Below are 72,089 nucleotides of genomic sequence, written 5' to 3' on the forward strand. Positions count from 1 at the left end.
CGAGGTGTACGTGGATGATGTGATCATAAAATCCAAGCATCAGGAAGATCACGTAGCAGACCTAAGGAAGTTTTTCCAAAGGCTTCGAAGGTACAATATTAAGCTCAACCCGGCCAAATGTGAATTCGGTGTTCCGTCTGGAAAGCTGTTGGGATTCATCGTCAGTCGGCGAGGCATTGAGTTGGACCCGTCAAAGATCAAATCCATCCAAGAATTGCCGCCGCCAAAGAGCAAAATAGAGGTATTGAGTCTGTTGGGAAGGTTGAATTATATCAGCAGGTTCATCGCTCAGCTCACAACGACTTGTGAACCCATTTTTCGGCTGCTGAAGAAAGATGCTACGGTAGAATGGACGGTAGAATGGCAGGAAGCATTTGACCAAATCAATGGGTATTTATCGAATCTGCCTGTGTTGGTTCCACCCGAGCCGGGAAGACCGTTGATTCTCTATCCGACGGTCCTAGAGAATTCGTTTGGTTGTATACTGGGGCAACACGACATTAGAGGAAGGAAGGAGCAAGCCATCTATTATCTCAACAAGAAGTTTACAGTATATGAGGTTAAGTACACTCAACTTGAGAAGACATGTTGCGCCCTAACTTGGGTGGCCCAAAAGTTGAAGCATTATCTGTCATCCTATACTACTTACCTCATTTCACGCCTGGATCCATTGAAGTATATTTTCCAGAAGCCTATGCCCACAGGGAGGTTGGCGAAATGGCAAATATTAATCACGGAGTTCGACATTGTCTATGTAACGAGGACGGCCATGAAAGCCCAAGCATTGGCCGATCACTTGGCTGAGAATCCTGTTGATGAAGAATACGAGCCCTTGAGGACGTATTTTCCTGATGAAGAAGTGATGCATATAGATGAGTTAGAATTAACCGAGGAACCAGGGTGGAAACTTTTCTTTGACGGAGCTGCAAATGCAAAGGGAGTTGGAATAGGAGCGGTACTTATTTCTGAAACAGGACATCATTATCCTGTTATGGCTCAGCTACGTTTCTATTGTACCAACAACATGGCTGAGTATGAGGCATGCATTCTGGGCTTACGGTTAGCTGCAGACATGGATGTCCAGGACGTCTTTGTCTTGGGAGACTCGGACCTCCTGGTGCATCAGATTCAGGGTGAATGGGAAAAACGGGATTTGAAGCTTATACCCTATCAACAATGTTTGCACGATCTGAGCAAGCAATTTCGATCAGTGGAGTTCAGACACATCCCAAGAGTTCACAATGAGGTTGTCGATTCTTTGGCCACTTTAGCACCGATGTTGCACCACCCAGACAAAATTCATGTTGACCCGTTGTATATCTAGGTTCGTGATCAGCATGCTTATTGCAACATGATAGAGGAAGAAATGGATGGCGAGCCATAGTTTTATGATGTCAAGGAATACCTCAGGATGGGGATATACCCAGAGCAGGCCACCGGAGATCAAAAGAGAGCCATTCAGCGATTGGCAAATGGATTTTTCCTCAGTGGAAGAGTGTTATACAAAAGAACACCAGATTTGGCATTACTGAGATGTATAGATGCTGGTCAAGCCACGATAGTTATGACAGAGGTACATGCGGGAGTTTGTAGGCCACATATGAGTGGATATGTATTGGCGAAGAAGATTCTTCGAGCAGGGTATTATTGGCTCACTATGGATCGTGATTGTATCAATTTCGTGCGAAAATGCCATCAGTGTCAGATACACGGAGATTTGATTCATTCTCCGCCAACAGAATTGCATACAATGTCAGCACCATGGCCATTTGTTGCATGGGGCATGGATGTCATTGGACCGATTGAGCCGACAGCTTCCAACGGTCATAGGTTCATTCTGGTCACCATCGATTATTTCACCAAGTGGGTTGAGGCTAAAACTTTCAAGTCAGTAACCAAGAAGGCAGTGGTGGATTTCGTTCATTCCCATATCATCTGTAGATTTGGGATCCCCAAAGTGATCATCACGGATAATGGCGCTAATCTTAACAACAGTTTGATGAAAGAAGTATGTCAACAGTTCAAGATTACACACCGTAATTCCACCCGTATCGTCCCAAGGCGAATGGCGCGGTTGAGGCAGCCAACAAGAACATAAAGAAGATATTGAGGAAGATGGTAGAAGGGTCCAGGCAATGGCACGAAAAGTTGCCATTTGCATTGTTGGGATATCGCACTACTGTCCGTACTTCAGTAGGTGCAACTCCTTATTTGTTGGTATACGGAACTGAAGCAGTGATACCGACTAAAGTAGAAATTCCGTCCCTCCGGATTATCACTGAGGCTGGGATTGATGATGATGAATGGGTCAAATCCCGATTGGAGCAGTTGAGCTTGATTGATGAAAAGAGGTTGGCAGCAGTATGTCATGGCCAGTTGTATCAAAAGAGGATGGAAAGAGCATATAATAAAAAGGTGCGTCCCAGGAAATTTGAAGTAGGACAGCAGGTGCTGAAACGAATCTTGCCACATCAAGCCGAAGCAAAGGGCAAGTTCACCCCAAATTGGCAAGGGTCGTTTATTGTGACCAGAGTGTTATCCAACGACGCCTTATGTCTGACAGATGTTGAGGGAAGATGCATCGACGTGGCTATCAATTCTGACGCAGTCAAGAGATATTATGTGTAATTCTTTTGATTGCAATTGATGTTTGTCTGTTTGTACTTGGCATTTATCGGAGAATGAAATGACAGAGGCAATTCTTTCTTCTATCCAAACACTTTAACCTTTGTTTGCCCCTTTTGAGCCTTATTTATTCTTTCATACCCCTCTCTTGGAATCACTAATGAAAATAAAAAAAAAAAAAGAAAAAATAATAACAAAACAAAAAGAAAATCCACAAGAAAGAGAAATACAAAGGAATCGAATGAACTACGTTCGACCTGATTCCTCAAAAGAGGATACGTAGGCGCCTCACGGCTCGGTCATAGTATAACAAAAATCAAAAAATCCCCCAAACAAGAAAACTGGGGCAGAAGTTACGTTTTAAATTGTGGAAAAAGGTTTGATTCCGAGAGTTGTAATGTTTTGCCCATTAAAGTTATTTTGAATCTTTTGATATCCTTTTCCTTTTAGCCCCACACAAAACCCATATTTGATGTCCAAAAAGACCTCCCGATCAGTATCCGAGAGATGCCGAGTAGGCAAATGAAAGCTGAGAATAACACACTGATCCCCGACTGAAAGAGGATTATGAGCCGACGAAATTGATAGCCAAAGGAATCCCTAGTAGAGAGAATCTTATCGACAACACTCCAATCCCCAGTTGAGAAAGAGAAAATAAAATGAGAGAGTCTTATGGTGAAAACCTTCATAGACACCGTAAGGCGGCGAAAGTTGAGATAAATGAGAGAGTTTTATTAGTGAAAACCCCTCGAAGGGCACTATGAGGCGATAAGATAAGATTGGCGGAAAGGATCCGTCGAGGCATCAAGCAATGCAAAAGTGTTGAGTTGGCAAAAAGAGTTGGGCGCCTGCATATCCCCCAGCGAAATGAGGCCACCAGAAAGATTGATTGATACAAATAGATTGGGTTGATTAATCCGGAATGCATGACATGATCGTTGGGATCGGTTATATCATTCAGATAAGTCCTTTTCCTTTTCTTCTCCCCAGCATTCGTTCGGAAAGACTTCTTCTTTTTCCATCCTTTGAAATCATCATTTTTCATTTCTTTTGTTTTAAGAATTTTTCCTCCAGCAGTTTGTTTTGAGAAAGATTTTTCAGAGCTTACTACCAGTTGCCAAAACGGTGCAAAGCAAAATGCGAATAGGGCAGGCCAAAGATAAGGCGACAAAGCGAAAAGAAGTTTGTCGCAAGACCAAATGATGAATGGGTCTAGATTCCAAGAGGACCAAATTTCCAGGAGAAGTTGGAGAAAAATAGAAAAAACAATAGTTGAAAAGTTATGGATCAAATTCCAAGAGGATCCCAGCAGATTTGTGAGATGCAGGAACAACTCCGACAGATTATCGACCAAGTTCCACGATGGTCGGACAACACAGAGCGGGGAAGGAAGAGAAAAGAAAAACCATCCCCAGCAGGAATATCATCCCCAGCAAATAATATCATCCCCAGCAAGTTTTGTAATAAAACGCAAAGCAGGGAAAGGAAAAAGGGAAAAACCATCCCCAGCAGGAGTGGCACGACCACTCACCACGTTTTAAACTAACAAATTTTTCTTTGATTTGAAGCAGGGAAAGGAAATGTTATTGACAGCGGGAAGACATGGCCACAAAGAAGATTATCAAACTGGGGCAGAAAATTTTCTCTCATTGCGAAAATTTTCTTGAAATCAGATAGCCACTTGGGGAAGATGGAAGATAACACAAGTTTTGAAGGAAGTGGAATCCCCAGTAGTTTACGGGAGAAGGCAATACAAGTTTTAAAGAAAGCAATCTTGGAAGAAGCAAGATAACCCAAGTTTTAAGGGTAGTGGTCTTTGAATTAGTATCATCCCCACCATTGTTAAAAGGAGGAAAGTAACTAGTCTTAAAGAAGGAAGATAATTCCCCAGCAGTGTTATCCGCGGCAAGTATCAGAGAAGTGAAAACACCAGTTTGAGGGAAGTAATTGCTGAAGAAGTCAGGAGCCCGCCTGTAGAATGGAGGTTGTTTATTTTAAGTTGGAGTCAGGAGCCTGCCTGGAGAATGGAGGTTGTTTAATTTTAAGTTGGAGTCAGGAGCCCGCCTGGAGAATGGACGCTGAATTATTTTTAAGTTGTTGTTGGAGTCAAGAGCCCGCCTGGAGAATGGAGGCTGATTTACTTTCAAAATTGTTGTTGGAGTCAGGAGCCCGCCTGGAGAATAGAGGCTGATTTATTTTCAAAGTTGCTGATGAAGTCAGGAGCCCGCCTGGAGAATGGAGGCTGAATTATTTTTGAGTTGTTATTGGAGTCAGGAGCCCGCCTAGAGAATGGAGGCTGATTTATTTTCAAAGTTACTGATGAAGTCAGGAGCCCGCCTGGAGAATGGAGGCTAAATTATTTTCAAAGTTGCTGATGAAGTCAGGAGCCCGCCTGGAGAATGGAGGCTGAATTATTTTTAAGTTGTTGTTGGAGTCAGGAGCCCGCCTGGAGAATGGAGGCTGATTTACTTTCAAAGTTGCTGTTGGAGTCAGGAGCCCGCCTGGAGAATGGAGATGTTATCTTTTAAGTCGTAATTGAAGTCAGGAGCCCGCCTGGAGAATGAAGGTTGTTATCTTTTTAAGAAGTTGTTGGAGTCAGGAGCCCGCCTGGAGAATGGAGGCTGTATTGTCTTTAAATTGCAGTTGAAGTCAGGAGCCCACCTGGAGAATGGAGGTCGTATCATCTTTAAATTTTAGTTGAAGTCAGGAGCCCGCCTGTAGAACAGAGGAATACATTAGAGTTCAAGTCAGAAGTCAGTAAAGAGGAGGGTTACAACAAAATATCCCCAGCATAAATCCCACTTCAGAAATCAGGAGGAAGACTATAAGTCAAGTCAAATAAGGAAACAACGGAGGAAACCCAAGCCAACAAGAAAGCAAGGCAACAAGAGCAAGTTTGAAGATAGATAAGATTTTGCAAGCCCTAGTTTAGTCTAGCTTCTTGTTTTCTTTTAGCACGGTATAATAAGGAGGTCGGTAAGCATTAGCAGCAGCATGCAACAGCAGTAGCAGCAAAATTACAGTCCCATGGTAGTCCCAGCTACCAAAACTTTCCGAACTACATTGACCTGATTCCTTTTTAGCCAAGGATATGTAGGAAACCTTTGAAGCAGAGGTTCGGTCAAATCTTTCAAAAATGGTTCAAACGGAGTAACCAAACGGGCAAAAATCGCTCATATCCGCTCACTTTATCTTTGCACGAAAACTCTTTGTGTTACTAGACAAAGAGGGGCAGCTGTGAGCAAGTGATTTTTGCCCTACGAGAACTACTCCCAAAAATTCAAAATAAAATAGTTTTGTGTTGTTTGTGATTTATTTGTAATTGCCTGTGCACGTTTGTTTTTACTTTAATTAAGAAAAAATATAAAATATGTGTTGCATGTGTAGTTAGGGTTCAATTTCACAATTAGGAATTGATTAAACAATATTCGTTTTACGAAAAATGAAAAATCAAAAAATAACGTACTTCGCATTTTAAGTGTTTAATATCAAAGTGTGTGATTATCTTTGTATTTAATCTTGCGTGATAATTGTTATTAAGGGTTAATTAGTATTTTTGAGTTAATTTTGGCTTTACAATTTATTTGACAAATTTTTGGTAATTAGGAATTAAAAAGAAAATAGAAGAAAAAGAAGAAACAAGAGAAGAAAACCGGACTGGGCCAATTTTAAAAGAAAGTTCAGACCCAGTCCAAATACCCTTTTACCCGGCCCAATCCAACCAGTCTTGGAGACGGGTGGAATGACGCCGTTCGGGCATGAAGAATCTAGGCTGTTGATCTCACTCGATCGAATGGTCCAGTCCATCTCCAGATATATCCAAACGACGTCGTATATAGCCAATAGATCCAGGCCATTCATTTTATTTGATCCAACGCCTTAGAACAATCCTCACAACCCGACCCATTTTCCCCCGGATCGACCCAGTCCCCCAACGAAACCAAACGGCACCGTTTCCTATAGGGGGATTGATCCAAGCCATTGATCTCACTTGATCGAATGTCTTGGATCAAATCCCTACCCCACTATATATTCCCAAACCATACCCCGCCCCCCCAAACCCATTCTCTCCCAAGGCTCGTCTCTTTCAGAGATGAGGAACCCTAATAGCCGCGACCCCATCCCTTCACCGTAAACCCGGCGGTGCCGGCTCCGATAGCCTTGAAAATAACACCCCTGAACCTCCTAACCACCCTCAACACGATTCCATACTCCATTAACCTCGAATCATACTACAACTTCTCAAATCTTCGATCGAAGACCCCCGTCCCAAACTCTAGCTTGTCCACTTAACCCCAAAATCACACCCAATAATCCCCTTGACCTCCTCGTCGCTAATCCCTAACCAGATTGGCTCGAATTCGAGTAAAATTCGTCGAATGGCGGATCTATGGTTCGACAGTTCGAGACTGTTTCGAAGCTGTCAGGGTCGAACGGATTTTGGTTAGTATTATAAGCCTATTTTTGATGAAATAGACGTATAATACTAACTGGAACTCAAGTTAGAAAGGGCATATTGGTGAGATCCGAGAAAAGAACAGTGAGTTCTTCTTAGCTTCTTCTTTTCCTTTTTTCTATGTGTTTGTTTGCCTGTGTAATTAGTCGCTTCTTTAGGTTTTCAGTTAAGGTTAATCCAGTATATATTCTGCTTCTTTTTCTGATTCTGGTTAGATTAAATATTCCAATGTTTGTTTGAGTAGCTCAATCAATTCTTCGTTTGCCTAAATTAGGTTCGTTGTAATTCGTCTTTTGTCCGTTATTTTCTCTCTTCTCCATCAGACCTTTTTCTTGGTCCAGTTTATGTTTTGTCGATTAATAACATAGGTTATAAATAGTTTCGTCGATTAATTCGTTCTTGTTTGTAGACCAGTAAGTTCGTCAAATGGTTTAATGTCACGTGTTGTGTGTGCTGATCTGTAGACACTTAGCTTAAGGGCTCAGTGTCATTATACTGATAGTGATCCAGCATTTTGGATAGGTTTAACTTAGAATTGTGTTAGCTTAATCCCCATATCAAGTTTCAGCTTCAATGATGTTGTTGGGTTCTGTGTGATGTTAATATGATTTTGATTCAAATTCAGTCCCTTTGTTCCAATTAGAATTCAACTTTAGTTATTCAGTTGTTGGTTAATTGATTAAGTTTGAATTGGTTATAGCTGATGTATTTATTGGTTTAGAGTCAGTTCATTTGTTTTCAGTCATTAATTAAGGATTAGTTTAGGTTAATCAGTGGTTAGGTTTCTTATTTAAGAATTGGTTATAACTGATGTGGCCAAAGGGGTTTGAGATAGAATAGTTGTTCAGGGCATCACAGGGGTAATTTGGAGTGTCAAAATTTGGAAAATGCTTTAGTTTGAATGACTGTCAGTAAGGTACTAATGGATCATTAAACTATTGTATTTGTTTAAGAAGAGTGGGGAACAAGACATAGTGATGTAAATAAAGGAAAAAGGGGTTGGAAAGTAAAAAGAGTGGAATAATAATGAGAAAGCTAAAAGGGTTCACATGGGGAAGAATATTAGAAAGCTGGAAAGCAAAAGGAACTTAGGGGGTAATAATAAAAGATCCTTCTTACAGTTGTAAAGAGGGGATGAGGGCTGAAAAGGGTTGAAAGTTTTTGGGTTTAAATACAGAGATTAGTAGAGACATTAAAGGGTGGCGGAAAAAAAAGAGTTCAGTATTTTTGAGAGTAAAAGAACTAAAGAAATTTGCTTCCCTTTACTGTTGAAAAATCAGTATTTGTTTCTGTTACAGTTTCAGTGATAGCTGTTGGTACCTGCTGTTTGGTATTTGCAGTGGCTGTTTGTTGTTCTGCTGTATTGTATTGTTACTGCTGCTGCTGATCCTCTTCTTCCTCTTCTTGTATTGTCAATACCAGGTACATATTTGTATATCCTTGGCTATTGGAATGAAATGAAGCATGATCCGAGTCTCTGTGCTGCCTGATTGTTGATAGCTACTGCCTAGTCGTTATTTCTGATGGTTTTGAGTTGTATTGGATAGGGATTTGTTTAGTTAGAATTATCTTCAGTTAATGTAAACTATTTCCTGAAAATTGAACTGATAAACCCTACGCCTAGGTTGTTCATGTGGTTGTTAGTTGAGTGTTAGTGTATTTATATTCCTGTGCGTGATGGAAACAGTGAACTATTAGTTGGATATTTTCCCTTTAGCCATGCTATAGTATAATCTCAATTGACATAGTTTATTTTTTGAAAAACAGAACTGAAGTAGAATAGGGAAGTAGATTTAGAGTACTGGAAATATATGATAAATGTTAGAGCTTGAGCTGTTAGTTGTCAACTTAATTTCTCATGTATATCAATCCGAATCAACTTCAATTTACTACAGTTTACTTCAGTCTACCATACACGCCTAAGTTTGCATTTAGTAGAATTGAACAACTTGAATGGAATTCAATTGAACAGTATCTTCTCGTTTGGTATAACCGCTGAAATTGCTAAGTTGTTGGAGCAAATAATAAAAGCTGGGCCATTATACGCATGTAATTAATTATGACTTTTCTTTATCTTTAAAGACAAAAATAAATAGAGAATCATAGTCGCTTTAGGATATCCTTAAAATGGACGAGACGAGCCTCGCCAAATAAAAACACAAATTGCGGGGCCCTTAATAGAGGGTTATTTTAATTGCTTAAATTTCGAAACAGGCCGTTTAGCGAATTTCACGGCCTTCTCAAAATAATAATGCGTTAGCATCTTTAGGCGGGTTTTTAATAATATCTCCCTAAACTCGGGTGCACATTTATGTGACCCAAATCCAAATCTCAACGAAGTTAGAACGTGTCAAAAATTGCGGGTACATTTATGTGAAGCAGTTCGAGATGCATTTTCACGACGTTGCAATTTTCTTTTAGAATAATAAATAATAAAAGCGGTTAAAAGTTGAAATTTGCACACAGGTTCATAATTGTTAAAATCAGATAATTTAAGCCAGATATAGCAGTTGAGCGACCGTGCTAGAACCATGGAACTCGGGAATGCCTAACACCTTCTCCCGGGTTAATAGAATTCCTTATCCGGATTTCTGGTTTGCAGACTGTAATACAGAGACATTCTTTTCCTCGATTCAGGATTAAATCGGTGACTTGGGACACCACAAATCTCCCAAGTGGCTACTCTAATCCTTTAATAATAAATCCCGTTTCGATTGTCCTTTAATTGGAAAAACTCCATTGTGCCCCTGCGTGCGCGGGTGAAAAAGGAGGTGTGACAGGTACGTCCCATACGCCGGGAGACACGAGGCCCTGGTATGTTTTCTGTTATTATTAGGTATATAGCTGTAATTTAGTGCCAAATATGTAGTTTATATTTTTTACTTTGTGCAGGCGATTGGATTGCATACCATCTATCATATGGGGCAGCAGATGCAGAGTTATGTCCACGATCCTGTAGCCATGCAGGAGTATAGTCGTCGATTCATGGATGTGGCTGCCCAGACACTGTAGCGAGCCCGATCGGATCAGCGTTTGTCACACGAGGCTGATTATATGGACCCAGCGCAGTACAATCGAGGTCGTGGTATCCCACGAGCTGGTGGTGGCCGATGAGCTGGTGGTGCCGGACGACGTTGTTACACACCATTTTAAATGGTTCCGGAGGCCAATAATGCTCAGCACCCACTGGCTGCAACTGACCACTATATGTTTAGGTACTTGGAAACACTATATTGTTGATCAACATAGTTGGTCTCCGCATAACCAACACGTTGAAAACACTTGATGGCATGTGAGAAAGGCATGTGGTAGATGGACCATTTCTCACAGGAGCATAACCTTACAGATTCATTTACAGTATGTACATTATTACCCCGATTATTATGGATAGCGGTGCGAACTTCAAAAACACCTCTTTCGTTATCATACTGCAAAAATGAATGCCAATGTACTCGCCATCTGTATTTCTCAAATCTCTTCATAGGCACTGGCATAAATTCAACACCCCTCTCCATCAATTCCGTTGCAGCTACAGATCGTTCAACAAACCTCTCCGCCATCTGCTTGAACGACATCCGCACCATGGCTGTGACGGGCAATCCTCATGCCGACTTCAATAACCCGTTGAAGGACTCTGACACATTTGTAGTAAGAATTCCCCATCGTCTGCCACCATCCGCATGCAAAGTCCACTTTTCAGGGTCATGTCGCATTAACCAACGATAGGCTGCCTCGTCTTCTTGCCTGATAGAATCCAATGCCTCAGGAATTTATGCTGTTGGTGGTCTGTTGCTGCCATCCACATCAAATCATGTAGATCCTTGTTGGGATGTGCCTTATGGAAATTGGCCTTAAAGTACCTCACACAGTAACGGTGGTATGCATAAGGTTCTTGCCATGCAGGCAAGTTCTCCACAGAACTTAATATACCACCGTGCCGATCAGATATTAGACAAATACCTGAACGTTGTTTGACAACGTGCTCTTTCATGTGGTTCAAAAATAGCGTCCATGTCTCTGTGCTTTCATTGGCACAAACAGCAAAAGCTAGAAGAAATATCTGTTCATTAGCATCCACTGCCACAACTATCAATAGCTTGATATCGTACTTTCCATAGACATGAGTTCCGTCTATGGATATTACTGGCCGGCAATGCGAAAAACCATCAATTGCTGGCTTAAACGCCCAGAACACGTAATTGAATATGTATTCTGGTGTTCCCGGACTCTGCTCAAGCTTCCATTCAACAACTGTCCCGGGGTTAAAGTGCTGCAGTGCGGCCATGTACTTTGGCAGAGATGCAAATGACTTATCCCAATTACCGTAGACAATTTCAAACGCTCGTTTGCGCCCGAGAAATGCCTTTCTTTTCGTAATGGTATGGCCATATTCCTGGTGGACCGATGTAATGCACTCTTTGATTGTATACCTTATGGACGCTTCGATATGCGGAATAAGTACAAGAGAAATCAAGTCAATATCCAAGTTGAAGTGATTCCCGTTGAATGTGTCCATTTCGCATGTGTGGGTGGGAATGTATTTACCCACTTTCCACATACCTGTCTTCTTCTTGGTCGCACGCAACATCCAATTACATGGCCAAAACCACCTGTGGCAAACAACCTTGTATACCATCGTACTTGACTCCCATACCTGCATCTCACGACACTCTTTTACGTTGTACATTTTACAAGCCCTGCTTAAGCGCGTTTTATCAGGAAAAAGCATCCCCTTTGCAAGCACCATTGGTCTAGACTCATCCCACATTGCTGTCTGGATTTCATCAAAATCCCTTGTTAGAGCTTCCGCATCCGGCACGGTTAGCAAATTATCAATGTAAGGAATCTCCCTTGAATGAAACGACACTTCGGACTCATACACTCTTCGTCTAGGGGGTCTCTCTTCAAATCAGGTCCTTCCTCCTCATCTTGCTCATTACCATCCTCACGAAAAAAGGGTGTCTCGTCTCCGGATTCATTAGCATTGTTATCGTAATCACTGTTCTGTTCCTCACTCTGTGCATCTGCCAGATCCCGATGTAATACGTCGTTTTCGGTCAATTGAGTGAGTACGGGTGGTTCAACTTGCTCGTTTTCACTGCAAAACCAACAAAAATATGAGCTACTGAATTAATAAATGATTTCCATATGGCTATATCACTTCACTTACAAGTCATAATGTGGTGAAATTTCATGATGGACGTTTTCAATTAAGTGATGACTACCGGATGGGCCACTTGTAAAATTCATATCCGGCCGGTACCCCCTATTAAATATATGAGCGTTAATACAAATTCAATACGCCAAAAATATACATAATTAATACAAATGAAAATTGAAGTTTACCACTCATCTTGTGAATTATGGAAAGCAGGGTATAAATTATTTTCTCGCTGCTCATTCGCCGGCGGTGATAAGTTTAAATCAAGGAAAACTCTTTCATCCGGAACTTGTCCGGCAAAAACTGCTCCAGAATAACCACCCGATGACTGGGGGTTATCTCTGCTACGCACAACCTCGTTTTTTGGAACGTCTTCGACCTTCACGTACATCTCCAACATTTTGATTACAAGAAATTCCCGGCATTCGTCCGGAGTCCTCAGAAAATCACTCTAAGTTTCATCATCGTCGATGTTAAACTCCGAGTAAAAAGCAACCCCTTGCGGAGTGACGGAATACAGATATCTTCCGGTTACTTTAAGTATCACTGAACGTTTCCTCACACTCAGTTTTTGCATAATAACGATATCAATTTATCGTACTCTATTGTAAGTGGCAATTTAACATGACACTAAGCAGGTAAACTGTAGCCCACGGAGTTATTCTCCATCACAACCTCACCCCCTCAATATAATGAAACTCTTATTCTACGCTCTTCAGACATAATGAAAAAATGTTGGAGAATTTAAGAACAATAAACATTTCAACAAGAGGTAAATTTTTTTTTGAATGAATTTCTATACAATACTAACCTCTTTATATAGGAAATGGCTAGCCGGAATTTTTTTTTATATAGGTATAGCGCCCAAAAAGTTGGCACTATACGCTTTTGAATTATTGAAGTCACGAATTATTGGTGGGGCCAGGAAAAAGAAGTATAGCGCCACAATACCTTGCGCTATACATTAACAGTGCCGTTACTGTTAGTGTATAGCGCCAGGCATTATGGCGCTATATATAAAAATATAATTTTTTTTACCACCTATTTGTGTAGTTTGAGTTCAAAAGAACCACATTTTGGTTCCGGACTCTGTCCAAGAAGGTAATTCAAATAAAGTTTAACTAAAGTCTAAAGCTAGTTAAAGTATGTCTTTGTTAAGCCTTTTGAGAGAAAGGGTGATTTTGTTTTTTTGGAACCCCGGAAAACCCGCAGTCGCTACAGTTTCTGTCACAACCTTTGTCCTTCGGGTGAGCACTATGTGGTAAGCATTCTGTACGCATTGGGTAAACCCCCCACTGTGTAATAGCTTGCAAACCACATAGGAGATGTAAACCACATTAGGCAAGCCCTGTGCGACAGACTCAGACCTAGAAGACATTATGAGTGGATCAATCCCAGGTCATCACTAGGGATAACCCCTTCCAAACCAACTGGGCCGTCCCGAAGGACAAGGGTGACTTTGTTATAATGGTTTTTTTAGTTGTTTTCTTACGTACTAAAAAGTCTACTTTTTAATATTAATTAATAATAAAATTAATCATATTAACTTTTACTATCTCTTTAATTTGTTTATTAAAAATACAACAGATACTCCGAGACTATTTACTCCAAGGGTAACTTTAGGAAAACGAAGTTAATTCCTTCTTGATATCTAAAAAAATAAAATATTGTTGACCACTGAAAATGCCAAAAAATCAATTAAAATGGATCGGGGAAAGTAATATTGTTTTTACACAAGCGGATTTATTGTGACTCTTGAAGACATTTAAATCAAATAATTTTATCTTTTAATCTTTTAAATTTGTGTATTCGAGACTTAGTTCATCTCTCCCTCGTTTATATTATAAAATTTAATGTTATTTTCTTCCGTGCAAGTCAAAATTTGAGAAAAATAGGTTAATTTAATCGTACATCTAATACATTTCGGTGAGTGTGAACTCGAACATGATTATAAACCAATGAAATGAGAGAATTAAAAGAGAAGTTAAGGCAACTAAAATGTGATAATGATGCTAATTCGTACGATAATAAGGGTCTTTCCTTTTTTTCCTTTTTTTTTGGTGGTCAGAGGCACTCTTTATATCTTTCTTTAACAAAATATTCCGCAGCATATCCTTCTCCTCTTTCAATTCTAAGTCAATCCATCTGATTAACAGATTAAGGAAAAACAAAACAATTCAAAAGGAGAAAAAAGGATTTTTATATATATATATATATATATATATATATATATATATATTTATTTATTTATTTTTGAGAAATTCATACGACTTAACTGAATGCATCTAGAAAAATACTTTTAAATTGAACAGAAGATGGGCAAGACTAATAAATTATTAGCAGTGATAGATCTGTCGGCAATGAATAAATAATGGGTCAAAATTATACCAAAGAAAAACAAAGGGGTGGGTGGGGGAGTAAGATTAGATGGATCGTTATAATCGATTAGTTTACATTAACATTGTTGCTATCTTGCTGATCCGATCATAATTCCTGACTATCCCACGCTGATGCACGTCTTCTTCTTTCAAAGTTTTTTATTTATTCCCATATAACTAATGCGCTTTTTTTTCTGCCTAGCAAAATTTAGGTAAATAAAAAGAAATCACAAATCAATACATTTTAATTTCATAGGAATCACAAACTAATACACATTTAGTGGAAATGACATCAGGTAGTCATTTTTAAGTATGCCGTTTAAAATATTTACAATTTATAATGTATTTAAAGATTAGCCAATTTCGCTCAAATTTCAGGACATGACGCCCTAGAGTATTCAGGACATCGTGTCCTAAAGTTCGAAAATTGTGTCCTGAAGTTCGAATCTTATGTTTTGAACATTAAATTAGTAGTTTAGAAATTCAGGACATCGTGTCCTAAAGTTCGAAAATTGTGTCATGAAGTTTGAATCTTATATCCTGAACATTAAATTCGTAGTTTAGAAATTCAGGACATCGTGTCCTAAAATTCGAAAATTGTATCCTGAAGTTCGAATCTTATGTCCTGAATTTTAAATTAGTGGTTAAAAAATTCAGGACATTTAGTCCCGAATTTCAAATTAGCAACTCAAAAATTCATGATATTAAGTCCTAAATTTCCAAATTCAGAATACTTAGTCCTGAAGTTTGAGTGAATTGGCTAATCTTCAAATACATTATAAATTATGGATACATTATAAATAGCGAACTTAAAAGTGACTATTGCTACACTTCGCCCTACATTTTACTTTCATAGAAATTTGATCTCTACTTTTTTATTATTTCATCCATATCATTGTGTAGCCACCTTAAAGCTTTCACGGGACACATACACTGTGTAGATATGTAAGTTACATATATTTATATTATATGTTGACCCCCTTGATTTTTCATATGTTTATTTTTATATATTTTGATACATCTTAATAAAAATCTTAGCTCCACCGCTCCGCATATTTTCGGGTACTGTCTTTTTTACATAGCTTATAAGAACGATTCAATTGGACAGAAGTCACATCATATTACATGTGGAGTTTTTCTAAATTTTTTAAACTTACCTTAGTTACCCTATTCCGAAAAAATCAATAGTTAGTTATCCGTACATATCATGAAGCTTGACCTCTAAATATTTTTCCTAGTAGTAGTAGTGCCTTGCATTTTCTTATACTCCAATGTTTATCAACGTATTCCACTATTTTCACAATTTTGTGTCACCCCTTCACACGTATGCTGATCAGTGATCTCCGTTTTTAGTAATCGTCTTGACATTGACTAAAACCACTCCACATCCACATAAATTCTTTTTGGAATTCTCTCCCAACTACTGTATGTAAATCTTAACTGATACCAACGACCCTTTTTCTTTACTGCATATATAATACACTCATTCTTCTCCTGTTGTCTTCTCGTTGTTTCAAATCGGAAGTTAAAAAGCTATGGAGGAATATCTACTGCCAGGAGAGAGTAGTAATTCGTGTCGGACTCGGAGGAGGAGTGGTTCGATATTTGATCGCAGAGACGCTATTGCTCATGGATCAGCTTATCAAAAGGCTGCTGCTTTGGTTGATCTTGTACGTCCCCCCCACCCTTTTTTTTTGCTGCTTTATTCTGTAATTAGCCTCACTTCGACGCTTACTCTTTATTGAGTTTCACTTTTGAACTGAATTATCCCTTTCTTTTTTAATAATGCTTCCCATGAAGTAGAGATTTAATAGGTAAGCTGCCAAAAAGATAGTGGAGTAGTAATTTGGGTACTGTGGTTTTGGCAGAGGCAGATCCAGAATATAATTGTAGGAGTTCTATGTTTAAGGTTTTTAGCATTGAACCCATAGTATTTTTAAATTATGGGTTCATGTCAACTATTTGTTGCATTTTTAGTCATTATTGTGTATAAATTTATGCTCCGTGTCAAAAGTAATGGGTTCAGATGAACTAGGCGCCGCAAGGCTACATCCACCCCTGGTATTTGGGTTGTTGAAAGTTCCAAGTTTGAAATCAGATACTTAGAGTGGTAAAATGGGGGTCATGTCTGGTAATCCGCTTCAAGAAAATATTGACACCATCATGCCAGAAAAATGCGAATTTTCAGTAAATCTGATCTGATCTGAGACGAGGCACACTAATTGGTGCTGCAATGACAAGGAAATTAATTGGAATTCAGGAAATATTAAAGGCTCTATATTTCGTGTCATATACAGTGTGAGACAACAAGGAAAAGAGAAAACATTGAGGAACTTAGTGACTTTGCCACAAAAGTTTGTTCCTTCCAAATGTTTTTCTGATTGATGTTTGGGCCTGCTTGCGTGCATCTCGACTAATTCCACGGGTACTTGCTACCTCCCACCACTACAAGTATGGGCTAACTCTGTTCACCAAGGCTTGGACAAATGAAAAGAAATTACCTAGTGTTTTTTCCTCAGCTGGAATTTGAACATGAGACCTGATGGTTCTCAACCCACTTCATTGACCACTAGGCTGGTGCCCCTTCCAAATGTTTTCAGGCTGAACTTCTTTTTGGCTCCATTCGTGTGAAAATGAAGGTCGTTTCTGGTCAAAATTCCACGTCCAACCTACAAAATTGAGGCAGGTTTTATTGAGAACTTCTGATTTTTCCAAAGGAAACAACTCTTCTTGTACTGTATTTCTTTTTTGCCTTTCTTTTAATACACAATCTTTTTTTATTCCTTTTCGGAAAGAACTTAAAGCAGACCCTTTGAGAAAACCTTTGTACTGAAAGATGCTAGCTGAATGTCCTAGATGTTTTGCGTCCAAACAGATATGCCCTTGTCTACAGAATAGGTCTCGATTGACCTGAACGGTTATTAGCAATAAAATGTTTTAATATATTGCCATATTGAGTTACTTAGTAGATAAACATTGAGAATAATGGTTTTTGATGTGAAATGATGAAATATTTATTTATTTATTAATTTTTGTGAAAGTGGTGATATAGTTATTTGACTGATAAATTTCACAGTTTTCCTTTAGTAGTGGTTTGGTGAGATATTAATTTTGGAAGTAATACCTGCAGGCTGAAGACGGCATTGGTCTACCTGAGGAAATTCTTGAGGGGGCGAGCTTTGAAAAAGCAGCAGAGTTGTACTTCATGTTTACTCGTTTTGACTTCCTCTGGTCACTTAATTATCTTGCACTAGTCGTTCTAAACTTTTTTGAGGTTTGCACAGTTCCCTTGCTGTCTATTCCAGCTTCAGTCCTTTTTATTTTTTCTGCATGTTAAGTTGACTTCATAATTCCTACTTGTTCTTTGAATTTAGGACTCGCAATTTTAGTTTCATTGATTTCCTGTTCATTTTGCTCAGAAACCATTGTGGTGTTCCAAGCATTTAGCTGAGTCTTGCAATAACAGAGACTACTACTATCTAGGAGAGCTGCCATTTTTGACTGGTGCCGAGTCCCTTATATTTGAGGTAAGCTTGTGGCATGGCTGGTTTTGTTTGTTAAATTTCTGAGTCTTTAATATGTGAAGAAGCTAATTTTTAAGCAGAACCGTCGATGGTTCTGAATTTTGCCTAATTTACTGTGAATTTTATTGGTTTTGGTCTATCTTCAAGTTTGGTTATTTCAAGAGCCTTAGGAGATTGTTGTCTCCTAGTGTTCAGGACTGATGCATGTGCTTCTGCATGGAAACTTAAATTGACTTTCTATAGGAAGCTAGATGAAGCGCATTGAAGACGGTTCATCGAATTCTCAACAAGTGTTGACAGGAAATTTTATGAGATCAAGGAGAGAGGGGGAGGCTAGTCTGATCAATTGTTCAAGTCGAATCACGAGGATAACTTTATAGATCTACACAACTTTGCATGGTAGAAATTCTAGCTACACTCCTAGAATTAGACTGGCAGAACTAAAGGGTGCCATGAAAAATATGAGGATTAGAAAGCCGTCTGGTCCAGATAGTATCCCTATAGAGGTGTGGAATTATCTTGGGGAGATTGGAGTAGTTTGACTGGGAAAGCTGTTTAATGCTATACTAAGAAATGGTAGGATACCTGACTAGTGGACAAAGAGTATCCTGGAAGAGATACTGAAGGTTGTGTGAACTATTGTAGCATTGAACTTATGAGCCACACAATGAAACTTTAGGAAAGAGAGAAAGAGTGTAGGGATATTACAAGAGTGAAAGAGAATTAGTTTGGATTTATGCCTGGTAGATCTACAATGGAGGCTATATTTTTTCTAAGAAGATTAATGTAAGTTTATCGCGAGAAGAATAATAATCTAACATAGTGTTCATTGACCTAGTGAAAGCATATGATTGCCATAAAGTCCTTTGGTGGATGTTAGGGAAAAAGGAAATTCATATTAAACATATAAGATGCCATAAAGGATATGCATGAAGGAGCCGACACTAGTATGAAGATACAGAATAGTATTAGAAGATACAAAAGAATTGAAGATCGGCACTGAGCCCGTACTATCATAATTTTGGATGAACTAACACACACTATGTTGGATGAGGTTCCATGATATATACTATTTGCAGATGGTATTCTGCTAATTGGCAAGATATGCCGCAGCTTCAGTTGACCGAGGACATGACCCTTGATAGGAAGGTATGGAGGTCGAGGATTAGAGTAGGTAGTCTAGGGTGTTCATAACAGTAGTATTGGCATGCAGTCTCGCTTTCTGTTGGTAGTAGGTTTTTAGGACTAACCGTCGTTTTCTTTCATTGTTGATCACCTAACTATCTTGTTGTCTCTATTATGCTTTTATATGGCTTTTTGGTACTGTCCCTTCTTGTCTATATTTTCATTAATGTGGTGCTTATGCTTTCCTGCCGAGGGTCTATTGGAAACAACCTCTCTATCCTCACAAGGTAGGGGTAAGGTCTGCGTACACACTACCCTCCCCAGACCCTACAGTGTGGGATAATACTGGATATGTTGTTGTTGTTGTTGTTGTTGTTATTCTTGTATTCTGCTAATTGGCGAAATTAAAGATGGTCTCAACCAAACGCTTGAACTATGGAGAAATACTTTAGAGAGTAAGGATTTCAGAATAAGTAGAAGTATGACTGAATTTATGCACTGCAAGTTTGGCCTTCATAAGAAGTATGGAGCTTAGATGAGATTAGTCGGGATTTCGATGCTTAAGTGCAAACAATTCAGATATCTACGCTCGATATTCTATGAGAATGGTAGATAAATATGTTACACAGAATCAAAATAGGATAGTTGAAATAAAAATGTGTTAGCAGAGTGTTATGTGATAGAAGGAACCTACCAAAATAAAAGGCAAGTCTGTAGAATGGTTATAAGACCAACAATGTTTTATGGCCGTGAATGTTGGTCGTCTAAAGTCCATCATATTCACAAGATGAATGTCACAGATATGTAGTTGCTACGATGAATATGTAGTCATACGTTAATGAAGTCTTATTGATGAAGAAGGTGATCATGCAAGATTAGACAAGATTAAAAATGATCATATTCGGCAAAAGGTGCTAGCAGCATACATAAAGATAAATCAAAAGAAGTTGCTTGAGATAGCTTGAACATGTCCTACGTCGACCTCCAGATGAATTGGTATGTAGGTGTGTAACCATTTAGTGAATGAAGCTGTTAGAAGGAGATGTGGTAAACCTAAAATCACACGGGAGAAAATTGTCTCGAAAGACCTAAGATCTCTTGGAATTCATGCAGACCTAGTGAAAAGCTGGAGACAATGGAAGACAAAAGATCAATACATGCACTATCAGTTAGTTGGGGTTAGTTTTAGTCATGTTAGGACGTTTACTCTAGGTCCAGTGTTTGCTATGAGTCCTTTAGTTTTGGTCAGTATGTAGAGAACTTCTAGTACCAAAGAATCTTATTGTTGTTAATTGCCATTGTTATTGTTATTGCTATTATAAAACGGGCTTAAATGGTGCGATATGGATAGTGAGAATTCATAAAGCCGACCCCAACTTTCTTGGAATTGAAGCATAGTTGTTTTTGTTGTATAGGAAGCTTGAATAAGGAAAACTTGGACTTCCTTTTCATTCTTAAAGCCATGGCTGCATTATTATTACACAAGAAATAAGGACAGTTCTCACTTTGTTTGTGAGAATTTCTATTTCATTTTTTCTTCTTATTTTTTACTAGGTTTGCTAGGTAGCTTTAAAAGAGGAACATTCTTTGGTCCAATATCGAATAATAGGGGCCTACTCTGGATGCATAAACATTACTATCACTTATATGTAGTTAGCTAGGTATCTTCAGAAAAGGAACTTCTCTGGTCATTTATTAGGCTGTAGGAGACTCTTGTGAAATGCAAAACATAAAAGCTGGGTAGGCTACCTTATTCTTCTGGCCTCACTAACATTTTCTATTTAACTGTCTTCTGCAGGGTGTCACTCTTCTGCTTCTTATAATACACATTTTATTTCCAATATCATATGAAGGCTTCAATCTCTACTGGAGAAGTCTTCTCAACAGACTGAAGGTATTTGGTACCAGTACTTTATGTTTTCTCCTTAAGAATGGTGATCTTTTTAAAAACGATCTCATACATTTCGATTCCTCCTTGTAAAGGATAGGTTGTTTGTGAAGATAGTCTGAAGTAAATACTTTATAGTCTGAAGTTAGTTCTTTTGCATTGATGTTCTTGTCACTCTTCTCCCTAAAAGTAGAAGGTGAAATATCTTGGTTGTGATATGTCACATTTCTGCAATAACAAAACATGGTAAGATGCATCATGCTTAGCAGGAAACTCAATTTCTTAAAATTTCTTACAAAAGTTGGCAATGGATGACTGAAAGAACACGTCGAAGCAAAAACGAGAGTGACTTTGAACCTTCCCTAGATACAGAAATAATGACTTCCAATGAATCATGAGAAAAGGCATCAAATTGATCCTGCAGTTAGTCTCTTCCTCTTCCTCTCCCTCCACATTTTCCTCAAATTCTATGTTCAAGATCAAACACCAGAAAAAATTACTCAATTAGCACTAAATATTCTTGGAGGGGGGGGGGGGGATATGGAGAATATTACTAATTGAAAAAGAAAAAAAAATTATATTACAGTGGAAAAAACAGGGACACTCTCTCCTCACTGAAAGAGAGAGGAAAGAGAATAAGAAGATGCATCTGACTAATCAACCATGTGCAGATTGCAGTTTGATGAAGAAACATAGAATGGATTTGAGATCGTGGCTCTTTATATTGTTGGAAATCTGCCAAAAGATTAGCGATAGATAACAAACCAAATTGGTGTGGGAATTTTTCTTGACTGTGACTATGGATCTTTGCTAAGAGATTTTAGATGCATAGGTGTCTGAATGATGATGGTTATATTCCACCTTAGCATGACTACTCATGCATTGCCTCCGTTGCACGTTCTTCTGTGGTGTTTTCCCACATGGTGTAACATGACAGAGCGATGAGGTATTAGAGATATCAACTAACTTGACCTCTGTACTCCTTTATGGAAGTGGAACCATATCAAAGCTACCATTTCTGGTCGAGGTGGTTCTTATGTTGTGCTGCTCTTAAATTTCCTCCTCCAGTTCATCTTTTGTAAGGCATTTCTATAGCTTTAATTTTTGCTTTGGAAAGCACATCCTTAGAGAGCCATTACTAATAGTAATCAATTTGTTTTGTAACTAAGGAAAGGAATAGAAAGGAAGAGAAATGGTGGAATTGCCCATTTCCTGATTTTGGTTTGACAAAAACAAAGTGGACGAAGGAAAATAGTTTTATTTTTGGGCTCCTTTTCTCTCTAATGTTGGGAGGGAAGAAAATGTAGAGAGAATTTAGAGCATAAGCAATAATTTTTTTTGTGTATATATATATATAGAGAATATTTTAAGAAACAGAATCACTTTCTATTTGTCCTCTCTGTACTTTCCGTTCAATTCCTTTCCAAATAGAGGGTAAATTTCAACAAAAAATTCTCTCTTTAATAAACCCACAAAGTTTGTGTAGAAGCCACTCTTGTGGTTCTGCTTAATCTGTTTTATGTTCAAATCTAACCAGCAGATTTAGATCTTTAATAACGATTTTTGAGGAAAAAAATATTGGAAGGTTCACTGGTATTGATAAATCTTTGGTTGCTTAACACTACTGATAGTTAATTTTAGTTAATGACAATTTTCTTTCTTGTTTGGCTTGATTTTTCAGGTCATTTTGCTGTTAATCTTGGTTGCAGATATTGTGGTCTACATTCTCTTTCTAGCAGACTTCTATTATCTACCATTCCGTATTGCACCCTATCTTCGCGTGGTGTTCTTTATTTTGAACATTAGGTACGCCATTGTAGGATCGCTACTCATTTAATTTCCAGTTCTAGTCAGAACCTCGTTATTTATGTTTATGTTTTAAATTTCTTTACCAAGACTTCTCGCTCCAAGTGGTCTCTCATTTTCCTTTTCTAGTTGTCTTTTATCATTTAGTTGTACATATAATCATTACTGAGAAAATAATTTTTATACACAATTCGTAACTTAAGTATTATATGCGAAGGAATTTAAAGAAGTGAGTTTCCACAGTTGTCTCCCCAAATATTAAGCAAATAGCATTATGTTCTACTGCTGTTAATCAATTAAGGCTTCATGGTTATGTTCTTTCACTGGCCCTAATGCTTTCGCGCCCTCCCCCACTCCACCAAGGAAAGAAGGTGGGCCAGATTCTGCGATTCTGTAAAATGGCCAGCTTTTATCAACTTTTGAAATGGATGGAAGTGTTCAGATATGAATTTATGTACTGTGCTCTCTCTCCCCTCCTCTCTCTCTCTCTCTCTCTCTCTCTCTCTCTCTCTCTTTGTGGTCATGTTGCGATCTTCGACTTGTTGTATGAGCTTCAAATGTGTAAAGTATGTCTTGGACAAGCAGTATGCCTGATGTATAAAATTCGATTTTCCGCATAAGTTAGGTTAATCACAACTTTTCTTCTGATAATGTGAATGCACATCTCATATAAAGAGTATGTTTTAGTTAAAAATATATTCATTTAAAAAAAATGAAGGTTCATATGGACTTATTCATGCTGATGCATCTCTATAGTGTTTTCCACTGTTTATCAGTATCATGTTATTAGTGCATGTGAAGTCAAGGACATTGATTGTACAGGAAAGACCACCCCCTTTGAATTGATGTAAATTATAGAACATGACATTACGGTAAGAACATGAATTTTCCTATGGATCCCTGCAGCTGGTGCTGCATTTGTCTGGTAGTTGGCAGTGCACGTGGTTGGTCGTTTTGACTAGTGGTGGTGGTGGTGGTTGACGATGATGATTGTGCGGTGGAGTCTAGTTGTGGAGCTGATTGGTGGTGGCAGCTACTGGTGGCGGTGGTTGGTGGTAGAGGTGGTTAGTGGTGGTGATTGTGTGGTGGAGGCTGGTAGTAGAGATGGTTGGTGCCTGGTGGTGATGGCAGGCTGTGGCTGGCTGACAGCTGTGGTGGTTGGTGGTGGTAGTGGCAGGCAGCAGCGGCGGTAGTTGGCAGTGGTAATAAATAGAGTAGTGATTACATTCATACGAATCTTTAAGTGAACATCTTAATGTTAAGACTCTGTACAAGATCAGAGTGATTCAGTCCTATTAAGAGTTAAGAAGCAATGAAAGAAAAAAAAATGCACTTCTATTTTTCTTGCAGTGTAAACAAATGAGGCCTAAGCAGCATAATCCACTAGAGGTTCCTTCTTTTTTTCTTCATTCCAAAGGTTCAGAGAGATGGCATGTTGGGTCCACATACTGCCTTTTATTTTTCTTGATTTACTTGGTTTCTTAGCTATTTTTGTTAATATGATCTTAATTTCATACTTTTGACAATAGGGAATTACGAGATAGCTTCTTCATCCTTGCAGGAATGCTTGGTACCTACCTTAATGTTGTGGTTAGTTATCCTTATCTTTGAGGGTTAATGGTTATTTTCATAATATAGTTTTTAACAGACACTTAATGCTAGATGATATGATAAACCAAAAAATTTCACACCTGAGTTTTATGATCTTGCGTCCTTTCTCCAACTTATCATTAACCTAAGCCCTTCCCTATTTGATCTATGTTCTCTTTCCTCCCCTCTGCAGGCTCTATCTGCTTTATTTCTTCTGTTCTCGAGCTGGTTAGCGTACGTCTTCTTTGAAGACACACGGCAGGGGAAGACCACGTTTACTTCGTATGGCACCACGTTGTACCAAATGTTTGTTTTATTCACAACATCAAACAATCCAGATGTCTGGATTCCTGCGTACAAGTGAGTGCCTCAGAAAATTGTCTTTAGTCCCCCTTTTACTCTCTATAATACTGTTGATTTTTGCCTAAATCTGGAATGTTTAAGATAGTTTTTGCCATTAAAAGCTCTGAGTTTTGGTTATGTTTTGGTTACTATTAAAGATAGTGTCTCCCACCTTCATACCAAGAGCAAAACCTGAGCAAAGTACATCTTGCTCTCATCATTAAGCTTTCTTACCGAGTGTTTTCTCTTATTAAACTTAACATTTGAGTTAAAAAAAAAATTCCATGTAAACTTTGGAGTTGAAACCTGTATTATGTATTTTTCCTTTCAGGGACTCACGTTGGTATTGCTTGTTTTTTGTTCTGTACGTGCTATTGGGCGTTTACTTTGTTACCAACTTAATTCTTGCTGTTGTATATGATAGCTTCAAAAGTGAGGTAATGTCTTCCAACGTTTTTGCTTCTATTGGAAATAATTGCCACCATGTTAGTGTTTGCCATAGCAAGTACCTTTCCTGTAGATTTTGCACCTTGCACGTATAAATTTATTTATTTATTCTCTTTTGGTTGTAGCTTGTAAAACAAGTGGCTGATAAAGATCGTTTGAGGCTAAGGACTTTGAAGAAAGCATTTAGCTTGATTGATGAAGCCGTGAGTAGGACACGTCCCAACTGGTTCTCCAATTAATCTTCTGTGGTTTACATGCATTTAATATGCTTCTCTTCCTTCCTTTTACCTGTGGAAGAGAAGTTTCTATCCTTGTTCTTTCCTTTTTCAGAAGAGATACGGCAGTAATAGCTGTTAATAAGAATCTTTTCCCTCACAAATCTTATGTAGGCATCCTGTACATTGTATGTAGTTGCCTGCCTTTCTGTTGACACAATAAATTTAGAGGCAAATATAATCTAGCTCCAATAAGAAGAGGGTTTATATATTTTTTGATAAAGTAATAATTCCATTAATGTGATGGGAAAATTTACAATATTAGAAGATAGATTATACTGAGAACTGAAGAGGCAGTTGATACAGTTCCGATGACTCTATAGGACAAACACCTTCTGGTATTCTCAGACGCAGAAACAGGTAGATCAAATGCATAGGTGTTTAAAAGACATAATAGAGTTTGAAGACGCTTCCTCCTTGCTCCCCTTACCTGAATGATTACAAACAGGTTTATGTGTGTGTGTGTGTATGTATCTGTATTATTCATGTCAAGTGGGCAGCTCGGCCCGTAACCGGTCTGGCCCCATACATAAAGGGCCTGGTCAGATTTGTCTTTTTAAAGGGGCCCAATCGGGGCCTCTCTTTTAAGTTAACCAGCATGGTACCAGTGACAAATATATGAGTTAGCCTGGCCTGGTAAGAAAGAGTTGTGATTTTCAAATTTTAGTAGTTTGTGTTATGAAATTCAAATTTTAAGTATCAACTTTCATGTAATTATAAGCTTCAACCTTTTCATATTTAATGAAATTTGAGGTCTTCCGTTTCTTCAAATTTTGTATCTGCATTAATTGTTTAAATTATGATTTACTATTAATAATTCGTTAAATACATTTAACCCAAAAAGTGAGTTCGGTCCGGTTATGAACTAGCCTGAAATTGGTCCGGCCCGTTTGACATGAATAGCTGTATGTAAGAGAGAGATAGAGAGAGAGAGAGGGAGAGGGAGGGAGAGAGGGAGGGAGAGGGAGAGAGAGGGAGAGGGAGAGAGAGAGAGGGGGAGAGAGAGAGAGGGAGAGAGAGGGAGAGAGAGGGAGAGAGAGAGACACCGAGGGTGAAGGTAGAAAGAAGATAATGGAAAAGGAAAAAGTAATTTCACAGATTTCTGTTGTATTCAAGAATTTAATAGGTAAATATTTTCGATTTATGAACTTATTCTCCCTACCTTACTATCTAGAAGGGTTTTTTGTGTCCTTAAATCTTGTGGTTGCCATTCCTTTTAAAGTTGTGTCCTTTTAACATTGGCAGAACAATGGGCTCCTCAACGAGAAGCAATGTACCCTGCTGTTTGAGGAACTTAATAAATATAGGTAATGTTCATTCTCCGCATCTTCCAATGCATTTCAGACATGTAGAGTTCTGCTGCTATCCGCTAGTTCTTCTCATTAATTATTTTCTTTTTGTAGTGTGGCTCATACAGCCATTCCTTGAAACTGAAATTGACCTAACAGTTGCAACTTGAACTGGAGCCGTGTGACTAAATCCAAATCAACATGTTGGATGTAAAGCTTTCTAGCAAACAATGTAGTGAATCTGTGTTTTGGTACACGGCATTTCCAGTACTGGCATGAGAACAATCTGATGTTGCCACGGCCATTATGCACCAATCTTCAATTGATAGCCGCTTATTTAGGATATCGTCCAGGCTGCACACACTGTAATAGCTGCATTCTGGGAGACATCATGCTTAGTGGGCCCATTCATCATAAAACTATCTAAATCATTCATGGGCCCACTAATTGGATTTTCAAAATCCACCTATGACCTTATGAAGATTTTCTCGCTTCTAAGTAGTGGTTACGTGATTGAACCTTCTTCCATTTGTTGTTGAGAGGTCAATTGAACAGGAAAAAAAAAGATACCTTTACCTTTAGTTTTCATAAAAAGAAAGAATGTCTTCCATTTATCTGAGAGAAAGGAATATTTAAATTTTGATACTAATATACTTTAGGAGTGCAATAACAAATTAGAGGCATTTCTCAAAACTTGTATTTGATGGTTCGCCTGGCTGGTTGTTCATGTGCTAGTACATGCAACTATATGTGTCAGTTTGCTTCGCAGGATTTAGCTTGTGATACTGCTAGTTCATATTTTGTAGTCAGATACCCCTGGACTCATGATGCATCTCATTCCTGTATTACTAGCCAAGGGGACACTAGTGAAACAGCAATGCCGGATCTGAATTGTGAAAGCTGATCCTGGTTATGAGCTAGCAGACTGAGAAGGAAGAGGACAGTTGATTAGCTACTAGTCTCTTCTAGATAAAATTCATTTCATACCTTTTGACTAAGCTGCTCTCTGGTCATTGTAATTTGACAATCAGCTGTGGACTTGACGATCATTTTGGAAGTTTAGCAAACTTCGCTTTAACTTGAAGTCACTTTGACAGCAGCACCTTAGATTATTAAAATAGTTTCATGACAATCTGGGAGCACCTATGATATAAGTTTAACTAGTGTCTTTAAGGAGTTTGATAATGTATCTGCTATTACTAAGCGTACTATTAAACAGATCCATGTACGGGAAACACAAAACCAAAATGGGTTCAGTTAAAAAATAAGCATAGCATTCGACGTCGTGATTAGTGATTTGATACTCAGGAACAAATCTACCCTCTACAACAACAACCACCTAGTGTAATCCCACAAGTGGGGTATGGGGAGGGTAGTGTGTACGCAACCTTACCCCTGTCATGCGAAGGAAATCTACCCTCTACACTCTTTCTTTTTTTATACTAATAGTTGTTTTTTTTTTTTTTGATAAGGTAAATTGTATTAATCAAAAGGGAGAGAACTCCCGTATACAGGAAGTATACCAAAAAGTAGAGAATTTACATCAGAACATGATTCTTTACAAAAGACGCCCAATCTTCTATACAAGTAGGGGCTATATGAGTGCACCAAAAAGCGATCAAAGATAAAAGACTATTCTTAAGATGTGAAAAAGTAGACTCAATCCCCTCAAAAGCTCTCCTATTTCTCTCCCCCCAAACTATCCACATGAGAGCTAATGGGGCAAACTTCCACGCCTTTTGCTTTCTTCTTCGACAGAAACCTGCCCAACTATATAACATTTCCTTTACGGTGCTTGACATCACCCATTGAACACCAAAAAGGTTCAGAATCGCCCTCCACAAAGTCGAGGACACAAGGCAATGCAACAAAAGATGATCAACTTCTTCCCCTGAGCTTTTACACATATAGCACCAACTAACAAGTGTAATTCCTCTCTTTCGCAGATTCTCAGCAGTCAAAATTACTCCCCTCGCCGCTAGCCATGCAAAAAAGCACACCTTCGTGGGCGCCTTAGGAATCCAGATCGAGAAGTATGGAAAAGAGGTCTCCTCTCTCACCAACATACTCTGGTAAAAGGACTTTACGGTGAACAAATCATTGCCACGCAAACCCCATCTCCAAGAATCACAAGATGGCTGGGGCTGTCTTGCCCATATAGCAGTCTCAATAAATCTTGGAGCTCCGCAATCTCCCAATCTTGCATGTTCCTTCTAAATGAGAGGTCCCATACTACCCCCCTTCATGCTCCTTACGAATCTGTTGGACCATCAATTCCTTCTGGTTTGAAACTCTGAAGACGTAGGGGAAGGAGACCCTTAGAGTTTCCTCTCCACACCACCTATGATTCCAAAAGCTGATTCTCCTTCCATCTCCCATCCTGTAAGTGATGTTACCACTGAAGAATCCCAATTCTTCATGATACTCCTCCACATGCCACACCCGAAAGGTGTTGTGATTGCCTTGGTCCTCTAACCCCCTCCCGTGGAATCGTACTTTTCTACTATGACCTCCCTCTATAGAGCATACTCTTCTACCCCGAATCTCCACCGTCATTTTTCCAACAAAGCTCTGTTGAATACCCTAAGATCTTTTACTCCAAGTCCACCCCACTTCTTTGGGGAAGTGACTGTCTGCCAATTCACTAGATGATACTTTTTAGTTCCATCTGCCGCATCCCAACGAAAATTCCTTTGAAGCCGATCCAATTTTTCTGTGATGCTCACAGGAGCTTGCAACAAGGACACGTAATAGGTGGACATACTCGATAAAGTGCTTTTGATAAGCACTTCCTTTCCGCCTTTTGACATGTACCGTTTCTGCCAGCCTGCTAATCGTTTTTCAACCCTTTCGATCACTGGATTCCAAACCATAGTATCCTTATGCGAAGCGCCCAATGGGAGACCCAGGTAAGTAGTGGGAAGGGAGCCCACCTTACATCTAAGAACATAAGACAAAGCATCAATGTTAGCAATCTCACCCACCGGGAAAATCTCACACTTGCGAGGTTGATTTTGAGACCTGATACTATCTAAAACCACTGCAGGACCTACTTCAGGTAGCTCAACTGATCCATATCGGCATCACAGAAAACCAGGGTGTCATTCGCAAAAAGCAAATGAGAGACTCTTCGGGCACTGGGCACCCCGATCGGAGCTGAGAATCCTCTCAAGAAGCCTCCGGCCGCCGCACGATCCATCATTTTACTCGGAGCATCCATCACTAGAATGAATAGCATGGGGATAGGGGGTCTCCTTGCCTGAGACCCCTGGAGCTGCCAAAGAAACCACACGGGCTACCATTAACCAGGACAGAGAATCTGACTGAGGAAATGCAAAACTTGATCCATCCCCCCATCTTGCCCCAAACCCCATCCGCATCATAATGAAATCCAGGAACTCCCAATTGACATGGTCGAAAGCCTTCTCAAGGTCCAACTTGCATAGTAAGTCGGGATCTCTATTTTTCCTTCTGGAGTCTACAAGTTCATTTGCCACCAAAGCGGCATCCAGGATTTGCCTACCTTCCACAAACGCATTCTGGGAGGACGAAATGGACACGTCAAAAACCTTCTTGCGTCTGTTGGAAAGCACTTTAGAAATAATCTTGTAAATGCTTCCCACGAGAATAATAGGCCTGTAGTCTCTGATACAAGATGCACTTTCTTTCTTAGGTACAATAACAATAAAAGTAGCATTGATACTTCTCTCGAACACCATTTACATAGAAGTATTCAATGGTTTCCATCAACTCCCCCTTGATGGTGTCCCAACAGAGTTGGAAGAAGGCCAAGGAGAAACCATCAAGGCCGGGGGCCTTGTCACCAGCACAACTCGACACAGCCTCGTGCACCTCCTCCTCCTCGAAAGCCCTTTCTAGCCACTCACTGTCTCCCTCCCCTATGTGGTTGAACTCTATTCCACCCAAAGTCGGCCTCCAACTAACTTCCTCTTTGTATAAGTTCTCATAAAACCCCACTATCGCCCCTTTTACCTCCTTATCTCCCTCAATCCTCACCCCATCCACAACTAAGGACTCTATGAAGTTTCTCCTTCGATTTGCAACCGGCACCCTACGGAAAAATTTGGTATTCGAATCCCCCTCCTTTAACCATAGTGCCCTCAATTTTTGCTGTAAACTAGTCTCCTCAGCTATTGCTAACTTGACTATTTCCCTCTTAACCTCCCTAATCTCTCTTTCTCAAATCCATCTAACTCGCTCGCCCTTTGCCCTCTCACTAGTTCCCCCAATTCATGCATAAGCTCCCTCATTTTAACCTCTACCCTCCCAAAAACCCCCTTATTCCACCTAATAATATCTCCCTTGAGCAATTTAAGTTTCTTCGAAAGACGGAATGAAGGTGTCCTTGATACCCCGTAGCTTGTCCACCATTCTTTCACCTTGTCACAAAATCCTGGCACCTTCAACCACATGTTCTCGAATCGGAAGGGAGCTCGCAACCCCCTCCCTCTGCATCCATCTAGCAAGATAGGCAAATGATCTGAAGTCAGCCTAGGTAAAGGAATCTGCAGCACATTCGGCACCAGCTCATCTCAGGAGGGCGATATCAGAAATCTATCAAGTCTAGACCTTGAGTTGGAATCCTCCGCCCTGGCCCAAGTAAACCTTTCCCCTGACAGAGGGAGATCAATGAGAAAGTGATCACTGATGAAGTCAGAAAACTCTTCCATGGCCCTCGAAATCAGACTACACCCTAATCTCTCCTCCGGGAATCTAATAGTGTTAAAGTCTCCCCCTAGAACCCATGGAATGTCCCATTCCCCCATCATATTGGCCAGTTACTCCCAGAAGAATACCTTGGACCCTTCTCCTACCGGTTCATACACTCCCCCAAATCCCCACTCCACCCCACTCACTCTATCTTTGACAAGAGCTGCTAAAGAAAAACTCTCTTCTTAATTTCCTTTACCTCCAAGCTTCTATCATCCCACATTAGAAGAATGCCCTCGGCACTTCCCGCTGCTAGAACCCGGTCATATTTTACCCAACTACCTCCCCAGACACTCCTCGCAATCACATCCGACAAAACTTCCATTTTTGTCTCCTGAAAGCAAACTAGGTTAGCACCCCACTCTCTAACTCCCACTTCGATTATGGCCCTTTTGTTTGGGTCATTCATCCCCCTCACATTCCATGAAAGAATCTTAAGTTCCATAAGAAACAATATCCCCCTTCTCCCCACCCCCTCTAATCGAGCTCCCTTCCTCCCTGTCACACACCCGGCCCCTTCTCTGGTACACCACTACATCCCCTAAATTATTTTGCTTAACACCTTGACCCAACTCCCTCCCTGCACCATCATTAAAAGATTGTTGCTCAATCTCCCTCAACAATTCTAATACCCTATCTTCCTTCCCTTCAAAAGAAACACCTAGAAACTTCCCAAAGTTTAGTAGTTTATCCTCCATCCAGAAAGACATATCCCTTCCTCCCATCCGTGACGAAATTGGACAGGCGCCTTCTATATGAACCCTTTCCTTTCTCCTTCCGAAGGAATACAAGACCATAGCATTGCTAGCAATAGGAACTTTAGGTACCGAAAGGATCTCACCATTTCCTTGAGGGGTATCAACCTCTGAAATAAGCACCCCGCTGTTATAAGAATGACCAGAAACACCAGTATGGTAGCCTGAAGGAGGAGAACATAGAACTCTTGGCGGCATCTTAACAGGGAGTACTGGTCCGGCACTAACATCAGTTGGTGCATGCTCAACAATCTTCCCAGAAGAAAAAGAAGCTTGAAGTGTAGCCTCAATACAACTAAGCCCAGGAGCAGCTGAGGGAGCGATGGAGTTGGGCCCATCAGAGGCGGGAGGTCATGGAATAACAGCACCATCTATAGCAGGTACTGCCACTAAAGCAGCGGCCATCGAAGAGGGGCGCAGGTCACTAGAGCTCGGTGAAGAAATACCACTATGTGTAGCACCATTGGCAAAAGAAGGAAGAACGACTGTTCCCATATGCTTAGGAGCCTTATCAGATGCAACTTGAAATAATCTGGGCCCCTTAGGATCAATTCTAATAGAATTGGGAAAAGTTGCTGGGCCCATGTGAGGAGGCCCAGGCCTATACTTGCTGAAATCTTGCCTGGCCCTAGGATAATTAGAAGAGGACCGGCCCATTCTGCCTTTCCAACCCGCATCACTAACCCATTCACGTCTTTTCCTTCTGTTGAAATTTTATCTTCTTCTCCCAAAATCAAACCTCCCGTCTCTTCTCGATCTAACGTCTGACTCCGGCTTAGTCCACGATCCGGTGAGCCCTCCCCTCTCCTCAGGGACTTATTTCCCCACCCCTCCCTTCTATTTGACCTTCCCTTTTCTTCTGCTACTATCTCAGGCATAAAGATAAGACGAAATTCAGGACTCAACCAAACCCTGTAACTCAAGTAGCCATCTTCCACCACAGTGGAGATAGGGATTTTGCCCCCTTTCCTCACCTCAATCCTCACTTGCAAGAGATTGTGTAAGCTGCAAGCGACATCAATAAACCCCCCACAGATATCCCCAATCTTCTTGAATAATTCAAGACACCAAAGATGCACCGGGAGACCCACCATGTTGACCACCAATGATTCATCGGTGAAACGAGGGTCTAGACACCCATCGTGCTCCACCCATCTGCCTAGCTTTAATAAGTTCCCATCGAACCACCTATTTCCTCTTACAAGAATTTCGGTAGCTTGAGACTCGTCGACAAAGCGAAAGAGATATTGTGTGTCCCCCAGTTGCGATATTTTCAGCCCGTCCTTGACGTTCCATGCCCCTGTTGCCCAGTTCCTAACAGCCTCTGGAAAACCAACCCATTTGGAGAGACCCAATCAGACAAGATCTCATGAAGCCCTAGCACATGGGAGTGTGCTCCTCAGATAGTGAGAAATGTGGCTCTTGCCCTACGTCAAGCTTTCGGTGGCATCTTCCCCCAAGTTCTAGGACTGGCCAAGAGACAGCTTTGATGAAAGACATGTTTTTCAATTTTCTAGATTCTAGAGAGAAGTAGGAGTTTCTCTTTGTATAATCCATCATATTCTAGATACGGCTGTCCCAAAAAAGAGGTGAGAAACGACCGGAAAAACCTCAAAGGTTAGAAAAATCAATAGTCACAGTGGGTGGAAAACAGAACATAGGAAGGGAAGAGCTTTTCTGGTACTGAACAACGGAAACAGATGCCGAATTCTGGGTTTAATGGCCGGAAAAAAGAAAAAGTCGTCGGATTTTGGCGAAACTGAGACAGGAAGGCTCGGAAAAGCCTCGAGAAGAGGCTGTCAGAAGAAAGAAAATTGAAAAAGTCACCGGAAATGCCACACGCGCCGGCGCGTGGCTAGATCTCGTCGGAAAATCCGGCGCATTGACGGCGCGTGAGGGCGCGTGAGATGTCAGATGCCGGCGGACTTTACTGGGGGTGGTGGAGTCTTAGGAGGAAGAAGAGGGTTGGGAAGTCCATCATCTGTAGCAGTGTTAGAGTTGGGAAGTTCGAAACCCTTCAGATCTTGCCCTCATGAAAATGTTAGAAGAAGGGCTTAGTTTTACCATGTCTTAGACAAAACTGTAAAAAAACGCTGACACTATGTGTTATTGGAATCCATTTCCATCTAAAATGACTAGGACCAGCAACACATTATCTCATCAAACCCCAACTCTCACACTTAAAAAAAAATCTTTGGATGATGAAACCAAATTCGAAAGATGCGATTCATGGATTTTACAGCTGATCTATTTCAGAGGGTTCACCCTGCTTGTTGGTTTTCTTTGCGGATGATATAATTAAAATTCTTTTTGTACCTACTTTTAGATACTGCTGCATTTGAATTGACTTATGTTATCTTCTCTTTAGATACATGAATATACCTTATGTCGTGCACTTTTTTTCCACGTATATCAGTCAAGGTTCCACATCGCAGTAGACATTGATACACATAATCTTTAAATGTCTTTAGGACATTGCCGAAAATATCAGGAGATGATTTTAAGTCAATATTCAATGAGCTGGATGATACTGGTGACTTTAAGGTACTTACGAATCTTTTTTAATTCTCTGATATAGTGAGGTACTTTCGTTCTTGTTACTCTCCGTTTCTCTTGATTTGTACACATTTGAATTGTTCTCATAATTGAATAGTGACTTTAACAGTTTATTATATTTTAATTATTTTCTTTGAGAAGTTTGAAATGTTTTGATATTGTGAGTTGGCTACCTTTTTCTCTGTGTATATAGTTTGGATAGTGACGATGATGCCCTCATTACATTTGTAAAGGGTCTAGCGGAACTTCTCATTTTTTTTTGGTTTCCCAACAGTGTCCGATGCCCGCGTTGGGGCCTGACTAAATTCGGATTCGCGCCGGAAAGTTTCTTTTTTTTTTTGGGGGGGGGGGGGGTAAAGCTCTCCCTAACAAAGGTGACTTCATACGCAGGGCTCAAATCCGAGACCTCTGGTTAAGGATGAATTACACTCCACCACAACCCTTGTTGGTGGAACTTTTCATTGTTGCCAATTCTGATAGCAACTATAGCTCTCGTCTTACTGTTATGCTTTAGCTTTGTTTTCGTTGTTACAGTTTATCTTGATGATCTTGACCACCCAATAACACACACAAGCAGATTTTATGTTTATAATGGAGTACACAGAAACTATTAGGCTTGCCAAACATTTCTAGGAACAATTGTTACTTGGAAAACAGATTTTCTTTTTTAACTTGTGTCGTTGATATTTAGCTTTTTCAGTCTCAAACTTCCATATCTCAAACTTGAGTTTTACCTTTAAATTATGAAAGTTATGTGATAGGTTAAACTACTGATTTCGTATTTTCCATTCACTTCTCAAAGCGAAATTTTTGGTTTATCCTATCAATACTTGGTATGTTATTGGAATGGGTGATGAAGTTGAATGACTTAGCACCATAGCTTGATGTTAAGCAATGAGCACATCTGTCTAGTACCTTACCATTTCAAGTTGTTAGATCTTCTTAAGTTTAAGAACTTCAAGTTTCTCATATTTATGCATGGAACCAGATGGGTGTCTGAGTTATAGGATCAGATCCTTTCCATAAAAGAAGTGTATTCTCAATCACCAAAATTTCATCTTCATTTTTGTTCTTACACTTCTCATAAACTCCTCTCTGTCAAATGCAGATAAATTTGGAGGAATTTGCTGATCTGTGCTCTGCCATTGGACTAAGATTTCAGAAGGAAGATTCGGTGAGTCCATTTGCCCTTTCGATTACAGTTTGAAGGTGATATCAGAGAATCCTTCATGTTCTGTTTTCTATTGCAGCTGCCAATCTTTGAAGCATGTCCAAATTTCTATCATTCACCAGCATCAGAGAAGTTGAGAGGCTTCATCCGCGGAGCTACATTTGAGTACATAATAGTGTTCGTTCTCCTTGTCAATCTTGTTGCTGTTATTATTGAAACTACGGTATGAATCAAACTCTGTACGATCTCTAATTGGATTTTGGATGCAAATAAATAATATTTCTATGCAAAAGTAGCCCCAGCATGTAGTTATATTAGTGGTTGTCTTATTTGAACGTGTGAAATGATATTAACTCCTTTTGGTATCTGATCTGTTAAATGTTGATGTGGAGAATATGCATTATCCTTAGATTACCAACAACTGATTCCCCAAGCTAGTCTTAACTAGCAACTACCATAATTGTTACAATTGTGATCTTGAATCAAGCTTAAGTGTGGCGTCCAGTGGCGGAGCTAGGATTTTCATTAAGGGGATTCAAAAGAAAAAGAAGTAAACACACAAAGAAGCCCAGAGATTCAACATACATAAAAAAAAAAAAATTGACCTATCTACATAGTGTAAATTTCCGGTGAAGGGGTGTCAATTGACTCTCCTTGGACAAGGGTAGCTCTGCCTGGTGGCATCCTTCCCCTTGTTATAAGAATGAGTACCTCCTGACTCCATCCAACATGCAGTTGAACATTGAATCTGAACAACCGAGGAACTTTTCCTTTCTGCTTTGCTTACTGTCTAGTGCTTTCGATACTGTGTGGATGCAACATCAAGGAAGTGGGCTTGCTCCTCTATGTCTGATAAAAATAACACAGTGCCATTATAAAAGTTTCTGTTTAATTACCTCAGAGAAACCTTCTCTTCCAAATCATTTACGTTTGAAAGGACCGGCACACCTTACTGACCACCTGAGTTTTGTTGAAAGGGTCAACATTCTCACCCAAAAAAGAAAAAATCAAGATCCTCATATGCTATGATATTGTGACGGTTTCAGTTTGTTTTTTCATGGATGTCAATCAGGAAAGCTTTTGTTTGGGTGGTGAATTTTATGCTTGTATGTATAATACATGAGACAAGGACTAACGACTGAAGAAATATCCTGTTCTTTTCTCAATGTTTTTGTTTACATCTTTTCTAAGTTCAGTATGAATCTCATTTACTTTTTCTGGTGGTGTATTCTAGCTTGATATACAAAACAACTCAGGTCAAACCTTTTGGCAGAAGGTGGAGTTCACCTTTGGTAAGTCGCATAATGAATTTCAGGGCTTGGCACCAATATTTCTGGAAATTAGATATTTGCTTTTTCATTCATGAGATTCTGGTTATAGTTTGAGCCCAATAGGTAGAAAGTTATCCAGATGGTTTTATATCAGTGGTAACAACTTGTTGCCTTTTACATTAAATATATTGACCATACGTAGTAGAGGATTAATTGTTCAAGGCAGAGATAAATATATGGCATCTGAATTGTGCTGTTTGTATTTTGCATTTTTATTTGATATTTCAAATGCTAAAACTTTTTCTTGCCCTAACAGCTCTCTCTATTGAATTGGAGGAGTTCTTTAAGTTCTTGAGATTTGACTTCAATCGTTAGATCCTTAAAATTGCACCACCCCCTTTTTCTTGATTAAGTATACTTTTCTTGGTAATGGGAAAGCTTTTGTATACAAGAGGTATATCAAAAAGTAGAGAATCTACAGAAAGATATGGTTCCCTACTAGACACACCTAATCTTCTATACAAATAGGAACCTCATGGTTGCATCAAAAAGACATTAAAGTAGGAGGCTATCCCTCAGCTGTAAAAAATCATCCTCTTTCCGTTCAAAAACTCTCCTATTTATTTCCCTCCATAAGATCTACGTAAGTGCTAATGGAGCAAAATCCCATGCCTGGCCTCTTCTCTTCGTCCTCTAAAGGCCCAACTGAGTAAAGCATCCTTCACGGTATCCAGCATGATCCATTGTACAAACCATCTAAAGAGCTCCCAGCGCAGACGTGACGGTACCTGGCAATGTAATAAGAGATGATCCACGTCCTCCTCCGAGTGTTTACACTTGAAGCACCAACTATTTGAGACGTATGAGAAAAACCTGGAGATCCCAGGTTCAAATCCCCGTTACAATACTTGAGATTTTTGTTCAAATACCCATTATATTACTTGAAAAAGGGGACGACACATATATTTAGACGGAGGGAGTACCAATTTTCAAAGAAATCCTAAAAAACAAGCACAAGACACCAGTAAGTTTGGCAATATGGCAAAGTGCAGCACCGACCCATTTCTTTATTTGTGGAAAAGTTTCATTGTCCACCTGCCATGATCATACCCAGCAAAGGTTTCTAGAAAATTTCATAAAAAATTTATATTGATGTCTTTATTGCCAAAAAAATTGGTGACTCTGTCAAGGAGGTTTTGTCTTCTGTCTATCTGCATTTTAGGAAAGTACCTTAAGATGTTCCCTTTTTTTTCGTCTTACTTTAGATGCCTGAAAAACGTTTAACCCAACTGCAAAAATACCAAGTCAGATAAGCAACAGTGATTCATTTCTATAGGCAGTCTCTTGTTGCATCTGAACTTCTTTAGATTCATGTAGCCGAAAGCAAGTTTTACGCTCTTTTGACCACCAAATGGTCCTACTTATAACTCAGTGTACCATGTACACCGTAATGGTTATGCCGTTCTGGGCCTGCTCAGAACTTGGAAAGACAAAATGAAATTTCTCTTAAGGTATAAAGATATTAGGGAAAGGGTACAGGTATTGGTATTAAAGAAATAGACACTTTGTCTTCTTCTCCTTAGACTTGGCAGTTGTCCTCTACAGTCAATTTAATGCTTAATGATCTTGTACACTTGGAGTAACTAATAAGAATATTTGGATTTCTTCTGCAATCACTTTGATGGTGCCCCTTTGACTTCAAAACAGTATTTTAAAATTTACAGGAGCATTGTTCTTCACAGACCCTCATCTTAAGATTATTGGTGCTATGCTTATCTCTTTGAGTTGAGCATATTTGGGATTTTAACGTATTCTACTTTGTTGCACAGGCTGGCTGTATGTTATTGAGATGGCACTAAAAGTGTACACTTACGGTTTTGAGAACTATTGGAGGGATGGTCAAAATCGATTTGATTTTATCGTCACTTGGGTCATTGGTAGTTTTTTTTTGAACCCTGATTTCTCTTAATTATATTTTATATCATGTACTGTATTGGCACTTGGATTGACATTTCAAATTGTTTGGCTCGTAGTTTAATTTCTTTGATCTCTCTTCATATGCAGTTTATAACACATGTAAGGCTGTATCTGAAAGTGTCATTTTAAATGCGCTACACCTTTGTTTGATAATGCTTGCAGTTTCTTTAAGTCCCACATTGGTTGAGGGAATGGGTTGTGATTATGATCTTGGGCAATCCTCACCTCATGAGCTAGCTTGGGGTTGAGTTAGGTCCAAGGTCTATTTTGTTATCATGGTATCAAAGCCAGACCCATTGATCCCTGTTGTTGTGTTTCATAATGTTGGTCCCCAATCCACGCTCCAATTGAATCCTCAGCATGTAGGGGAGTGTTAAGTCCCACATTGATTGAATGAATGCGTTGTGGTTATGGTCTTGGGCAATCCTCCCCTCATGAGCTAGCTTTTGGGTTTGAGTTAGGCCCAAGCGCCATATCTTCACGGATATTACGTGAAGGATGGAGAAAAGACAAGATATAAGAAATCCTCTACAGCTTTTAATTTACTTGGTCTTCATAACTCTCAAATGAAGTAGTTGGACTTCGATGGTTATTGATGATATACCTTGCTTGTGTCTTCCATCAGCCCACCTCCATCCAAAGAGAAAAACTCAATGGAAAGATAGGATACAACTTTATCATGTTGGGAAATGGCAGTTTATGTGAAGTATGGTGTCTTACTTGAAAGATATGTGCACTTCCATGATTTGAATTCATTTATTAGAGGTGGTTGTTTGTCTTTTTGCTAAAATATGGTGCACCACTGCCAATATTTCTCTTGGTATTCAAGAATGATCTTATTTTCTAATAACAACGTAAAATTATGTGACTCATTCAACAGTGCTACTGCTTGTGAAGTTCTTTGCATTAAGTGGCATTTCTCACTTCTGTGAACATAGTGAGATTGCTAAATCATTTTCTCTGCATTTACTGGAGTGGTTTTAACTCATTTATGGATGAATTCAATTTTCACAGTTATTGGAGAAACAACTACATTTGTAGCCCCTGATGATCTAACTTTCTTGTCCAACGGAGAATGGTAAAGGCCTCTATAACTCATATTGCAGTGACTGCCAAATTTTCTACTCTTGCAATTCTGGCATTTCTTGAGTAATTTAATTATTTTTCTGAATATATTACAATGTACAAGCAAAAGACTTTTTGGAAGCAATGAAATAGAGGCTTGTCTCCATGATTTGATTCCTGTTTTTCTTCCTCAATAGGATGGATTTCTGATTCTTTTTCTATGTGCTGGGTTCTGGATGCTGCTCTTAATGTGAGGTGTTAATTAGATTTAGGTGCTGTACCTAGAGAATAGAGGCTAGAGAATGATTACAAAAATTCTTAATTATCCTTTTGCAGCTTGTATAACCTTTACTTACAATGATAGTGAACCTGCATTGACCATAATAACATTATCTGCTTTTTATGGTCTCTAGAAGGAGGATGAGTGGTGTCAGAATATCAAGTGAATCTGTTTCTAGATTCATGCACGTCTACATTTAGGAAATAATATAGAATACTCAAAAAGATACTTTAGGATATTCAATATGTATTACTTACCTTATTAGTATAGGGACTGATTACCTGCCATGTTATACATGCCTAAGACTCTTAATAAGGAGCACATCTTTTACATTGTTAATGAGTCAATGAAAAGTTGTTCTATTTTCACATGGTATCGGAGCTTACGGTCTTGGTAGAGACTCAAATAGCTTCCAGCCTTCCACTACTGGTGGGCCTACCGACCAATGTGTGCCCCCCGTTGAGCCAATGTTTTCTTCTTTTATTTTTACTTTTGGTGCCTGACGACGCTCCTCTCTCTAGCAACCGGTGCTCCTATCTCCAACAACCAATAAGGGGCGACCGACACCCTCGTCTAAAATTCAAATTTCCTGTCATTGTCCTGTTAATTCAACTTACTTTGATATTTTTGGAGATTTTCAACCCCAAATCTCTTTTCGGTGATTGAGAAAAGATTCCTCTCTGTGCATAGTGCAAGAAGCACTTTCTTTTGAGCTTTGCAGTTACCCACAACTCTCCGAAGGAAAGAGTTCCAGTACTGCTTTTCCTTTGATGATCGTGTAATATTCCAGCGAGATTCCAGGGTCAACTTCCTATATTTTCCAAATAAGTAAACTCAAGCTGGTTTCCCCATTTTGAGTTTGAGGGGGCATGTTAGAATACCAAATGAATAGTCTAGATTCGTTATACTTGAATAAGGAAATCATAAATATTCTAAAGATTATTCCACATGTAATTATAGAATATTTACTTGCCTTATCAGTATTGGGATTGATTACCAACAATAGCATACCTATCTAAGACTATATAAGGAACATCTCTTGTACATTGTTAATAAGTCAATAAAAAGCTTTTTTATTTTCACAAGTAGGTTGAGCATGTTTTGCATGACGGAAATTTAGCTTAGGTCTTACAAGGAGGACCGAAATTCAAAATGTTCACGAGAATGATACATTAGCTGGAAGGAAATACAAATTGTATATCTTGCGCTCTAACATTACATTTTCATGTGATTGCCAATGATTATAGCATCGTCAAATTTTTAGAGTATGTTTTTGTACATAGAATGTGTGTCACCGCAAGACACTGAGAAACCCACTATTGGGTGCTTACAGTAAACAGGAGTATGGTTGCACAGTTTACTCGGTGTCTTTTCTTTCTGATGCTTTACAATTTAGAGAATGTGTGTCACCGCAAGACACTGAGAAACCCACTATTGGGTGCTTACAGTAAACAGGAATATGGTTGCACAGTTTACTCGGTGTCTTTTCTTTCTGATGCTTTACAATTTAGCGCTCCTGTCTTATGGTTAGACTAAATGCTTCTGTGTGCTGACAATTTTATGGTGCTTACAGGATTCGCTATCTTCTTATCGCAAGAATGTTACGATTAATTAGACTCTTGATGCATGTTGAGCGCTATCGTGCTTTTGTTGCCACATTTTTGACCCTCATACCAAGTCTGATGCCATACTTGGGGACCATATTCTGCATCTTATGCTTTTACTGCTCTCTTGGTTTACAGGTACATTGACTTCTTTTGTTGCTAGTAGCCTATTGCTATGCTAATCACTCCACTAGTATTTCATTCCTCTCGTTTTCTGCTTATTAAATGAAGTAGCTTTCAAATCTTTCTGAAGTGTGGACCTCCTTGTCCTTAAATTGATTTTCTCTGTTAGATTGCCTTTGGCTGCAGATCTTAGTCAGTATTGTGTGTCTACTGTCTACTATTCTCCTATGCTTCCTCTGCCTTTTCATCCTTAGTTTCTTCTTTTGACTTGTGCAGATCTTTGGGGGGATTGTCAACACTGGAAACCCCAATTTAGCCCAAACTGATCTTGCTGGTAATGAGTATCCTTTTGTCAATGGTGAAATTAGAGCATTCTACAGGACAATTTTTCTCAACAAACGACAAGGGGATAATCTTTTTGTCGTTTCATAATTATCTTCTTGGAAGAACCTATTTTATCCTATTTATCATATAATATCAAGATCCCTTTTTCTTGTTGCAAATTCTTGTACTGTTCTCCACTTGGAAGTCACTTTATCAATTTTGTTTCTTGACAATCTAAGCTATTTGCTTTTTAACTTCAATGACTATCCAAATGGCATGGTCACACTTTTCAATATATTGGTGATGGGAAACTGGCAAGTGTGGATGCAGGTATCCTGATTTTAGGATTTCCTCAATTACCATTATATCTGCTTAGAAGAACTATCATTTACGTATATGGGCCGTCTTTTATGATTGAAATTCTTCATAAATCAGTCCTGTATTTTTCATACCTTTAAAGTAATATTTTACTGAACCAGTGGGCCACACATAGGGATGAGGGATGATGACTGGAGCCTTGCCCAATCCTTAAGTGGCTGCATTCTAACTTTGTTGTGTTTCCTCAATGCTGTGATAAATATTTATCTTTACAGATTGTGAATTAACTCCTTTGGAGGAAAAATTCTCCTGGATTATTGAGATGAAAGCTTGTCTTGTGGTTTTAAGAAAATGAGAATCTTACAGACGAAAAAGTAACATCCATGTGCATTCACTCATACAGTGCACACATCACTTGGATCAGGGTTTCCGAAAGAGTATAACGGTTCTAGACTACTGCACCTGTTAGAAAATATTACACTTGTCCCTCATTGGTTGTCTAAGGGTTTCCAAAGGAGCTCAAATGATCCTGAGCTACTCCAATTGGCTTAAGGTTCTAGGTTTTTTATGCTCAAATTCTTTAAAATAGTATTAGAGCTAGACGTATTCCTATTTTTCTTTTACCCAATATGGGCCCCCCAATTAATATTGTCCACGCACCAATGCCTAGTCCCATGCATGGGGAAGGAAGGGGTGTTAAGTATCCCACATTGGTTGCGAATGAGCTGTTGCCTTCCCTTCTTATAAGGTTGGAAAACCTCACCTCATGAGCTAGTTTTTAGGGTTGAATTAGACCCAATGTCCATTTTCGTAACCGCACCCATTACTTTAAAGTTTTGGGTTGGATGCTCAAATATTTCAGCATGTATCTGATCCAACCTTTGTAGACCCGGACAGACACTTGTAAGTCTGCTTCATGAACTCTATAATCAGGTTATGTTGGAGACATGCAATATCCTAGACGACTATGTAAGGGTTTTCAAATGTTTTACACTGATCTAAGACTTCGACCATTAGGCTGAGCATCCACCATTAGGCTGATGCTCAGATTCTTTCATAATGTTTATATTGACAAGTACATATACGGGAGATATTTCTGTTATTCAGGAACATTTCCTCTACTTTGAGATGGTAATTATTATGTACATTGGGGTCATTAACAATTTTGAGAGAGGGGAGTATCTCTTTTCTGCTTAATGAGTACTCACCAAAGAGATGGAAGTCAAAGACACTTGGCAAATTTCTGTTGTTTGAGTGGTTTGTGACATGCCAACACCATTGCTCATCCTTCTTTATGTGGTTTAAAAGATCAACGTTCTATCAATCATTGTTATCAAAGGGGCACTTAAAGCGCGCTTAAGCCATGAAACGAGGCTCAAATTATGTTGAGCGCTTCGCCTCGCTTAGCGGGAGCTTCAGCATTGTCATCAAGGCTCTAAGGCATACTTTTCTTTGCCAATAAGCGTAATCCTGAAGAGGTGCTACTAAACAATTGATATTTCGCTTTATAATAAAGTTGCTTCAATTTCTTTGTCCATATATTTGGTATTTATGCTTATAAATAATTGTCTTGGACTATACATACATATTTGTATTTTTTTCATTTGCGCCTTTCTTCATTAAAGCCCACGCTTTTTTTGCGCTTTGCGCTTAAAGTCCCAATAGGCCTTAGAGTTTTTTTGCACTTTTCGTCTTTGATAACACTGCTATCAATATCACAAATCTGGTTTCTTTTTTTTCCCCCCCGATAAGTCATAGGTTTGGTTTCTCTTAGTGCTTTTTTGAGTATTAGCCCGTATGTGAACAAAGTGGACTTTCTTTACAAGTTTAAATTATGTATTTGAGGATTCAATGAATCGTGGGAACTTATTAACTTTGAGTAACCTGTAGTAAGATGTTAGTTGTTACAACTATTTGCAGTTTTTGCATCTTTCATGCATTTTGCTTTATTGTGCTAATATAAACAGTTTTGATGATTAATGCCATTTTGCCAGTTCTGACCTAGCTGCTTTCCTAACTTGATGATTTTAAGTAGGTATATCTTATTACAATGGGTGGTCCAAGTAGCTGATAATAATTTCCTAACATTTCAGAGCTACAAGGAACTAACGGGGACTTCCTGGACTTATGCCTACTTTGTCAGCTTCTATCTTATTTCAGTTTTGTGGCTGTTAAATTTGGTAAGCATCCATATCTACTCTTTGCAAAGTCTGGTCTCTATACCTCCACTGAAGCTCTCCATAAACATAAAGGCAAACCAAAAAGTCAATTTCATTGTTGAGATAAGTCCTCATGAGTTCACTATACCAGATAACGTAATTACATTGGTAATGTGTCTGTTTGCATAAAATGGGGGTACTTCTCCAGTGGCTACCCATTTTTTGATCTCTAAGTACTTGTAGGTATACTACATCAATATCCAGTTTGTTGTCTTTGTTTTATGTGCCTGCTCTTGATCCCTCCTCTTCTCGTAATGCACAAAACAGACTGTTAATTGCTTTATTTGTGATTCAACATGTTTATGAGCTGCTGTCTGCTAAATTTATGTGCCTTTAAATTCCCTTACCTCTGAGAGCTAATTATTTTGATGACTGGACATATTCTGTATCCAAATTGATGTTTCCTAAGGCCTTTGATTTTTCTCTCCATGATTGATACGGAAGTTGGAATTTGGAAAAGTTAAACCACTCAAAGCTGACCTCAAAATGTTTCAAACCCATGCCAGGAAGATTCCTCCTACCTAAGTGGAAAGGATTTAGTTCCTTTAGAGTAAGAATCATCTGAGAAGATATAATGTAAATATGTTTACCCACCCCTATAACGGACATCTGACATATATATACATATATACATATTCAAGTAGTCTTATTCAAGCTAACTCCGTGTTTTCCTGCTGATATTTCTAGATCTTCATAATTATTTTATATTTATTCAATTTAAAAGGTACCAGTTCTTTTTCATACAGAATAATTAAAGAATTCTATACAGTTGACTGCCCATTTAGAGTCATTAATTTGGAAGTTGGACATTTACCACCACTGGATAATTCATGCACGAGTCGACTTGCCATTTTCTTGATGACCTTAATATCTCTGGAGATTTCATGGCCTTCCCTTGCCATGTTCGCATCACTAGCCTTTAGACTTTCCATCTCAGCGACCTTCCTGAGGGGTCAATCAGAAAACAAGCCCTGCTTAGATCGTAGCACTTGGATATAATAGATTGAAGTAATGAGACGGCATCTGCTTTTTTCAGAATTGCTAGATTTGTTCTGATGGCTGTCAAAATGGTCTCAGAAGCTTAGTTAAGTATGCACAGATAATGATGTAAGTAAGAAGTGATGCATGAATGTAAGCGCCTGACATTTATGTTCTTGGTAGTGGTACTGGTACATTTGAATATTCGAATGAAATGGGTCCAAATGGAGCAAAATGAATACTGAGGGTTCATACAGCTGATCCCAACTAGTTTAAGGTTGAGGCCTAATTGTTGTTGTTGTAGTAATACTGGTTTGCGTGTACGACTATATTCTATATCAACGCAAGGTAGCTTAATTGTTCTACTCCTGCTCAATAAATTACAGAAGTTGTAATATTGCATATTTTTTAGAAACTTTTAGGTAATGATTTATTTTTTTATAGTTGATCTTATCATTTTTGCTTTTTCTTTGTGTTCGGACACTTTCTTCTTTCCTAGGTATTTATCCTCTGTACAGCCATATAGCATTTCTCAGTGCTGAAACGATAAACTAACACGTCATCTTTGCTTGGACTTTTTTAGATTGTAGCATTTGTCTTGGAAGCTTTTCAAGCAGAAATGGATCTGGAGGCATCAGCGAGATGTGTGGATGGTGATGACAAGGTTAGTTTATGAACAGCAGAACTGTTATTTCTTGCTATTCCTTTGCGAACAGGAACATCTTGACAGACTCTAGCTAGCTGTTGGAGTTCTTGGCTCATCATAGAAATGCTCTGTTATTATTTACCCTCATGATTTTTTTTTTTTTGGAAAAGGTAACATAGTTGTATATTGATATAAGACTTCACTAAAATTGTGAAGTCCCCCATAATTACAAAAAAGGGTGCCCTAGCAAAAAGTAGGCACTCCTAGTCCTTCTTCTTCTTATAAGGACTCTAATACATCTAAAATGGATTCATGATCGTCCAGAAGCTGACCTTTACACCAAAAATAAAAAAGAGATAAATATTTCATCTTAATCTTCTGAATGTTGCTAGACTTATCTTCAAAACATCTTTGATTCCTCTCTTCCCAAACTGTCCACCATATGCATGCTGGGACAATCCTCCATCTCTCTCTTTCTCTAGAAAGTGTGCCCATTTTACTCCAGCTTGCTAGAATATCAAGGACTTTTCCTGGCATTGCCCATTGAATTCCCCTCAGACTGATGAAAATTCTCCATATCTGAGTGGTGAACTTGCAATGCAGAAAAAGATGGTGAATTGTCTCTGCCTCCTCTTCACATAGATAACATTTGGAACACAATTGGAATCCTCTTCTAGTTAGATTGTCATGAGTTAGAACTACTTCTCTTGCAAGTAACCATGTGAAGCATGCCACCTTGTACGGGATTTTCACTTTCCAGATCATCTTCCATGGTCAGTGTTAGATATAGATATGTAGTTGTCCCACATTGGAATAGGTGTAGTATGCCCTTTGTATAGAGTAGCTATAAATTAACATATCTTGTATTGCATAGACATACAATATCAATATATCATATTTTCTCACGTCCCTTCTCACATGGTATCAGAGCAATCGTGAGAGATTTATCGCTGTGCTTAAATTCCAGCGACTTCGGGAAGAAAAATCAGTTGACCGGAAGCCTTTTTCCAACAGGTCTGCCGCAAGTAAAAAAAAGCCACTCTTCGTCAGTGTTGTGCAAAAACCAACACCACCACGAAGAAGATCGGGCTCTGGAGACCAACCCGTAAAAAAATCTCCGTCAGAATACCCTCTACGCGCCGCCACTCGCCACCGGAAGAAAATTTTCCGGCGAAGTTCCGACGTCGCATGGGCCACCTTCCGGCCATTTTTGGCGACGACTCTTCAGGACAAATTGTTCCCCTTGCAATTCCGAGCCTACCCATCCAGGTTACACCAAATTTCGACAACTTTTATATTTTTCCGGCGTGAATAGTGATTTCAAAAGTGGACTTCCGGCCATTTTTTGAAAACGTTTCTTCAGAACAGTTGGGTCGTCTGGTAATTCCGATCCTACCCTTATTGTTTTTATTTCATTCCGACAACTTTGAATTTTTCCGGCATCTACAGTACTATTCCAACTGCTACAGTAATATTCCGACAGCTACAGTATTTCCTTATTTTGTTTCATTGTTCCTTACTCTGTTTCAGTGGATTAAATTTGATTATTTCTCTAATTTGGTAATAATTTGCAAAACATGAGTTCCGGCATCTAGTGTTATGATTACTTCGGAACCTTTAATGGGAGGTTCAAACTACTTAGTTTGGGCTTCATCTGTCGAGTTATGGTGTAAAGGTCAAGGTGTTCAAGATCATCTAATTAAACAGTCTAGCGAAGGAGATGAAAAGGCGATAACGCTTTGGGCAAAGATTGATGCTCAATTATGTAGCATCTTGTGGCGTTCTATTGATTCCAAGTTGATGCCTTTGTTTTGTCCACTCCAGACATGTTATTTGGTTTGGGCAAAGGCTCGTACCTTATACGCTAATGACATATCTCGCTTCTATGATGTGATATCACGGATGACAAACTTAAAGAAGCAAGAATTGGATATGTCTACTTACTTGGGTCAAGTACAAGCAGTCATGGAGGAATTTGAGACATTAATGCCTGTTTCTGCTAGTGTGGCAAAACAACAAGAGCAGCGGCAAAAGATGTTTCTAGTTCTTACACTAGCTGGACTTCCTAATGATCTTGATTCAGTGCGAGACCAGATTTTGGCTAGTCCGACTATGCGATGAATTATTCTCTCGATTACTCCGCCTTGCTGCAGCACCAAGTCACCCACTGATCTCATCACAAATACTTGATTCCTCTGTTCTCGCATCGCAGACAGTGGATGTTCGGGCGTCTCAAACTATGGAGAACAGAGGAGGACGAGGTCGTTTTGGGAGATCTAGACCCAAGTGTTCTTATTGTCACAAACTTGGACACACTCGTGAAATGTGTTATTCCTTACATGGTCGTCCACCCAAAAATGCTTAGGTTGCTCAGACCGAGACTACAGGTAACCAAAGTTTTTCTGTATCTAAAGAAGAATATAATGAGCTCCTTCAGTATCGAGCAAGTAAGCATACATCTCCACAAGTAGCCTCAGTTGCCCAGACTGATACTCCTGTTGCTGGTAATTCTTTTGCTTGTGTTTCCCAGTCTAGTACTCTTGGACCATGGGTCATGGACTCAGGCGCTTCTGATCACATCTCTGATAATAAAACACTTTTGTCGAATATTGTATATTCACAGTCTCTTCCCGCTGTTACTTTAGTCAATGGATGTCAAACTAAGGCACAAGGAGTTGGACAAGCTAACCCATTGTCTTCTATCACCCTAGATTCCATTCTTTATGTCCCTGGTTGTCCTTTTAGTCTTGCATCTGTTAGTCGTTTGACTCGTGCCCTCCATTGTGGTATATATTTTACTGATGATTCTTTTATTATGCAGGACCGCAGTACAGGCCAGACAATTGGTACAGGACGTGAATCAGAAGGCCTTTACTACCTTAATTCACTTAGTCCTTCAACAACATGTCGAGTTACCGATCCTCCAGACCTAATCCATTGTCGTTTAGGACATCCAAGTTTATCCAAACTTCAGAAGATGGTGCCTAGTTTATCCAGTTTGTCTACATTAGATTGTGAGTCGTGTCAGCTTGGGAAACATACCCGAGCTTCCTTTCCGCGTAGTGTTGAGAGTCATGCAGAGTCTGTTTTCTCCTTGGTTCATTTTGATATATGGGGTCCTAGTAGAGTCAGTTCAATCTTGGGATTTCGTTATTTTGTTAGTTTCATTGATAATTACTCAAGATGTACTTGGCTTTTCTTAATGAAAGTCGTTCTGAGTTATTCTCTATATTCCAGAGGATTTGTGCTGAAATAAAAAATCAATTTGGTATCTCTATTCGCATTTTTCGCAGTGATAATGCCTTAGAATATGTATCTTCTCAGTTTCAGCAGTTTATGACTTCCCATGGAATTATTCATCAGACATCTTGTCCTTATACCCCTAGCAAAATGGGGTTGCAGAGAGAAAGAATAGGCACCTTATTGAGACTGCTCACACGCTTCTAATTGAATCTCGTGTTCCGTTGCATTTTTGGGGTGATGCAGTTCTCACAGCTTGTTATTTGATTAATAGGATGCCTTCAAGGAGTTTCCTATAGTTCCTCCTCCACCTTCCAACATAGAGGTTTCACCCATACTAACTATTGAGGAGTCTAGTGTTGTTCCTCCTTGTTTCCCAGTCACAGGAACACCACTCTTGACTTATCATCGTTGTTCGTGCCCTACATCAGGCCCAACTGGTTCTCGTCCTGCACCTGACCCTGCTCCTAGTACACCGATTGCACTTCGAAAAGGTATATGAACCACACTTAACCCTAATCCTCATTATGTTGGTTTGAGTTATCATCGTCTGTCATCTCCCCATTATGCTTTTATATCTTCTTTGTCCTCGGTTTCCATCCCTAAGTCTACAGGTGAAGCGTTGTCTCATCCAGGATGGCGACAGGCTATGAGTGACGAGATGTCTGCTTTACATACAAGTGGTACTTGGGAGCTTGTTCCTCTTCCTTCAGGTAAATCTACTGTTGGTTGTCGTTGGGTTTATGCAGTCAAAGTTGGTCCCGATGGCCAAATTGATCGACTTAAGGCCCATCTTGTTGCCAAAGAATATACTCAGATATTTGGGCTAGATTACAGTGATACTTTCTCTCCTGTGGCTAAAGTGGCATCAGTCCGCCTTTTTCTATCCATGGTTGCGGTTCGTCATTGGCCCCTCTATCAGCTGGACATTAAGAATGTCTTTCTTCACGGTGATCTTGAGGATGAGGTTTATATGGAGCAACCACCTGGTTTTGTTGCTCAGGGGGAGTCTTGTGGCCTTGTATGTCGCTTGCGTCGGTCACTTTATGGTCTTAAGCAGTCTCCTCGAGCCTGGTTTGATAAGTTCAACACGGTTATCCAGGAGTTTGGCATGACTCGGAGTGAAGCTGATCACTCTGTGTTTTATCGGCACTCTGCTTCAAGTCTATGTATTTATCTGGTAGTCTATGTTGATGATATTGTTATTATTGGCAATGATCAGGATGATATTACTAATCTGAAGAAGCATCTCTTCCAACATTTTCAAACTAAGGATCTAGGCAGATTGAAGTACTTTCTAGGTATTGAAGTTGCTTAATCTAGCTCAGGTATTGTTATTTCTCAAAGGAAATATGCTTTAGACATTCTTGAGGAGACAGGGATGATAGGTTGCAGATCTGTTGACACTCCGATGGATCCGAATTCTAAACTTCTGCCAGGACAGGGGAAGCCGCTTAGCGATACTGCAAGCTATACACGGTTGGTTGGTAAATTAAATTATCTCACAGTGACTAGACCCGACATTTCTTATCCTGTGAGTGTTGTAAGTCAGTTTATGAATTCTCCCTGTGATAGTCATTGGGATGCAGTCGTCCGCATTATTCGGTATATAAAATCGGCTCCAGGCAAAGGATTACTGTTTGAGGATCGAGGTCATGAGCAGATCGTTGGGTACTCAGATGCTGATTGGGCAGGATCACCTTCTGATAGACGTTCTACGTCTGGATATTTTGTTTTAGTAGGAGGAAATTTGGTGTCCTGGAAAAGCAAGAAACAGAATGTAGTTGCTCGGTCTAGTGCAGAAGCAGAATATCGAGCAATGGCTAGGGCAACATGTGAACTAGTCTGGACCAAACAATTGCTCAAGGAGTTGAAATTTGGTGAAATCGGTCTAATGGAACTTCTGTGCGACAATCAAGCTGCCCTTCATATTGCATCAAATCCGGTGTTTCATGAGAGAACTAAACACATTGAGATTGATTGTCACTTCGTACGAGAGAAGATACTTTCAGGAGATATTACTATGAAGTTTGTGAAGTCGAATGTTCAACTTGCAGATATTTTCACCAAGTTCCTCACCGGTCCTCGCATTGGTTATCTGTAACAAGCTCGGTACATATGATTTGTATGCTCCGGCTTGAGGGGGAGTGTTAGGTATAGATATGTAGTTGTCCCACATTGGAATAAGTGTAGTATGCCCTTTGTATAGAGTAGCTATAAATTAGCACATCTTGTATTGCATTAGATACACAATATCAATATATCATATTTTTTCCCGTGCCTTCTCACAGCCAGCATTCCACCTGATTATTGGACTGGTTAAACTCCTTGTAAGCATCTTTAACCGTGAACTTCCCTTGACTATTGCCTTGCCAATTGATCATGTCTTGATCTTGGTTTGAGCTGATGCCACTGAACTGCTGCAGAGAGTTGTAGAATTCCACAACTCTGTCAATCTCCCAATCATTTAACAATCTTCTGAATGTGAGGTTCCAACCTTGGCCTGACCATACCTCTTCTATAGTTGAATTCTGTTGTTGACACAAATTGAAGATATCAGGGAAGAGCCCCTTCAGGGATCCTTGTCCTAGCCAATTGTCCTCCCATAGTGAGATCTTCCTACCATTTCCAACTTTGAACTTTGTCTTGTTGATTAATTTTGGCCATAGGTTCCTAATTGATCTCCACAGACTAACTCCATATGGCTTCCTTACTGTTTTGTTTGTCCAGCTTCCTTCATTCCCATATTTTTTCCTAATCACTTCTGTCCACAATCTTTGTTCATCTGCTGCAAATTTCCACAACCACTTCATCATCAGGCTCTGATTATGTATTTTTAGATTTTTGATCCCCAAACCCTCCTGATTTTTTGCTTGTAATTAGATCACCCCAGTTAACCAGGTGGAACTTCTTTTTCTCACAATTACCTTCCCATAGAAAGTTTCTTCTAAGGGCATCAATTCTGTTCACTACACTAGCTGACATTGGGAATAAAGACATCATGTATGTAGGCATGGCATCCAGAACAGAATTAATCAAGATCAGCCTCCCTCCCATTGACAGATATTGGTTCTTCCAGTTTGTCAATTTCTTTTCACATTTCTCCAATACATTATTCCATATTCCTTTTGATTTACTCTTGGCTCCCAAAGGCATCCCCAGATATACTGTAGGCAGAACCCCCACCTTCCCCCCCAAAACATTTGTCAGACTCTTGTATATCCATTACGTCATTAATTGGATAAATAAGGCTTTTTTGCCAGTTAATGTGCAATCTAGAAGTGGCTTCAAACAGGATGAATATCACTCTTAGGACTTTCATTTGCTCTCTTTCTGCTTCACAGAAAGCCACAGTATCATCTGCATATTGTAAGTGGGAAATCTTTCTATTGCTATCTGTTCTATTGGTCATTTTAAATCCCCTTATCCAGCTATTTGTCTGTGTTTTCTTCAGCATTTCATTCAGTCCCTCCATGGCTAAGATAAATAGAAAAGGGGGAAGAGGGTCCCCTTGCCTTAGCCCCCTCTGTGAAGGAAAAAATCCAATTGGAACTCCATTAATAAGGACTGAGAAGCTCATAGTAGATATGCAGTATGATATCCAGCTAGTCCACCTCCCTCCAAATCCCATCCTCCTTAGAATTTCTAGAAGGTACCTCCAGTTCAAATGATCATAAGCCTTCTCTATATCCAGCTTATATAGGATCCCAAGTTCTTTGCTTGAAGTTCTTGTATCTATGCACTCATTAGCTATTAGGACAACATCCATGATCTGTCTTCCCCTAATGAATGCCATTTGTTGATGATCCACCAGCTTGTTGACCACCTCCTTGAGTCTTTTAGTCAGTAGCTTGGAAATAATCTTGTAAATGCTACTGATCAAACTTATTGGTCTGAAATCTTTTAACTCTTTTGCTCCTGCCTTCTTAGGATCAATGCTACAAAGGTAGCATTCATACTTTTTTCAAATACTCCTTGTTCATAGAAGTTCTGGATTGCTGCTACAACTTCCGTTTTTATCACATCCCAACAGTTGTTGAAGAAAGCTATTGAAAATTCATCTGGTCCTGGTGCTTTGTCCCCTGCACATACCTTAACGCTGTCCCATATTTCCTGTTCTCCAAATGGGCTTTGCAGCATTAAGTTGTCCTCCTCTGTGATCATCTGGTTGATGTTATTAGGTCCTATTGGTCTCCATTCTTCTTCTTCTTTGTACAACTTCTTATAGTATCTGATAACCTCCCTTTTGATGTCACCCGGAGACTGTAAAGTCTCCCCTTCTACCAACAGTTGATCTATGTTATTGTATCTTCTATGAGCATTAGCTGTTCTGTGAAAGAACTTGGTGTTCTTGTCTCCCTCTTTTAGCTAGAGCCCTGGACCTCTGCCTCCATGCTGCTTTTTCATTACTAGCAATCTCCTCAAACTCTAATGATAATGAGTTCTTTGAGAGGATCTCTTCTTCAGTCAGGCTCCTTTGATCATGAATTCCTTCGAGTTCTGCTAGTTTGCTGAGGACACTTGCCTTCTGCAAAGCTAGGTTGCCTTGCAAAGTTCTACTCCATTCTTTAAGCTTGTTCTTCAGAGCTTGGAGTTTAGAGACCAGTATAAAGTCTGGCCTCCCTACACAGATAAAGGAATTCCACCATTCTTCAATTCTTTCTTTAAATCCCTCAGTCTGTAACCACCAGTTTTCAAACTTGAAGTATGATTTGACTAGTTCCCAGCTTCCACATTTGAGCATCAATGGAAAGTGATCTGATTTCTCCCTTTGCATCACCTGTTGGTTGATGCTTCTAAACTCTTCATTCCAGTCAGTGGAAATCAAAAATCTATCCAGTCTAGCTATAATAACATGTCTGTCCCCTTTCTTCCAAGTGTATTCCCCCCCCGCTAACTGAATATCTACCAACTCCATATCTTCAATAAAATTTGAGAAATCCGCCATACCTCTTGAGATTCTAGTGCAATTCTTTTTTTTCCGAAGGATATCTCACAGTGTTAAAATCCCCACACACCACCCATGGACCAGAAAAGAGACCCCTTGCCCCTGCCAACTCCCACCACACTTCTTCCCTTTCCCTTCTATCATTGGGAGCATATACAGCTTATAAATGCCATATATAATCCTGTGTCTTGCCTAAAAATTTACAAGTAAGAGTATGAACACCCACCCCACATACTTCCCCCTCGCAAGCTCTACCATCCCACATTACTATAATTCCCCCTCTAGTCCCACTAGCCTCCAATTGAGTATATTTCACCCACCTGTGACCTCAAAGTTCTCTAACAATCTCCCTGATATCCCCTTGAATTTTAGATTCTTGAAGACAAACTATATCTGTTTTCCACTCTAGTAGCAGGCTTTTAATAACTCTCCTTTTCCTTATCCTATTTAGCCCCCTCACATTCCATGATAATATGTTTACTATCATTAACTCTGACTGGTAATGGTTCCCCCCTTACTTCTTGTCCCATTGCTCTTGAAATTACTTCCTAATTTTAGGCCTTTTAATTCTTTGATTCCCTTTTTCTTTGGTGTCTGGTTCGCTGGTGATACTTCTTTCCCTTTGTTTACTTGTCTTCTGCTGTCAATTTTCATGAACAATTCCAAAGCTTCCCTTTCGCACCCATTGAAGTCCAGCCCAAATTCTTTACTGAGTTTTATGATGTTCTGGTGCACCCAAATAGATGCTTCAAACTCTAGGTCTTCTTCAGGCTCTAAAGACTGTTGGTTTAGAGGCATTGCTTCTTCTATTTTCCATGCATCACACCTATCTGTATCTACTTCTTGTATCTGCATGTTGCTGCCCTTCTTTGTTTCTAACATTGTTCCTTCATTCTCTGCCTCGGTTACTGTTTCATTATCCTTGATCAGCACCATCTGATGTCTTCCTTCTTCCTCGTCTTCCTTTCCCTTTTCTTGCTCTCCTTCTTTTGTTGTTTCATTGCTGATTTTGTCTCTTAAATTCTCCGCCAGCACTAGAATGTGGTCTTCCTTAAGAGGCTCGAACTGGATGGCTTTTAATTCTTCATTAAAGGGGTCAGTTCTGGACCTTGCTATGGGCTTATTAAAAGCCTTCTCTTCAGAAATTGTTTGGGCCAAAAAATCAGGGCCCATTTTCTTTAAAGTAGCAGTCTGTTTGGCCTTGTTATAAGAGTTTAAAAAATCACATGACATGTCAAGTGAGGTACTAGGTTTAGACGAAGTACCCTCGTGTCCTGTCATTACTGTAAAACCTCGAGCCCCTCCCTCTGTACTTTTGTTGCACTCTATTACCCACTGGTTCAAGCTTTTATCTTCTCCATTCTCACCAATGGTGGTTCTCACCGGCGATTCGCACCAAATCTGCATTTCGAAGACCATTCCTTCAGATTCCACCTTCACCATTTTAGGGATTGAAGAAACATCTCCTTTGACCTTTAATCTTGCCCATTTCAAGTGGTTTTTTAATTCTGTTTCCTCCTTTGTTTCAACCCAACCGCCACAGACATCTCCGATTTCTTTGAACACTCTTTGAGACCAAAGATGTAGGGGAAGCCCCACTATCCTTATCCATGTGTGCGTTATTTTTGTCAAAGTTGGAATTGTTCCCACCGTTGGACACCACCATTGAAGCTTCAATTTAAATTTCTTCCAAAACCATTCTATTTTCAAAATTTGGTCGGCTGTAGCTTTCGATGAGAATTCAAAGAGGAATCTGTGCTTGTCCATCTCATATATGTTGATTTCCTTTGTTTGCTTCCAAGAATTAGAAGCTCATTTTCGAACCTCTGATAAAGTCGCCATTTCTGGGCTACCTTCTGGAAAAAACCCTACCAAACACCTACCCAGCAGCTCATTGTGCTTATAATTCCCAGAATGATGCCTCCATCTTCATTAACTCTTGTATCATTCATTTCTCTACCTACCCATTTATGGCTCCTGACGATGTTGGAATATTGAAGTCCTTCTTCAACCTCCTTATAAGCATTAAAGACATTTCTCCTCACCCCCTCCCCCCCCCCTTAATGAGCCTTTCTATCTTCATTGCAATATCTAGCCACCTTGCATTGAATGCTGCCTCTAGAACAATAATGACCGATCTTCCCCTACCTATTATCCTAATGATAGAAATATAATGACCATAAGTGTTGAAATTCCTTGCACAGTATGTCTCTGATATTTAATCTTTGCTTTTCCACCTTTTCACATAATTCCCTTTCACCTTTGGTGCTTCTTTCATGTTTTCACATAACCACAACATCATTTTTCTGCTAAATGTAGTCCTTCTGATTAGGTTCCTTCCACGTTCTGTCCATTCAAACTATTCTTCAGCATTTGTTGTACGTCTCTCTATCTCGTATGATTTGAACCCCATCGCAAAGTATATAATGTTTTCCTTCATACTATTGCTAATTTGGATAAAATAAAATGTAGTTTACTCAATGAAACAGTAGGATATATTTGGATTTTAAGAAAGAAGAGGATGTTCCGGCAAGAACAGGATGCCGGAAAAGTTTCTCTACAATCCTAGAAAGTAGGAAAGAGTGTCCTAGGGGACTGTGCCTGGGAGCATTTTTCTCTTCATGCAACATCATTTTTTCTTCCTGTGGCGATTGTTAGTTTTACCATTTTACCTCATGAAGCCAGCAAACTTAGAAAGAGAAATATTCCTTCATGAGCTACCAGATAGGCCACTCTTAAAAAGAGAAGAACAGAAGCTTTTTTCAAATCATGATAAAATATCACTGCTAAATATAGTAGCACATGGAAATGACACCAACAAATATCTAGGCGCAGAACTAAACTCTAGCTATATTTAGTTTCTGTCCTATAAAACTTGTTTCTCTACTCTTCTTCCCTCACTTCCTCCTATTGTTAAATCCCCCAACTCTCTGCATTTAAACCAACCATTACACATCTTTTTCTGCAGCAGTTATTGTAACATGCTAAGTGGGCGTTTGGACATAAAAATTGTAAAATTCCGAAAAAAGTGAATTTTTTCTTCAAGTGAAAATGTTATTTGAAAATTAGAGTTGCGTTTGGACATATACAATTTTGGGTTGTTTTTGGATTTTTGTGAGTGATCTGAAGTGAATTTTGAAAAATAACTTTTTGGAGTTTTTTAAATATTCGAAAAATTCCGAAATTCATCTTCCAGTGAAAATTGAAAATTTTATGGCCAAACATTGATTTCGAAAAAAAGTGAATTTTTTTTTTGGAAAAAAGTGAAAAAAATTGTATGGCCAAACGGGCTATAAATTGCATTCTCAATTTTCATCACAATATAACCCTCAAACAGCCTACCCTCTGGTTTGCTCCTTCAGTCTTGAACCAAGTCCTCGTTAAACAAACCAACTCGTACTAACCTTGGAGATCTACATCTCTTATTTCGTTACTTAACAGTGTTATCTTTGCTAAATAATACTCCCTCTGTTTCAATTTATGTGAACCTATTTGACTGGGCACGGAGTTTAAGAAAAGAGAGAAGACTTTTGATCTTGTGGTGTTAAATGAGGCACATATATTTTGTGTGGCTATAAATCATTGTAAAGGTAAATTATTTCTAAATAAGGAAATGGGTCATTCTTTTTGGCACGGACTAAAAAGGAAATAGGTTCACATAAATTGAAACGGAGGGAGTAACTATTTATACACTTCATTTCTAAGTACTCTTGTGAACCTGAATTCTCTTTCTATAATTCAGGAAGCAAAAAGGGAGCGGCGACGTAATGTTGGGTATGTGTGATTAACTAATTTTAAACTATGAGAAATTTTCATTAACGCATATAGGATGTAACCGATTTTCTGATTGACAACTTCTTCCATTGCACAGCACTAAGACTCGGAGCCAGCGAGTAGATTTCCTCCTCCATCACATGTTGAGATCTGAACTAACAGAATGCTCCAATGACAATCCATGAGTTTGCTCCTTTCTCCATGCTGGTAACTTCATATTTTTTTGTTTAATTTGAATCTTGTTATTTTTTTCACAAACCTAATCATTTTTCTTTTGTTTAATTTGAATCTTGTTATTTTTTTTCCACAAACCTTTTTTAATATTGCATCCTTCATCAATCATCATTATGTGGACATACACAAACATGTCCAAAAACATTTTTGATTGTAAACTTGATAGAAATGCTTGCATGTTAGGTGTCAATCTGTTGACCCTTAACTATTATCTTTCCGTTAATTTCAGCTTTCTGCTGTCGTGTGAACATCGGAAGTTTGAGTTATTTTGGTGGTGAAGAGAAATTGCAATGTACATCTCCAACTAATTATGTGTGTGTATCGTGAATTGTAGTGTGCTCTGTAGTATAAATTCCATCAAGCCTAAACAAAATTTTAGCTGCTCCACTCAAACATGTAATTAGCCAAAGTAATGTAGTATCATTTATCTGCACCTTTGGAAAAGGATGTAAGGGAAAGATGCCGTTGTTGCACCTATGAACACCTCACACGCTGCTGTTTTTCTTAATATTGTACGTTGCTTGCTTGTAGTTTTTCAGTCTGCTGCTCAAACATTCAAGTTAAAACATGATGTACTCAACAATTCTTCACTTTTCACTCTGTGCAGTCTATTGTTTCATTGATGCATATCTTTACGTTATTTGTTAAAGTGATGCAAGATAAATCTTGGAACCAACTGTGGAGAATATAGGCTATTATAGACAAAATGCTTTTCTTTTCCTGTTTTATTGGAGATATAACTAAAAAGCCAATACCATTTGCAAATTTTCGAGGGGTATTTATTTCACAGCGTTTCCATCAAAGCATATAAGTTTGGTTACATATATCATGTATCTAGATAAAGTGGAAGGGCAACTACAAGATTCCGCAGCTGAAGATGAATATAAAAAAAATATCTATTAAGAAAAAGTAGAGAAATTCTGCAGGAGCACAAAGGGAAATGCTTCCAAAAATTCCAAAAATTGGTCATTGGACTAAGATCATATAATTCCAAAAATTGGTCATTGGACTAAGATCTCCAAATTTATCCGCCTGTAATAGAATTTATATGTACACGAAATTGTAAATGTCATAAAAAAAAGCTTGGATAAATGAGGTGTTCAAATGGTTGAAAATCGAAGATTCAGCAAAAACAACTTCTTGTGATCGTCATTATAAAATTTAACACATAATCCTTAAATTAAACACGAAACCGTGAACAACCCTTTGCACAATTCCTAGAGAAAAGGAAATTAACTACTACCCTGAAATATCACCATTCTTGGTGAAAAGGGACACACATTTTTGACGGTAAACACTTAGGGATCGTTCGGTTGGAATACGATTTATACCGGTATAAATTATGCCGGTATAAGTTATATTAGAATAAGTTATGCTAGGATTAGTTATACTGAGATTGTTGTTTATTCACTGTTTGGTATGTTATATTAAGAATGACAATTGTATAACTTCTACGAAGAAGGTATAAGTTATACCGGTACTAATTACCCCACCCTCTATAAGGTATAAATTATCCCGGTGTTAAAATTAATACCGAGATAACTTATGCCTGGTTTGCTAACCAAACAAAATATTAAGGTGGTAATAAATTTTTATATCACCCCTATACCTTCTTATACCTCATACCAAACGACCCCTTAGGTGTTTATATCAATCTAATAAATACATGCCGAGAGAATGTGTAAAGCATGGCAGCAAATGTGATAAATAACTGAGGTCGTCAACATGTTTAATAATTATATGTGTATCCCTATTATGTTTTGATGATCTAACAAATTTACTGTCAAGAACCAGATAAAGAACCTGTTACAGATTCTCAAGACCTTAAGATCAAAAAGGTTCCAGCGTGGGATATGGTTCAACTCTTCAGAGTCAAAGGAACAACAGAGGGAATAGATAGCTACCGTTTTCCGAGGAAACTGCACAAGTCAACTACCCCAGCTATAAAGTTGCCGCCTGCACACGCTATAGTGCAGAAACAGTGCAGCAGTCAACTTTATGAGGAGTGTCTTTTACCTACCTTGCTTACATTATCCTAAGTGATGTCACAAATGGATTATTAACATCAAGGAAGGTAAAACAAATCTCTCGAACATTTAGAGAATTTACTCAAGCACACTCACTGTGATTGATCATCAAGAACAAAGAACAACACTCCTACAGACCAGTTCCCCATATCAAGTTATTGTATGTCATGACCCAATTTAGGATCATGACCGGCACTTAGGAGCAAGTGGCCCTAAGTAAGCCTCATCGGTATTTTACAGAAAATCAGACAGAGTTTCCCCCTTTTTTGGACCATCCCAAAAATTTTCCCTGTCTCAAATCAGCAACCAAATATCCTAATAGCAATTCAAATGACAATGACTTTATCAATTAACCAAAATAAATATCTACCTTTAATAGTTTCCCCACTAACAACTAGAAATACAACTTTATCTCCAAATTTGATAAGAATGAACGATACTCAACATAAGTCTATAATAACAAAGAATACTCAAGACACTAAAAGAATGACCATTGATCGACTTTAAGAGTTCAAAGAAAAGACCATAACAATTGATAAAATTTTCGCCCGCGCGAACAAGTGCGAGGCTCACCAAGAACTATTAACCTGTGCGCTCTAATTAACGAAATCCTCTCCCGCGTCAACTGTTGTCTCTGTAAAACAAAATTAGTGGGGAATGAGTCGCTAGCTCAATGAGTAATAACACTTAACTACCACCGTTTTTATTGGGGACAAGTCAGAAACATGTTAGTATCTCAAACAGAAAATAACATAAAAATGCCCTTTCAGAAACAATAAATAATTTTCAGTCTCATCATATTTTTCTTGTAGTAAAATACAATTAACAAATTAGTAATAATCTCGGTAACCACTATATAATATCAATATTCATATTTGGGAGGCTTCAATGAACGGATCACGTAATCGGTATAACTATGGAACTTCTTCGCAAGAAGTCAAATATAACGGTAGCCCCTACTCGAGGGAAATCGATAACGGTATGCTAGTTCTACCTTCCCACTAGCGAGGACTGTAACGGTAATCGGTAATTACAAGGTTCACCAGGTTTAACTAACCCGCCGTTAGCTACGGGATCCTTCAATGTCTACTCCCATTTATACTTGTCTTTGTAATCCGTATATACTCGTAGAAAATATTTTAAAACAATATAGGGCATTTCGGTTCTTATCAAATCATATAATTTCATTTCGATAACGGTAAATTCAAGTAACGGTAAAACAGATCTAGTGATAACGGAAATATTTAAAACCACGGAAATCATCTCAAATAACTATTTCGGTATCATATCGAGTAAAAGACTTGTCCCACATGCAACTTAAAATAATCGGTAACATATTCATATTAAAAATTATGTGTAAATCATACAAGTTATGAAAACACAAATTGTGGTAAGATTACTACTCACAGTACTCGTGCCGAAATACCAAATGCTTCACCTCGAGCAATTCGTACAAATTCCTCCAATCAATCTATAATTACATAATATTGATCTCATGTTAATTGCCTCATTTAGGCTAAATCCATCACTAATTTAGAATACACAATCATCGGGGTTCATGTTTGAGTCTTAGTTTGTGAATTTATATTTAATCTTAGAACTAGTCCATAATTCTATCAATTTCAAACTATTTAGTATAATTTATTCCTCTAAAATTAGACCTATCAGTGCTTAAATCAAACCTTTATAGCCTTATTATCTCCATAGTAATTGTATATTTCTTTTTATATAAGAGAAAGTTGATATTGAATTCTTTTGTACTACATGAAATTGCATAGATGCGGTGAAATAATTCAACAAATGAGGGGAAGAAAGTTAACCTCTTGTGTCGAAGAAGAGCTTTAATACTTTCAATTTCAACTCCCAATTCTTCTTAAGGCCTTTGCCCAAAGCTTTCTTCTTTTCCCCCTTTTTCTTTTCTCTGCTCGTCTTTTTTTCCTTGGTCCCGTTTGCTTTCTGCTTCTTTTGCTTCAGAAAGGGGTCTGAAGCTTTGTTTTAACCCTTTTCAATGTTTTCTAATGGGCTTCGACCCTTGTTTTAAATTCCTTGATTTTTCCTTTTTTTTATTTAGTTAGTTTTTTATAGATAGTTCCTTATTATTATTATGTTAATGACCAATACACCCTTATTAAAAATATAGGGTATTACATCCCCCCACCTTATGAAATTCGGTCCCCGAATGTAACTCAAGTTCGTACCTGTAGACTAAAACAAATGGGGAAACTTCACTTGCATATATTTTCTACTTCCCAAGTAGCTTCTTCAACGGTATGATTTCTCTATAAAACTTCCACAAATACGATTTCTTTTGACCATAGATTTCTTATTTGTCTATAAACAATAGCCATTGGCTCCTCCTCATAAGACACTTCTCATCGAGTGGTATAGTCGGTGCTTCAATCACCTGATATAAGTCTGAAATACATTTTCTTAGCATTGAGACGTGAAACACTGGATGAATAAAGGACAACTCAGGAGGAAGTGCCAAACGATAAGCTACCGCTCCCTCTTGGTCTAACATCTCATACAGTCCTATGAACCTGGGGCTCAACTTGCCTCTTTTCCCAAACTGCATCACACCTTTCATAGGGGAGACTCGTAAGAACACTTTGTCCCTAATTGTGAACACTAAATCTCTTCTTCTCTTATCAGCATAAGACTTTTGTCTACTTTGAGCTGAAAGCAATCTCTGTCTGATCAACTGGACTTTGTCCATAGCTTCTTGTACTAAGTCAGGTCCCAATAAGTTAGTCTCACCAGTTTCAAACCATCCGATAGGAGAACGACATCTTCTACCATATAATGTTTCGTACGGTGCCATTTGAATACTGGACTGGAAGCTATTGTTGTAACCAAACTCAACTAAAGGTAGGTAAGTGTCCCAACTACCTCTAAACTAAAGAATGCAAGCTTTCAACATATCCTCCAAGATCTGTATAGTACGTTCAGACTGCTTGTCTGTCTATGGATGAATGCAGTACTAAGATCTACTCGTGTAACCAATGCTTCTTGTAAAGATTTCCAAAAGCATGAAGTGAACTGTGATCCTCTATCAGAGATGATGGATACTGAAACTCTGTGAAGTCGGACAATTTGGTTCATAAATATCTGTGCATACCTCACTCCACCATATGTAGTCTTTACTGGTAAAAAGTGTGCTGATTTTGTCAGTCGATCTACAATTACCCACACCGAATCATAACCTCTAAGGGTTTGTGGTAGACTGATGACAAAATCCATAGTAATTCTTTCCCATTTCCACTCTGAAATCTCAATTTGTTGTAGTAGTCTTGCGGGCCGCTGATGCTCAGCCTTGACCTGCTGACAAGTCAAACAACTAGAAACAAAGTTAGCAATATCTTTCTTCATACCTTCCCACCAATAAATTTGCTTCAGGTTATGGTACATTTTTGTGTATCCAGGATATATGGGGTATTTAGAGTTGTGGGCTTCTTCAAGAATAGCATGTCTCAACCCATCTACGTCTGCTACACATAGCTTGTCACCTATTCAAAGAACACCATCACTTTCAACAATCATATCCTTGCTTTTACTAGTTAAGGCCTTATCTCGTATTTGCATAATCGTTCATCCTCATATTGGGTGGCCTTAATGCGCTCAACTAATGAAGACTTAGCCTGAACACAAGCTAACAATGCCTTTGAATTTTCGACACTAAATCTGATACCTGCATCTTCTAGTCTCTGAATATCTTTGGCCAAAAGTCTCTTTGCAGGGACTATGTGTGCCAAACTCCCCATAGATTTTCTACTCAATATATCAGCCACCACATTGGCTTTTCCAGGATGATACAAAATAGAATATTCATAGTCTTTGAGTAGTTCCATCCAACGATGCTGCCAAAGATTCAGATCTCTCTGCTGAAAGATTTTACTTCAGACTTTTATGGTCAGTATAAATCTCACAAGTTTCGTTGTATAGATAATGTCTTCAAATTTTTAGAGCAAATACCACTGCAACCATCTCTAAATCATGTGTAGGATAGTTTTGCTCATGTGTTTTCAATTGTCTCGAAGCATAAACAATAACACGACCATTTTGCATGAGAACACATCCTAATCCCACCCTCGAGGCATCACATAATACTGTAAATCCTCCAGAACTTGATGGTAAGGCTAATATTGGTGCAATTGTCAGACACGTTTTGAGTTTCTGAAAGCTCTGCTCACATTCCTCCGTCCACTGAAACTTTGAATTCTATGTTAGCTTGGTCAACGGCGCTGCTATTCTGGAAAAATCCTGCACAAAATGCCTATAATAGCTTGCTAAGCCTAAAAAGTTGTGAATCTCTGCAAGAGAAGTATGTTTGCGCCATTTTTGTACAACTTCTGTCTTCTTAGGATCTACCATAATTCCATCTTTGGATACGACATGCCCCAGAAATGATACTGAGTCTAGCTAAAATTCACACTTTGAGAACTTAGCATAAAACTGATGTTCTCGCAATGTTTGTAACATAGTCCTAAGATGATTCTTATGTTCTCATTGGCTACGAGAATATATCAGGATATCATCAATAAATACTATTAAAAATTTATCTAGAAGCGACTTAAACACCCTATTCATTAAATCCATGAATGTAGCTGGAGCATTTGTCAGTCCGAAAGGCATCACAAGAAACTCATAGTGCCCATATCGAGTTCTGAAAGCAGTCTTAAAAATATCTTCATCTTTGATTCTAAGTTGATGATAACAAGAACGGAGGTCAATCTTTGAAAAGTGGGTAGCTCCTTGTAACTGATCAAACATGTCATCTATACAAGTCAAAGGATATTTATTGCGTATTGTTATCTTGTTCAACTACCTGTAGTCAATGCACAATCTCAGGGATCCGTCTTTCTTTTTTACGAACAGTACTGGTGCACCCCCATGGTGATACACTAGGTCTAATAAAACCCTTATCTAACAAATCTTGTAACTGTTGCTTTAGCTCCCTCAACTCTACTGGTGCCATTCGATATGGGGCATCAATATGGGTTGTGTGTCAGGTAGCAAATCAATACCAAAGTCTATTTCTCGTACTGGAGGCAATCTTGGTAAATCCTCTGGAAATACATCAGAAAATTTTCTCACTACTGGTACATTTCTGTACTAACTATTTCCTTTCTTATGTCATTTACAATAGCTAAGAGACCCAAGCAACCTTTCTTCATAAGTCGTTAAGCTTTCATAAAAGATACAATTTTGCAAGTCCTTGGAACCTGACTTCCTCTTAGAATAAAACTGGGTTCATTTGATATCTCAAACTTAACTATCTTTGCATGACAATCGACTATATCATAGCAAGAAGATAACCAATCCATTCCCATCAGCATGTCAAAGTTAATCATACCAATTACAATAAGATCAACTAGAGTATCTCTACCCTAAACCCAAATCTGACAAGCATGATACACGTATTCAGCTAACGGAGACTCTCCAACAGGAGTAGCAACTAGAAAAGGATCATTCAACAGCGTAGGCTGTCTACTAAACCTCAAAGCAAAGTACGAGGACACATAGCAGTAAGTAGATCCCAGATCAATCAACGCAAATGCATCAAATGAACAGACAGAAAGAATACCTGTAACCACAACATTCGAGGTCTGAGCATCCTGTCTAGTAAATGCAAAAACTCTCGCCTGACTTCTACCAGCATTCCCTTGTCCTTGATTCACAGTAGCATGATATCCAGCACCTCGACCTCTATTTCCTGTACCTGTAGCACCTAAAGTATTACGAGTTGTCTGAGTAGGTGCAGCTGACTGAATAGAAGCCTGGTTGAAATTTCTCGAAGGCTGAGGGCAATCCCTTAAGTTATGTCCCAACTGGCCACATCGAAAGCACTCTCTAGTTAGAACATGACACTTGCCCAAATGTGATCTACCACAGGTCTGGCAGACTAGAGTAGTGGCATATATCTGCCCAGAATTACGATGTCCAAATGCTGACGGTCCCCTAGTACCCTGTCTATAATGTGCCCTATATGTGGACTGTGAAGACAGGTGTGTCCCTATCTGAGAACTCTATTGTTGTTTTCCCTGTTTCCTGCTCTTTGATTTTCACTAAAACTGCCACTGAAAGACCCTCATGTCTTGGCCTTCTTATGTAAATCACTAGCTGCACGCTCATCACGTCCCTTGTTTTCAATCTTTCTAGCAAGGTCGACTACGTTAGAGTAGGATAAAGTCTTCATTTGTGGATTTACTGCAGTGCATAGATGACCAACCAATCCATCAACAAACCTCTGAACTCGAGCTTCTTTGGTAGGCATTAAGTAAGGAGCATATATAGCCAACTTACAAAACTTAGTGTTATATGTTGACACATCCATATCTGGAGTCTGAACCAATCTCTTAAAGTCTCTAGCATATTTTTGCATCAGGCTGTCTGGAAGGAAATGATTCTTGAACAACTTAGTGAACTCGTCCCATGTCAGTGGTGCTGCTCTTGCTAGCTTTCCTAGCAATACAATTTCATACCGTGTGTTGGCCATATCCTTTAGTTTGTATGCTACGAGCTTCACATCTCTTTCACTAGAACATCCTAGAGCATGTAATGCCTTGAGTGTCCCATCTAAGAAACTTTGGGGATCTGCTGAATTATCAGAACATGTGAATTTTGGTGATTTCAATTTCAGGAACTCTTGTAGGGATACTTCCTTATTTCCGAAAGTCTGATTTTGTGCAGGTGCTTGTGTCTGTAAAGTAGCCTAAGGAGCTGAACTTCCTCCCTGAGATCTACCAATGCCTCTAACACATTCAATAACCTTGCCAATGTGTATGCAGGTAAGGCAACAGTAGGTACAACAGTTGGCACTGGTGATGGAGCGTCCTGAACTCCATGCCCTTGCACTTGATCTGGCATAACAGCTTGAGGTTGACCCATGTTCCCAACTTCAGGTTGAGGAGTAGTCTAACTTCTAGTTTGATGAACTCCAACTTGTCCGCCACCCTGGGTAGTACCACATCCAGCAGATGAGGGTGTGTGTGTCCTAACCATCTGCGAAAGAAATACTCCAAAGCCAATCTCAGTTATCTCAACGCACGATCAAAGAATGAAAGAAGGGAAAATATTCCTAGATGTTCAGTAGTCTCAAGATCATAAGTATGGGCACCTACATACCCATGAACAAGACTCTACTAAGCATTGCTCCATGACTCGGGACATAAAGCCTAAGCTCTGATACCAACTTTGTCACGATCCAATTTAGGATCATGATCGGCACTTAGGAGCAAGTGGCCTCAAGTAAGCCTCATCGGTATTTTACAGAAAATTGGATAGAGTTTCCCCTGTTTTTGGACCATCCCAAAAAATTTCCCTGTCTCAAATCAGCAACCAAACATCCTAATAACAATTCAAATGACAATGACTTTATCAATTAACCAAAATAAATATCTACCTTTAATAGTCCCCCCCCCCACTAACAACTAGAAATACAACTTTATCTCCAAATTTGATAAGAATGAGTGATACTCAACATAAGTCTATAATAACAAAAAATACTCAAGACACTAAAAGAATGACCATGGAGCGACTTTAAGAGTTCAAAGAAAAGACCATAACAATTGATAAAATTTTCGCCCACACGAACAAGTGCGAGGCTCACCAAGAACTATCAACCTGTGCGCTCTAATTAACAAAATCCTTATCCGTGTCAAGTGCTGTCTCTGGAAAAAAAATTAGCGGGGAATGAGTTGCTAGCTCAGTGAGTAATTGTTACACCCCGCAATATTACGATGATGTTATGTCCTACAATATTATATTACGATGATGTTACACCTTGCAGTATTACACTACGATGATGTTACGCTTCGCAGTATTAAGTTACGACAATGTTGCGCCCTACAATATTACATTACAGTGATGTTACGCTTTGCAGTATTAAGTTACGACGATGTTGCAACCTGTAGCATTGTATGTTGAATTTGTCGTAAGGTAATTGACACAAGTCCAAGTAAAAGATTATTTGGAGATTATAAGGATTATGCTATTTTACAAGTGATAAGTAAATTCGTGAAAGTGAAAGGGTAAGAAAATCAAAGAAAATGAATTTCATCGATGTTTGATATTTTGGGATAAAATATGGCCCAAACTAAAATGCCCGGTATTTATGGACTAGTACCATACAAGGTACCACATGGACATGATAGTAAGGTGTATAAGGTATGTGAAAAGTGCATGGTATTTTAAGTAAGTGAAAATAGTTTTTATTAATGCGGGTAAATGGTTAATTATCGGGTAACAAGACATTACTTAATTAACTAATAAGTGGTTAAAAATTAATAATTCCCACCCCCAAAAACGTGAAAACTAGACACATTATAAGGAAATGACTAAGGGTCACTCCTTGATTAGGTGTCAAAGTTACATATTCTTTCCAATTCCAAGACTTCCAATAACCTTTCACCTTTATGATTTTATTTCTTAAGAACATTAGCCATTTCACTAAAGCTTTCAATAGAATTTCATTTCCATGTGTCTTGAATACAAAGACACTTCACTTTCTTTATACTTTGTAAACAATCAAGACAATTAGCCACTCCTACAAATCTGCCATTCTCACAAATTAGAAACATTAGCCATAAGTTGATAGTTAAGAAGAAGTACAGAGCGTAAGCCATTCTTATGATTTTCAACAAAAACGTGAATCATTGCAACTAAAGGAGTACGGTGAAACCTTTTCTAAGAACATCATACGGATTTTTTTTACTCCAGGTATGTTAAGGCTATCCCTTCTTTCTTTTGGCATGATCCATACGATGCAAACGAAACATGCAAATGCACAACTTCCATAAATGACTCTATTCGTAGAAATGCTAGAGATACTTATGTTCTTGATTCTCCATGTGTCATATTATTCTATTATCTGTTCATGGGTCTCAGAAAAATATGTAAGTTGAAAAAGTTTACTTCATGATATTATTCAAAGGCATAATGGTCTTATGACACTTCACGAGATTTTATTAACGTATTTTTCATGCATTGCTTTCATGTACATTAACCCATGACCAGATGGCGTTATTGTCACGACCCAAACTGAAGGGCCATGACTAGCACCCGACCACACTTGCCGAGCACCAACGTACATTTCATCTAACCTTCATTATTATCTTTTAAGGCTAAAGAGATCAATATAAATGGTAGACCTAGATCATGGACAACCAGCAATAAAATATGATGGCATGAATATACATAGCAGGGGATGACCAGACAATCAAGAAACTACATATAAGGTATGAGCTACCACGCTACTATGAAAGACTATACAACAAAAACTAGCCTACAAGGCATACCAAACTATACATGAGCCGACACCTGTCTATGAGCCTCTAAAAGAACATAAGTGTTGCAACATAGCCGGAACAGGGCCCCGACATACCCATAATGTCTATAACAAAAATTGCATACCAAGACCAAGGCAAGTCCGGAGAAGGGATCTCGCCAATCACCGCTGAACTGGACAGTCTACTGTGGTGGGGGAGCTGCACCTACCTGTCTATCAGGACCTGCAGCACGACATGCAGCGTCCACAAATAAAAGGACGTCAGTACGAATAAAGTACTGAGTATGTAAGGCAAGGAACCATAAATACGATCAGTAATGTAAGCAAGGATAGAGAATATACAACCTGTAACATCTTAGTACCTCTGAGGGCTACTTACATGAAATGCATGATACATATGTATAAATACATAAACCTTTAAAGCATTCGCCTCTGTGGGCATCATCATCATCATATCGTACCCGGCCATAATAGGCTCGGTAGAATCGTACCCGGCCACGTGGAGCTCGGTAAAACCCAACTGATCAGTGGTTGCACAATAGGTGCCGTACCCGGCCAACTATAGCGTGGCTCGGTAGAGTAAAATAGATACATATATATAATGCATGCTCGACTCATGGAATCACATTCTAAACCTTTCGGAGTGACGTAAGGTCGGTATCCTCTGTACGCGTTATTAGGACTAACTCTTCACTATGAACCTTATAAGATTTAGGAAGTACGAACAACATTGATAACATAAGAATAAGAGAAGCAACATTAACATCAATCGTTCCATAAGAGGGAAAACAATGTAAGTACTGCTAGCTTCTAAGAGTAGAGTATCTTGGAAGCTCGTTCATTACATTATGTACAATCGGAGTCGTGCAAAAGAAGGAAAGGGATAGCCTCACATACCTTGTGTATACTACCCCAATCTCAAGCTATGCAATTGTCAAAACTCCTTAGTCTACAATAAGAGAAACGATACTATCGTTATCATTTAAGCGTCATAACTATTATGTATCGACCACAACCTATTTTACGATGAAACGGACAGCACCTCCCCTATATATATGACCTCACACCATTCAAAACAATCACCAAACAGCCCAAACATCATCAATAATAAACATATTGAGCCTCCCAAAATAGTCCACACACAGCCTAATCACTCCATACATACGACGACCACCGTAGTCGTGTCAAACAACCTGGAAATGTTACGAATAACTATCAGCCCATAAACCTACATATATATGGTGTTTCTCCACACCCTTCCTCCTCCAAAACTCCACAAGATAGTAGTAAAATACGCAGCCCAACAACAACGCAAAACAGTCCACAAAACAATAACACTACTACCAAACCTTTCGATATATATCTCACAAGTTCTAGCTTCAATGGCTTAGCCGCAACTTGGATAATCTTAAATACATATAGAGTAAGAGGTTCCTTACCTTTATACAGAAAGAACAACTCCAATTTGACCTTAAATTTCCAAGAAATATCCCTCCAATGCTGCCACAACAACAAAAAAATGAAACTAGCGATCAATTAGTGTTTTTCGGCACTAGAATCACTTTAGAAGGCTTGAAATCACCTAGGATTGATATTAAGAACATTAGGGAGTATTTACAGAACATATACCCTTTAAAACAACCTCCCACATGAGCT

The 72,089-nt window shown here is 39.0% G+C and overlaps 3 protein-coding genes across 4 annotated transcripts; 2 read left to right on the top strand and 1 right to left on the bottom strand.

Annotated features, from left to right (window-relative positions):
- Nucleotides 1-15,954: 15,954 nt before the first annotated feature.
- On the top strand, nt 15,955-59,717 carry LOC104231179 (two pore calcium channel protein 1B). Of its 2 annotated transcripts, XM_009784125.2 has the most exons (25): nt 15,955-16,045; nt 16,146-16,290; nt 17,751-17,894; nt 18,040-18,147; nt 21,068-21,163; nt 22,839-22,963; nt 24,493-24,553; nt 24,747-24,913; nt 25,227-25,332; nt 25,468-25,545; nt 26,863-26,924; nt 34,864-34,936; nt 36,057-36,122; nt 36,199-36,342; nt 37,354-37,411; nt 39,220-39,327; nt 40,382-40,445; nt 42,286-42,454; nt 42,716-42,780; nt 43,003-43,093; nt 45,175-45,261; nt 46,862-46,942; nt 58,855-58,886; nt 58,984-59,093; nt 59,350-59,717. In XM_009784125.2, exons 2-24 carry the CDS (start codon nt 16,156-16,158, stop codon nt 59,069-59,071), a joined length of 2,208 nt encoding a protein of 735 aa, XP_009782427.1. In that variant the 5' UTR covers nt 15,955-16,045; nt 16,146-16,155; the 3' UTR covers nt 59,072-59,093; nt 59,350-59,717. The 2 variants fall into 2 exon arrangements, with proteins under 2 accessions (XP_009782427.1, XP_009782426.1); XM_009784124.2 differs by lacking the exon at nt 15,955-16,045 and having other exon boundaries at nt 16,055-16,290.
- On the top strand, nt 48,545-51,582 carry LOC138872493 (uncharacterized). The gene is made up of 5 exons (XM_070150642.1): nt 48,545-49,006; nt 49,290-49,679; nt 49,746-50,081; nt 50,439-50,658; nt 50,779-51,582. The coding sequence occupies exons 1-5, from the start codon at nt 48,545-48,547 to the stop codon at nt 51,480-51,482; spliced, it is 2,112 nt and encodes a 703-aa protein (XP_070006743.1). The 3' UTR covers nt 51,483-51,582.
- Nucleotides 59,718-63,470: 3,753 nt separating the features above from the next.
- On the bottom strand, nt 63,471-63,968 carry LOC138873020 (uncharacterized). Its single transcript, XM_070151450.1, has one exon. The coding sequence runs from the start codon at nt 63,966-63,968 to the stop codon at nt 63,471-63,473; it is 498 nt and encodes a 165-aa protein (XP_070007551.1).
- Between the last annotated feature and the right edge of the window lie 8,121 nt (nt 63,969-72,089).

Source organism: Nicotiana sylvestris, chromosome 7, assembly GCF_000393655.2.
Source record: "Nicotiana sylvestris chromosome 7, ASM39365v2, whole genome shotgun sequence".
In the NCBI taxonomy this organism is placed as follows: domain Eukaryota; kingdom Viridiplantae; phylum Streptophyta; class Magnoliopsida; order Solanales; family Solanaceae; genus Nicotiana; species Nicotiana sylvestris.

What these genes read in the sequence shown, in the direction of transcription:
- LOC104231179 (XM_009784125.2), top strand. Translation starts at nt 16,156, where the DNA reads ATGGAGGAATATCTACTGCCAGGAGAGAGTAGTAATTCGTGTCGGACT. An exon ending in GTCTGGATTCCTGCGTACAA is followed by an intron (nt 24,914 to 25,226) that starts GTGAGTGCCTCA and finishes TTTTCCTTTCAG; the next exon opens with GGACTCACGTTGGTATTGCT. An exon ending in TATCGTCACTTGGGTCATTG is followed by an intron (nt 39,328 to 40,381) that starts GTAGTTTTTTTT and finishes CAATTTTCACAG; the next exon opens with TTATTGGAGAAACAACTACA.
- LOC138872493 (XM_070150642.1), top strand. Translation starts at nt 48,545, where the DNA reads ATGGGAGGTTCAAACTACTTAGTTTGGGCTTCATCTGTCGAGTTATGG. An exon ending in TTCCTAATGATCTTGATTCA is followed by an intron (nt 49,007 to 49,289) that starts GTGCGAGACCAG and finishes AAAAATGCTTAG; the next exon opens with GTTGCTCAGACCGAGACTAC. An exon ending in TCTTGGGATTTCGTTATTTT is followed by an intron (nt 50,082 to 50,438) that starts GTTAGTTTCATT and finishes TTTGATTAATAG; the next exon opens with GATGCCTTCAAGGAGTTTCC.
- LOC138873020 (XM_070151450.1), bottom strand. Translation starts at nt 63,968, where the DNA reads ATGGCACCGTACGAAACATTATATGGTAGAAGATGTCGTTCTCCTATC.